We start from the raw sequence: 72089 nt of genomic DNA, 5'->3' as shown, positions 1-72089 counted from the left end.
CAAACATACAAACATAAAATAGGGAGAACATTTAAGCGAGGCTCAGGCAACGCTTACGGTTTGTTTTGACAAGTAGTATGAATTTTAAGAAACAAATCGCAAGTAACGTCTCTACACAGTTAATAATGACATCACATTTAGTGCATGAAGCATTTTAAAGTGTCGACGGCGTTTAGATCCAAGTGAGCAATGCATAGATCATCTTCAGGACATTATATTAGCATGCCTGTATATAAGTGCCTAAGATAATTGGGGAAGTCCGAAGGGCCTGCCACGAGACTGTGGGTGTGACAACACCAGTTGCGGGAACGTCCAGGCTCGGTAGGGGCTCTGGCCGTCGCAGCGATGCGGAACTGGCAGGTCGAGGAACAAGGGGCACTTCAGGGAACACTTCAGGAGGGGCTGCGTGTAATACGACTTTGCGATGGCAGCGCAATGGCCTCAAGTAAAGAAATTGGAGGGATTCACGGGAGTGGAGCCACAGGCATGTGCTCGGATGGAGTAATGACCAATGTCGATGAATGCACCGTGTTGCTCAGGGGGTCAGCATCCGGGATAGTCTTAGGCATGCACAAGAGTTACAAACATGTTATAAAGGTGCATACATTGCCGAAAAATAACATTCAGTAGCCAAGCAGTCTAACAACATTAAAGAAGAAATCTTCAATATGTCTGCCACCAGCAGCAAATATAATTGCATTTGCATTGGGATTAGCAATCAAAGCCTGGATCACACTTTGTGTGTTTTACCCAGAAGACCTTGCATTCCCCAAACTTTGGCTAAAGCCACACATTTTCCCTGCATTTCTTTGAGGAAATATTCCAGAAACTGCACAGACCAACAAAAAGCCTACCATCTAGCATGAATTGTGGAACTTTCTCTCACAGAATTAAGAAGAAAATGTGTGTTTTTAGTGCAAGCTTGAGGTTTGCAAGGCTATGTGGGTACAGAGACTTCATGGGCTCCACACAAATTATAGCACCCTTGACTCCCTCATGTGTCTAGTTTTCAGAAATGTTTGGTTTTGGTAGGTTTCCCTGAAAAGCGGTCATGCTGCACCCACAATCCACAGCTCTCTACATTGCAATAAAAGAGTTGGTTTTAGTGGAAAGAATTGATGTCCCATTTTGTGTTTTAGGACATTTCCTGCAGCAGCCCAAAAGTGGGGTACCATTTGTATTAGGATGAGCATGGAAATGCTGGTGGTATGAAATGTGTGGATTGCTGTAGATTCTAGAACTTTCTCTCCCAGAAATATGAAGAAAATGTGTTTTTTTAGCCAAAGGTTGAGGTTTGCAAAGCTTTTTGGATAAGGAAACACTTTGGGAACCACACAACTCTGAACTCTTCTTGTGTCCAGTTTTCAAAAATGATTACGTATGTTAAGTTTCCCTGCGTGCCACCAGAGCCCAGGGCCAAAACCCACAGGTATAGGCATTGCAAAAAATGGTTGGGTTTGAGTAAGAAAAATTGATCTGTACACAATGTGTTTTGGGCCCTTCCTATAGCGAGCGCTAGTCCCACCCACACAAGTGGAGTTCCTTTTTTATTTGGATAGGTGTGAAAATGGTGAGTGGTAGGAAACTGGTAGATCCCCATAGATTCTTAACCTTGTCTTCCAGAAATGTGAAGAAAATGCATGTTTTAGCCAAAGTATGAGGAATGTGAGGCTTTGTACGTAGGAAAATAAATTTGGAAACCACGCTATTCACACCACCCTGGACTCTCCTGGGTGTTAACTTTTAAGGATGTCTGGATTTGGTAGGTTTTCCTGGGTGGTGGCAGAGCCTGGGCCAAAATTCCATCGCTACACACATTGAAAAAAAAGCGTTTATTTTGCTGCGTGAAATGAAATGTCTCCAGGTCATGTTTTGTTTTTGTTTTTCACAGGCCCTAGGCCCAGCCACACAACTGGGGTACCGTTTTTATCTGAACACATAGAAATACAGAATATTTTAACATTTGTTAAAATCTGTTGTATTTCTCTGCATTTTTGGCTTTCGAATGCAAGCCAGTCTGCAAGAAACAACACAAGTATGAGCAACCCCAAATTCAGAGTTGTCAGAGGTGTACAAATAATGACTGTTCCTAAACTTAGTATCTTGTTAATATATTCAGAAATGCATAGGTTTCCTTCATACCAATTTTTATTCATTAGATTTTACCATATGAGTTACGGCATGGTCAGTATGTGATGAAAAGTTGTCAAAAGCTGAAACTCAGTTGTTCACATGTTTTTGAAAAACCTACAAACTCTATATATCTTTGTGATAAGAAGGGTCTGACCGATGTAACGGAACACTGTTTTTGGTAAATCAGCTACTGCGACAAGAAATTATAGAAGACACTGTTGTAATCAATTGCTACTCTTTTCTACAAATTTTTATTATTTATTTCTTCACTGATTAATTTCTTTGTGAAAAAGTTCAGGGATCTCACAAATGACCTCCTACGATTTAAGAATTTTGTCTCCTATTCAGAAGTATAGATTTCAGAAATCCCACCTGTTTCCACCACAAACTGTAAGTAGGTTGAAAACACAAATATTTAAAAAACGGACTACAGCTTAGAAAAATCCCCAAAACTGTGGTAAAAGATTTTTTTTGTTACAATTCTGCTTATTTCTGATAGCTGGGAACATGGTGATCCTAGCAGAGCAAATCTTCCATTGATGCCATTTAAAAAAACACTTAAGCTTTCTTGTATAGCACTTTTTACCTATTTTTCCCCAAACCACCACAAGTAAGCTATATTGTGGCTATTTTCTCTGGAGAAAAGGACACAAATTTGGCTTGGGTCCATTATGTTGGAAAAAAAAGTTGCCCAGCACTGAGACCTACTTAGCTTCACTTATGAAGAGCATGGCATGTTTATGTTGAGGTCGACAGTATCATCCCACAAACATATTGCATAGACTACGTCACCTATCACTGTATTGCATCGTAAGTATACATTTAATAATCTTAACTTACCTTACCATGCAATATAATGGTTAGAGAGATGTAGTGGTTGCAATAATTTATCATGAGAAATATAGAATACATATAATGGCTATGTACCAGCAGGGCTGCTCTCAGATGGGACATGATCAAGCTGTAATAGTGCTGTTACTTGGATGGGAGAAAAGATCCACAAATGTTTTCTCAAGTAAGCACAAAAGCGGTTCATGTGTGTTTCAAATATGAAAAGTGTGGCATGGAAAACAAAAATCCCAATGTGAGAGGGATTTTTATGTTGTTGTTTCTAATACTCCTCTATGTGATTAGGAGTGCAACCCTAAAATCAAGCATCTGCATTGTGTGCATGTCTTCAATGTCCTGTTACAAGTAATGTGGGTATGAAAAGTATCTTTTTAAAGAAAAATACCAGGATGTACAATTTTTTCTTTTGAGAGATTTTTCTTGATGAGTTTAATGAGGTGTTTAGCCTGTAAGAAAAAGGAAATATGTACTTCACCGGTATGGTTCTGAGATGTTTTCAAATAAGTATGAATAGGTTGTAAATCAGTTTATTTTTATCATCCAAACGTGTGTGTAAGTAAATTGATTTTAAAGACTAATGTTAAGCACACTATGCAATTCACCTCCTGCGTACTTTGATGATGAAAAGTCATATGGAAGAAGGGAAAGTATAGTCTCTGACTTAAGACATCATTGAACCTTGATGCCCAGAGATATTTCCTCAATTTGGTGTTGTTTGAGGTGCTTCTTGCATCTGAGTAAAGCACTTTGACACCCAAACATCTTTTGTCCATGTTTTATACTAACCACTCATATATACCCAAAGTGCCTATGTATGTTCCTCATACAATTTCCATATTTTGTGTACTATAATCAGTGTTATTGTCCCTTACAAACAACTCTCAAATGGTATTAGCTGTCTATCATGTAATTGCTTCTGTGTAATTTGCAAAATGTGTAAAAGGTAAATACATTCCACTGTATCTAGGTGTGGAATTCTTTTGGATGTTTAGCTAGATATATTGAATGGAAAACAAGTGAATCTTTATTGGTTAAATTCAAATGTTTGATGGAAGACTTTAAAGTCACTTTGACTCCAATTGATAGTTTCTTGGTAAACCTAAACATGTATTGTACATTTCTTCCTAGTAGTGGAATGCATGGTTATGTGCCACCAAACAGACCATTTGATGCTGGTCAGTAAAAAAATGTTTTACCAATGAGGGGAATCAGCCATCAGAGAACACAGATTCAGGGTTCTCTAACCACTTTCAAAGTAGAATACTAAAAGCCCCTAGGATTGAGAGACACATACACAAGATGTGCACAAGATCTACAGTGAACTGCTGGGCTTCCTAAACCTCCTTGACTCTCTGGGTAGAGAAGGACATTTGGCCATGACCAGCCTCAAAGGTGGTGGTGTAGGGTGGGTCTTAGTAAATTACACCAAAACTTTCACAAGTACAATTGTGACTAATGTGACAAATCTGGCTATCAAGGCAGAGTTGTAAGAGAACATAACACTGTGTATATGGTATTATAATTATATTTACAATGTAAATAGTTGTTTACAAAAGTAGAGAATACGCCAAATACAAAACAAAATTAATTTAATTCACTATAAAGCAATAGAGCCGAGGAGCATGGCGGCATTCTTCAAGAGCTCCCAGCTTATTGGGCCCTGATCGCTAGCTTTGCTCGGGGACGCCCTGGGGCACTTTATGGGTGACCGACAACCGGCTGTGGTGTGTCTGTTCGGGCCCGCCACGCCGGGGCTGATCATCTGAAGGGTTGGAGCTCACACTCAGGCCACCTCTTCTTGACCCGGCCATCATGCCCACTGTGTGGCACATGGCACACTGAAGTTCAGCGCAGCCAATCATCCTGGCCAGAGATGTTTCCCTTGTCTCCTTGGCAGTGGGTGCCATGACTTGTGATTCCGGCTCGGATGCCGGTGGTGCCATGTGAGAGCAGGCACCTTCTTTGCACGGCATGGGGATGTGCAGAGGAATGAATGACAGCACCCTGCCCCAACAAGGATTCACTTAATGGTGTCCCTGAGTTTCCTGATTACCGGCTTATAACTGGGGCCATCGAATGGAAAGGTGAGCATAGTTCTGGCAATGGAGAGAGGACTTTGACACTGGCAGTCATCTTGGGTGAAGATGTGATGACCTCCACTCTGGTGTGCATTGGGGGCACATTGCAAGCCATTATCTGGGATGAGCAACTGAAAGCAATGGGGCAAAAACAGGCAGATTTTCAATGCACCTGCACCGCATTGTCCTAACAGTGTCACCATGCACTGACGAAGACTTGGAGGACTGGTGTCGAGGTACAGGACCCATGCACAGCGGTCCCTGTTTAGGGGGCTATGGAGACCCACAGAGGTCTGGACATGTTGGAACCACCTGAAAATGGGTGATGCTTCAGTAAGGCCCAGGAGCTTTACACCCACTGCTACGAACTTCTGTCCGACTTTCCTTAATGTCAACTTGCTTGTGCATTTGAAAGCGGCCTTTTTCAACAGATCTTACTGTGTGGTTGAGAGTCACTGCTGTGGTTTTTCAACACTTTTGATGCCAATCTTCTTATAGCCAGAGGAACACCCCCTTTGGTTTTCGGATCGACTAGCTTTACATTATGTTCACTGCATGGGCTGATTGGCTAGGACGGTCTGGATGACTCTGATACAGACTGCTTGCTGTAAAGATCCAGCAGGGGCTCTGGCAACTGCGTTGGCTTTCCTAGCACTCTTCCTCCACTGGCCTTTTTTGACACCTTGTCCCCCTACATGTCCAAATCAAAACCCACATGCCAACTCCTCCTTTTGGAGGCTGTCTCCAAAACAAAGGCCGCCACAGCTACTCCCATGGGCAAAATGGCACAGGACTCATCTCCCTTTATGACCTTAGCTATGGAAACCTTTTACAGGAACTTTTGGAGATCAACACCTCAATGGGCTCAATCAATGAGACAGTCTTGAAAATGGCAACATAAGTTCTATCTCTTCAATCTGATATTGCCTCATTTCATCAATAGCTAGATCCCCCAGATACACAGCTGAAGGACCTGGAGGCACACATAGATAGTCTCCCAGAACGGTCTCCAGAGATCTAGACATTGAAGCTGAAGGTGATTGTTTGGAGGATAGAAGTAGGCAGGAAAATATTCGCATCACCTGCGTACCAGAGAAAATGGAAGGAACTAGTATGTTAATCAATTAATCAATCAATCATTGTACTTATAAAGTGCTCTACTTACCCGTGAAGGTCTCAAGGCGCTGAGGGGGGGTGCCGCTACTGCTCGAAGAGCCAGGTCTTGAGGAGTCTTCTGAAGGTGAGCAGGTCTTGGGTCTGTCATAGGTGGGTAAGGAGGGTGCTCCAAGTTTTGGCGGCGAGGAAGGAGAAGGATCTGCTGCCGGAGGTTGTTCGTTGGATGTGGGGATGGCGGCGAGGGTGAGGCTGGCGGAGCGGAGCTGATGGGTGGGGGTTGGAAGCTGAGTCTGCTGTTGAGGTAGGCTGGTCCGGTGTTGTGGAGTGCTTTGTGAGCATGGGTGAGCATCTTGAAGGTGATCCTCTTGTCGACGGGGAGCCAGTGTAGGTCTCTCAGGTGGGGGGTGATGTGGCTGCGGCGGGGGACGTTGAGGATCATTTGGACGAAGGCATTTTGGATGCGTTGCAGTCATCGCAGGTGTTTGGCCGGGATTCCTGCGTAGAGTGCGTTGCCGTAGTCCAACCTGCTCTTGACGAGGGCCTGTGTCACCCTTCTTCTTGTCTCGGTGGGGATCCACTTGTAGACCCTGCGGAGCATGCGGAGGGTGTTGTAGCAGGAGGAGGAGACGGCGCTGACCTGTTTCGACATGGAGAGGGAGGAGTTGAGGATGATTCCTAGGTTGCATGCATGGTTGGTAGGTGTCAGTGCTGTTCCCAGCGTGGTCGGCCACCAGGAGTCATCCCAGGCTGAGGGGATGGATCCGAGAATGAGGACCTCCATCTTGTCCGAGTTCAGCTTCAGTCGGCTGCCTCTCATCCATTCAGCGATGGCCTTCATTCCCTCGTGGAGGTTGGTTTTGGCGGTGTGCGGGTCCTTGGTGAGGGAGAGGATGAGCTGGGTGTCGTCGGCGTAGGAGATGATGTTGAGGTCGTGCTGGTGGGCGATGTGAGCGAGGGGGGCCATGTAGACGTTGAACAGCGTTGGGCTGAGTGATGAGCCCTGGGGTACGCTGCAGATGATGTCGGTGGCTTTGGAGCGGAAGGGGGGAGGCGGACGCTCTGGGTTCTGCCGGAGAGGAAGGATGTGGTCCAGTCCAGGGCGTTCTCTTGAAATACGGCTTCTTGGAGGCGTGTCTTTAGTGTGTGGTGGCAGACCGTGTCGAAGGCGGCTGACAGGTCCAGGAGGATGAGGGCTGATGTTTCGCCGTTGTCTAGTTGGATCCTGATGTCGTCTGTGGCGGCGATGAGGGCTGTCTCGGTGCTGTGGTTCTTTCGGAATCCAGACTGGGATGGGTCTAGGATGTCATTGTCCTCGATGTAGCGGGTCAGTTGCGTGTTGACGATTTTCTCAATGACTTTCACCGGGATCGGGAGCAGGGAGATGGGCCGGAAATTCTTGAGGTCCTTGAAGTCCGCCTTGGGCTTCTTGAGAAGGGCGTTGATTTCGGCATGCTTCCAGCTTTCCGGGAATGTAGCGAAGGAGATGTTGATTACTTTCCGTAGTTGGAGTGCGATGGCTGCGTCTGCTTTGTTGAATATGTGGTGTGGGCAGGGGTCTGACGGTGATCCCGAGTGGATGGAGTTCATGGTCTTACGTGTTTCGTTGTTGTTGACGTTGGTCCAGGAGGTCAGGCGGTTGATGCGGGTGGTGTTCATAGGGGGGGTGGAGTCTGATGATGTCTGGGTGGTCATGGTGATGTTGAAGCTGTCGTGGATGTCGGCGATCTTGTGGTGGAAGAAGGTGGCGAGCGAGTCGCACAGTTCTTGTGAGGGTGGGATGTCGTTGGCGCTGGCGCTGGAGTTGGAGAGTTCCTTCACGATGCTGAAGAGCTCTTTGCTGTCGTGTGCGTTGTTGTCCAGGAGGGCTTTGAAGGAGGATCTCTTGGATAATCTGATGAGATGGTGATGTCTGCGGTTGGCGTCCTTGTGGGCTGCGTGGCTGTCCGGTGTTCGTTCATGGAGCCATTTCTTCTCAATTTTCCGGCATGCTCGTTTGGAAGTTTGGAGTTCTTTGGTGAACCAGGTGGCTTTCTTGCTGGTGCGGCCATTGGAGGGTTTCTTGAGCGGGGTGAGGGTGTTGGCACAGTCGTTGATCCACTGTCTGAGGTTGCGGGCGGCGGCGTCTGGGTTGGTGGGGTTGGTGGGTGAGTTTTGGGCGAGGGTGGTGGCTAGCTGGTCTTCGGTGATTTTGTTCCAGCAGCAGCGGGGCAGCTGTTGTGTGTGGTGGTGCGTGGTGGGCTTCTTGTAGGTGAAATGGATGCAGTGGTGATCCGTCCAGTGGAGTTCGGTGGTGCGGTCGAAGGAGACGTGGGTGCTTGTGGAGAAGATGGGGTCAAGCGTGTGGCCGGCGGTGTGGGTGGGAGTGGTGACGAGTTGTCTGAGGCCGAGGTTGGCGAGGTTGGCGATCAATGTGGCGGAGTTGGCGTCGTTGTTGTTCTTGAGGTGGAAGTTGAGGTCCCCAGGGAGGATGTAGTCCGTGGAGGTGAGTGCGTGGGTGCTGACGAGTTCGGCGATGGAGTCGTTGAACTGTGGTCGGGTTCCTGGGGGTCTGTAGACTAGTGTTCCTCTGAGGGTGGTGTTGGGGTCAGTGTGGATCCGGAAGTGCAGGTGTTCAGCGGTGTTGAGGGAGTCGTCTGAGTTGGTGGAGACCTTGAGGCTGGACTTGTGGACGATGGCTATTCCTCCTCCAGTTCCGTTGGTGCGGTCTCTGCGGGCATTCTTGTAGCCGTCCGGGACGGCTATGGCGATGTCGGGGGCCGAGGAGTCGTTCCACCAGGTCTCGGTCAGAAAGTCAACATTTGGGGTGGAGGTGTCGAGCAGGTCCCAGAGCTCGACGGCGTGTTTGCATGCAGAGCGTGTGTTTAGGAGTATGCAGCGGAGGTGGTTGGGTCCAGTCCTTGGTGGCTTGTTGGCTCTGTCGCAGATGAAGCTGCAGGTGCGGCAGGAGAAAGGTCCATGGGTGCGTTTCGGGATGGCCTGGAAGCAGCTGCGGTCTCGGCCGGTGTTGAGTGCGTGGAGGGTGGTGGCATTGTATCAGAGTCTGGCATCGTGGTGTTTGCGGGGGCCAGGGGTTCTGGCGCTGGGCGTGGTCCAGGCAGAGACGGGCGCAGACGGGCTTGCCTTAGGCATGCTTTTGGCGTGCCAGCGGTGCGCCCGCTGCGTGCAGCCACGCAGCAGCCACGCAGTGTCCGGCATATATGGGGAAGTGGGAGGGAGGAGCAGCTGGGAGGCGGGATCAGCGAGTGGGCAGGGGGCAGGGTCGCAGGGGGCACAGCGGCAGGGAGACGAGTGATACAGAAAGCAAAATTGGGCACAGAGAGGGGAAAAGGGGGCACAGAGCAAAAAACGGGGCACTGAGGAGGGGGGAGAACGTGTGGCACAGGAAGCAGAGAGAAATGTGTCAAAATGGAAGCAGAGAGAAATGGGTCAAAATGGAGGGGAAAAAAACAAGTGGCAGAGAAGCACAGGAACGGAGGAAAAACGTAGGAAGGGCGCACTTACCAATATGATTTAGCAGCGCCAGCAGGGGCACACAGGCGGAGCTGCATGGAGGGGGAGCGACCTACCAGGAGGGTCAGGGGTCGCTCTCCTCACCGCGCAGCGTCCAGGATAGGAGGGAGGAGCAGGCGGGAGGTGGGAGCAGAGAGTGGGCAGGGGGTGGGGCAGCAGGGGGCACAGCGGCAGGGAGACGAGTGATACAGAAAGCAAAATTGGGCACAGAGAGGGGAAAAGGGGGCACAGAGCAAAAATCGGGGCACTGAGGAGGGGGGAGAATGTGTGGCACAGGAAGCAGAGAGAAATGGGTCAAAATGGAAGCAGAGAGAAATGGGTCAGAATGGAGTGGGGAAAAACGAGTGGCATAGAAGCACAAGAACGGAGGAAAAACGGAGGAAGGGCGCACTTACCAGTATGATTTAGCAGCGGCAGCAGGGGCACACAGGCGGAGCTGCGTGGAGCGGGAGCGACCTACCAGGAGGGTCAGGGGGTGCACATTTACACTGCACTTGAAACTACAAAGGACACATAGGGTCTAATCTTCTGACTCTTCTATTTCACACCGTCCCTGCCCTATCATTGCTTGCCTACTGAGAAACCAACAAGTGTGCCAGATTATATTCACAGCAATGAAACATGGCACCAACCAGTGCAACAAACACATGCTTTTCATTTCAGCTAATTTCTCTCACAAAACCAACCATACGAGATAAATATTTTCAGCACTACGGTCCCATCTCCGGAAACATGGCATATGCCTTTTGGAACCCACTGTAATGTGGACGGTAGACAATAGGAATATGAGGATCTGGAGAAGTTGGAGAAATTCTTGGACGTGTTGGCTATTAGTGGTATGGGTACATGAGAGACCCCGGCGAAGCCAATACCACCCAACAATGCAAGAGGAGACTGAACACCTGAAGAACCAAATGAACGCTAGTCTAGGCTGGCCGACATGTGCACAAGGGAGTTGGAGCACATAAAAACAAATCACGTTTGCTGCTTAAAGACTAAGGTTGGCTGAAGCAATTTGTGCATGAAGGGGCAGCGACTTCCTTGGTGTACGTTGACAGGGCTGTGCCTTCTTCCATTGACTGTCTGGTACTGGCTGGAGCTGCCGGTGCAGTGGTGGCACTCATTCCTGCTGTAAGCCTTGGCGATATCCAGAGGGACTCAGCTGATCTGTTCTGTGAAGTGGTTACAAGACTCTTGTCCTCTGTTACTGGGTTCCGGTTATGTTATGCACTGTACTGTATTTTATCCTCAACTTGTGCATGCATTGGGTATTTCATCATGATCTGCACATTAGTTTTTCATAGCAATTGCTTACTGCGTTACCATAGTCCTCCATCACCTAGGGGTTGGGTTCCCCATCAGATATTCGATTTTCCCACTGGGTACTTTGTTTTAGTCACAGGACTGGATGTATCTGGGACTACTCCTGCAAGCAGATGCATTTGCCTTGCTCCAGCTATATTAAACCCATTGCTCCCATTCACCCCAACTGGGAGAGGGGACCAAGGTCTTTTTCACATGTCTCTAAGCTGCAATATATTTGTCATTGCAGTGCTATTTCTCCTTTGGCACAGCTTGGACACACACCCTACTTTTTCCCTCCCCCGCACTTCCACCTTCTTTTTTCCTAATATTTGCCTGAGGCCACAGTTTGACAGCACATGGATGCCCACTGCTCCCAATAAATCCTCCAGACCCCTATGGATCCTATTACTTAATGTCAATAAGCTGACATGCTTCATTGAGACGAACAAAGTGTTGCTTTACCTAAAGACTCACCACCCTGATGTGGCACTGGATCTAGAAACACACTTGTCTGACATTGAACATGACAATGAAATGGTTGTGGGTGGGTACAGTGATGTATGGCAGTAAATAATATACAGCTTCTACGCACCATGCCACACCGCTAGACCACAAGAAAGTGAAGTGAACATTCTCCTGCATAAATCTCTGACAGCACGTTCAGTGTGCACGTGGAAAGACCCCATGGTTTGATACATTTTTGCAAACCTCAGTATTCAGGGTGACTAGCTGATCGTTGGTTGCATATATGCCCTCATAGGGGACAAAAACAGATCCCTTCACTTTGCTAGCCAAACTAATCCAATAATTTGCGTTGACCAGGATAGTGATGGGGGTGACTGAAACCTGCCTTTAGACCAGCACCTTGACAAGTCTGGGAATCATACCGTCAGACAATCCAGAGATAGGTACATTTTATTTGACATTATCAGCTATCACACCTTGATAGAGCCTTGGCACCTGACTCACGGGATAGAGATTATACATTCATCTCCTACATCCATGGTACCTGCATGCGCGTAGATTTCAATCTATTGACAAGGGTGCTAGCACAGAATCTTGTAGTGGCCTCCATTGTGCCAAATGGCACATTAGGCCATAGACTCATCTTGCTTGAATTAGACATCCAACTCTTGCAACACCTAATGGCCCTCTGACACATGAATTTGTCCGGATACAAGGCACCTGAAGATAAATGAAGACCCTGGGATTATCTGTGTCAGTATCTGGAGGATAATGCTGACAGAGTCTCATTTGTACAAATGTTGTGGGCAGCTGGGAGGACTTGATTCAGGGGAAGCCTGATGAGGAGCTCTGCAAATTTTACTTGAATTTCCAGTATACGACACAGGAATAATTTGCTATCTTTAGACTGGTGATTAGCGCGCTATACAAATCAATATAACATAACATACAGGGGCTCTATGAAGGGGATATATGGCAGGACAACTGTTGGCAGCACAACTTTAACAGGCACAAGCACATACCATTATTCCAGCTATCCGAGATGTGCACAATGCCTTGCTCACTGACCCCCTATGCCATCCTCTGTGAATTCACCAGTTTCTAGGAATGATTATGCTTCCCAAATGCACTTGACCCCTCACACGTGGAATGTACCTTCATGAGCGGGTTCGCCTTGCCGAAGCTCATACGAGAGCAAGCCGCATTACTGGAGGGGGATATAACTGATGTTGAAGTAGCTCAGACAATAGATGACTTGGCAACAATGAAGGCCATGGGGGACGATGGATGCCCAATAGAATTTTATAAAATAACTAAACATCTGTCGGTGCCCTTACTGGGCAAATTGTTCAGGGAGATCTCAAATACCACCACGCCACTACCGGAATTCTTCAGGGCGTGGATTTTGTTGTTACCCAAACCTGGCTGGGATCACCTCCAATGTGCGAATTATGGCTCAATCTCTTTTTTTTTTTTTATTTAAATTTTTATTGAAACTGAAAGGTGTCATACAACATTCAAGTACAATACAGAAAATATAAAATTACGAAAACCAAAACATCTCAGATACAATGAACCAAGATCCTTCTAAAATAACGAAAACAATTTTAAAAATAACCTTAATGAGAAGAGAGTCAAAAAAAAATTCCCCAAATTTTTTCGAATTTTCTCCCCCCTCCAATCCTCGCCGCATAGTTGTGCTCACTAATCTTAACTCTTCGCATTTTACGTAGCCATTCATAAAAAGATGGTGTCTGAGTTGATCGCCAATTCTGAAGTAGCAATGATCTGGTCACTGCCATGCAGATGAATAGAAGTTTAGCAAGTGAGACAGAGAGATTAAGATTCTGATCAAAGCCATGAAGCATCAAATTGGAATTTATAGATATCTGGATATGAAAAATAGAAGATAAGAAAGCAAAAATATCTACCCAGAACTCTTTGACCATACAACATTCAACTATGACGTGTGTCCAGTTAGCGGGGGCGAAACTTTGACAGCGAAAGTATATAATTACTAAACATTTTGGCAATTACCGCCGGGGTATAATAGAGGAGCCATTTCCCAAAAAATATCATTCTACGCCAATTGGCTCCCCGTAATGTGGAAAAATTATATTTATTAATAGTCCGCCACGTCGTTAAAGATAAAACCTGTTTTTCGTGTTCCCACCATTTTTTAACTGCTTTGGATCCTAAATCGTCTTGTTTAATCTGGGCAAGATGACGTTTCCACTCACCAGGTTTCCTTATTAAAGTACTATTGAAAAAAAGATCGTTGTTAAAAGGGGAGATCTGAGTAAAGGAGGTGGGAGCAAATGGCTGCAAAAGTTTATAAATTATATTATAAGACCCGGCTAACAAAAAAATTCCTGAAAGTAGTAGGCGCATCTCGGGCGGAGTTAACCACCTGGAATAATGTAAAAAATCGCCCACTTGGCTAAAGCCGGCCTTAGTCCAATAACACATTAAATGCGAGCTTACCCCCTGCCCTCTTGAGGAAAGTAAATTAATCAGCAAAGAGGAGGTATTAAAAAGAGAGAGAGAATATCAACTAACCATGGCCGAACGCTTCTTAAAAAACCAAGCTATTATTTTATACCTAACCAATTTTGGGGATTTAGGTATTTGAAGAGGGGAGGATATTTGACTCTCTGAAAAAATAAATCGAAGAAAAAACTAATATAGTCATTTGGGTTCGGAGTAGGGACCTTGAAACGAGTTAGGTACTGAGCAAAATAGGCGTAATAATAATCTCTAATGTTTGGAAGTGCAAGACCACCATTATCTAAACCATCATAAAGAGTAGTCATCGCAATCCGGGGCTTTTTATGTGACCACAGAAAGGTTGAGAATAAGGATTCTATTTTCGAAAAAAAAGACGCTGGGAGAAAACACGGAATTGTTGAAAACAGGAAGTTAAATAATGGTAAAATAGACATTTTAATCAGGGCGACTCTACCCAGTAATGATAAAGGTAATTTATTCCAGCGAGTTAGCATCGAGCGAACCCTTTGAAGAAGGGGAACAAAATTCAAACCGAAAAGATCTGTAACTGAAGAGGAAAAAAACACCCCCAAATATCTTTTAGGTTTATTATTTATACAGCCACGTAAATCCGGATATAATTCTGGAATGTGATTGCCACAAATCAATATTTCGGTCTTTTTTTTATTGATCCGGTAACCCCCAAAAGACTCATATTGCTCAAAAATCTGAAATGCCTGAGCTTGAGACTGCAAATCGGATTTAATGAGTAACATGATATCGTCAGCATAAAGTTTTATCTTTGACATAGATGAAATTGGGGGTGAGATCTCTGCAGACTTTCGAATAGCTATTGCGAGGGGTTCGATAAAAAAAGCAAAAAGAATCGGTGATAAGGGACACCCCTGGTGGGTTCCACGATTAACTGAAACGGATCCAACCGAATGTGAATTAATAATAATATTAGCTTTAGCACCCGAATAAAGATTACGAATGAAGTTAATAACGTTGCATGGAATATGAAAGTGCTGCAAAATAATAAAAAGTGTCTCCCAAACCACCAAATCAAAAGCTTTTTCTGCATCAAATAACAAAATAAGTGCAGGGATCCTCCGTGTCTCCAAGTAATCCAAAGCTTCTACCAGATAATGAGTGTTAGTCATAAGCTGTCTACCGGTTATAAAACCGTTTTGGTCTTTATGAATCAGATCAGAAGAAATTCGGTTAAATCGAATAGCCAATAATTTAGTGACGATCTTGTAATCCGAATTTAAAAGAGTAATGGGACGATATGAGTTAGGATCGGTAGCATCTTTCCCCTTCTTCAGAAAGCTGACCACAGTGCCCTCGCGGAAAGAGTCAGGAATTGAGGCTCCAGACAACATAGAGTTAAGCAAAAGTAGAAACAAATTAGAAAAAGAGGGAAAAAAAACCTTAAAAAACTCTGCGGGTAGTCCATCCGGACCAGCGGCTTTCCCTGATGGAAGATCTTTTACCACCGCCTCTATCTCTTCCAAAGAAAATCCATCTGCCATGATTAATTCTTCGGGGTGGGAAAGAGAAGGGATCTCAGCCTGCCGTAAAAAGAAGTTTAATTTAGACTGGTTAATTTTAAGCTGATGAGAATATATATTTTGATAATGACAATGCATTATCGCACCTATTTTATCTGGATCGGTTGTAGATTGATGCGAGACCGGACATTTTAACTCCCGAATTAAATTAGATGCTGCTTGTTCCTTGGCCTGCCAGGCCAAGAATCTCCCAGTGAAATTACTTTCTTCATATATTTTTTGATATTGAGTACGAAAAAAAGCCTCGCCCTGCTCATATAAAAAAGTGGTGTATTTTTGTTTAGCTTCATTTAATTGTTCTTTAACCAATCGTGAGGGATTTTGTTGCCTTTGAACGCTAAGTGTATGTATACGGGATTCCAGTAGTTTGATTTGAGCCCTGGATACAGTTAAAATGGCCGCATCTTTCCCTATGATGATTCCGCGAATAAAGGCCTTTAGGGCATCCCAAATAATACTTATGGGGGCAGTGCCCATATTAAGAGTTATAAAGTCTTTAATCTTGTTTTTTAATTCAGAGACCCATTTATCATCATTAAGATGAGCTCTATTGAGGACCCATCTTTTGGGGGATCTTCTGATATCCCCAAAAATGAACTCCCTAATAAGCATAGCATGGTCTGAGAATACGTTGAACACCGTATTGAAAAAGCCGAGCTTAAGGTTACGTGAAGCTATAAAAAAATCAATACGGGATGAGGATTTGAATCTACCCGACCAGCAAGTATAATCTCTTTTAGAGGGATTACCAACCCGCCAGTGATCAGAAAGATCGAATAGTTTGATATAATGTGAAATGGTTTGAAAGACTTTCGGTTTAAGTTGTTTGGATGATTGAGATGATGTATCCAAATGCGGGTCCATTAGCACATTAAAATCCCCACCAATCACGATATCACCTGAGACCATCAAAAGAGATTGAAACAAGTCTTCATACAAACTAGCATCGTCTGTTAGTGGCCCATAACAACATACAAAGATAAAAGGTCTCTGCCTGGTTTTGACTCTGCATGAGACCCAACACCAACGTCCTGAGCCTCCCTGTTGTGATTGAATAATATCAGCACATAAGTTCTTATTCAAGAATATTGCCACCCCTCGCTGAGATACATTGCATGATGCGAAACACCGAAACGAAGCCCAGGATTTGAGCATTGAAAACCCATCTAGCTTGGAAGAGGGAATATGAGTCTCCTGTAACAAAATAACGGAGGGATTCTCAGCCTTTAACCAAACTTCCATAGCGCGCTTTTTCTTAATATTGTTTAAGCCATTAACATTAAGAGAAAGCAACTTCAAACTCTCCTTGTTAGACATTGAGATCAGAATTAAATTGACTAAAGAAAATTATCACCGAACAACTCTTTGCCCCTTGAATACAATGAATACATGTTAACGAATGGAAAAATGAGTAAAAATAGTCAGACACCATCAGTTTCCTTTTTGTTTCGACCCACCCACCACCACCCACAACCCAAACAACCCAAACACCACCCCCACCACCCCCCCCGAACCCCACCCTCCAATGGCCTAGCTTCCTCCCTCCACGCTGACCAAAGGATCCTAACCCACTCCATTGGGGCGACCTGTTGACACCCCCTAGGCTACCTGAGTTGCGGACTCCCACAGACTCCACTGACCCCCCCCTGACCCCGGGCCCACTTCTAGGATAGGGAAGAAAAAAAAAAAAAAAAGGGAAGAAAACCTTAAATTATGAGGATGAAATCTCCTTGAGGAGATCCTGTGCCGCTGATATATCGGAAATCATAAAGAATTTGCCTTTGACTAACACTTTAAGCTTGGACTGCTGAGCTATCATCGCTTGAGCCCCTTTAGCTTTAAACAGTCCCAACATTTGAACAAACTCCTTTCTTCTCCGAGCAGCGGAGGCAGACATATCTGAAAAGATACGGCATTTGACAGTCTCGGTAACAAAAAATTGTCTTTTCTGAATTGCCGTTGAAAGGATAGTCTTTTTGACCCGGATATCCGAAAAATTTAGTAGCAATGTTCGAGGAATTTGGGAATGGCTGAGCAGGAACACGGTGAGCACGTGTAATAGTTAAATCGCCTTCATAGTCGGGGATCACTTTAGATTTTAAAAAGGATGTTGCCCATTGCACCGTATTAGAGCCTTCAAGACCTTCTGGAACCCCAACTATCCGAAGGTTCGATCTGCGATTATAGTTTTCCAAATCGTCCAATTTGTGTTCAAACGAGCGTGTGCACACAGAAAGATGTTTAACATCTTTTTTAACCTCCGTCATCTGATCCTCCAAACTTGAAATACGGGTTTCGGCCTCTTGGAGACGAACCGGAAATGTAGAAAAGAGAGCCTCCATTTTCTCCAGCCGTTGATTAATTGAAGCTAGCTCTGCCCTTTGAACCCTCTTTAGTTCTCGAACTTCATCAAGAATCAAATTTAACATGTCTTTAACTGACATCTGGATCTCCCCTACAGTCTTGGTGTCGAGATCTAGCAAGGGACTTGAAGAGCCGGGAGGACTCACATTGACAGAATGAGCAGGAGTGTCTAGCGATTTGTCGATCAATAATGGAGCTGTGGCCGTACTTTCCAGGGAGAAAGCCTCTGAAAGACTATCTTTATGAAGGTGTGTCATGGAGATCTCTTTCTCTTTTAATAATGATGATGAGAATGTTGAGAGTACGGAAGGATTGGGCTTATTTGGGGAATCTGAGGAATGAGAAAAGGAAGTTTGGAATGCAGAATCTAAAGAGAGCACTGGATTTTTTTTGTCGAAAAGAGGAAATGGTTTGGTCCCCTTCAACGCATCCAAGGCTCTGTCTTGCTTAGATGAATGGTCTGGAATGGGAGTTAAACGAGCCGCCTCTGCCTCTGCGCTATGCGGGGGCTCTGCATCCAGAGTTAGGGATTCGCCCAGAGATACCTCCAATTCCTCTGAACTCTCAGAACTGTTGACCCTTACTCTTGCATCTCCCTCAGCTGCATCCGGACTGGCACTATTAACGGCGTTTTTGCTCAATAATTTGGCTGCATTTTTAGCTTCTCTAGCCTGAAGACGGAGAACTTTGGCCTTACGTGTATTAAGCAATTTGCCCATATTGAACAAAACAGAGCAAAAAAAAAAAAAAAAAAAAGGGAATTTCAGGAACAGAGACCAACTAGAGTGCAGATAAAGTTAGGGATCCGCTCTTTCCGGTCTCCTCTCTTCTCCTCTCCTGAAAATGAAGACCCCCAAAGTTTGAGAGTCCAAGAATAGAACAATGAGAATAGCGCCTTCCCTCAACAGAGTTACTTCCCAGCAGAAAGCCACAGGCCACAAGCCACGAACCGACGAGATAACAGATCAAAAGCAGAAATAATCAGAAGTAATCAGTGCATGACCAACTCACTGCATGCTGCTGCCATAGGAAATATCCAACTGAAAGAAGCAGCTGAAACGTTGTAAAGCCCCCAGGTTGAAAAGAGCCTGCGACGGCTGAGAGGAGCAACAACGCTGGAATACACTCTGCACTCGGCTGGATAACCTGCTGCCTCACTCACAGCGTCGCATCGCCTCGCAGCATCACAGTCAGCCATGAAGCCCAGAGTTTGTAATAGTTGTCGTCGTCATGAAGCCGAAAACAGCAAGCAGCACACTCAATAGCGGTCGCGGTCACTGTCGCGGTTATGAAAAGGGATCTGGGCGCCGAGTCTTCCAGCTGTCGTTACCGATGCCGTCCGCCATTAACCACCGCGTCCACCTGCGTCCACCGTACACGTTCGTCTGCACGGCCTCAGGGGAAGGAGGAGCCAGGAGTCAGCAAGCCTCAGGTGAGAGCGGAGGCGTGGTTCTCCATCTCCCGGCTTGTTACTAACATGCGAATTATGGCTCAATCTCACTTACAAATGCAGACATGACTATTCTCGAGCAGGCCCTGGCCTCCAGACTTGAATTGTACATCCCACTGCTCATGCACCGTTCTCAGATTGGGTTTGAACTGGGCTGCTCCTCCACAAATCATTAGAGGGCACTTTCCCATCTTTTCGGGTAGAAATAGCATGATGAGAATGAAAAAGTATTTATAACGCTTGATGTGGCTAAAGAATTTGATCATGTCTTACCTGTTTGAAGTGACAGATACCTTGGGCCTGGGAAAGGCTTTTATTGATATACATCACCCACAGCCTTGTTATCATGTGGAGGTTTCTACTTGCCCTTTTTTGATATTAGACTTGGGATGAAACAAGGATACCTGTTCTCCCCCTTGGTATTCTTGATGGTTTTAGAACCACTAGTGGCCACTATCTGTTTCACACAGGGTATCCATGAGATACTTATGACAGCCGGGGAGCGGAAGGTGTTCAATTATGCAGATGACATTCTGGAAGACCCTCTCCCATCCTTTGAAATCGCTCCGGGCCTTGATTCATCGAGCTTTTTTCTAGTTTCTCAGGATCCAGAATTAATTAGGCTAAATGCGAGGCTATGCCTATGACACAGTCAAGCACGGCCCCATCTTTGGAGATTGTGCCTTTCACTTGGCAACCCACCTGCCTTAAATTCGTTGGGGTGTACCTGAGCAGTGGCTTCAGTATGGTAATGTGGGACACATTGGTTCCATCCTCCTTAACAAGGTGACGATAGAGTTCATGACCTGGTCAAATTTCCAACTGTTTCTTTGGGGTTAGGTGCAGGTTATTGAAATGAATGTAATGCCAAGATTTAATTAATTCTTTGGCATGCTCCCCTGAAAAATCCCCTAGCCTTTATTGCAAGAGATCAACTGACTTCTCTGGGACTTTGTGTGGGTAAACCACAGGCCCCCTCTCAAAACCTCCAAATTTCATGCCAAGACCACCAGAGAAGGACTACACCTCCCACACACAGAATCTTACTGGTTGGCCTCATAGCTGACGTATATTGCGCAGAAGATAAAACTGGCAACAGGTGTCGTGCCCCCGATGAGCCCTTGCCCCCAGGAAAACACAAAGACCAGTAAGTGTTTCTTCATTGTTTATTTCTTATATCTCATCCATGCACGCAGGCACGTCCTCTTCCTTCGCTGATGTACCATGAGTGCCCCGTTCCAACTCCCTGACTGGAAGTGGTATCCAGTCTGACCCCTCCCATGGCTTGTGTGCAGGGTCCTAGTGCCTACTGCACCACGTCACAATATCTCTCCCTTTGTTGAACAAAAAGAAAGGAAAGAGAGAGAGAGAGAAAAGAAAACAGGAGTTGTCCTTATTTGCTTTGTTTGGTGGTGTTTGCTGACCACACTACTATATTTCGTCATTAAGTCTCTTTGGCCTTCTGCTCATTCTCTTTGGGCATGACCCTTCTGTTTCTTCGTTTGGTACCCCATCCACTAGGCTTGTCTCTTGCCGTTATGTGACATCCTTTCCATGCTGTCCTTGACTTCCTCTTTGCCATGTGTTGCATTGCTCTTGGATTCTGCATCTCCTTCATCCTCATCTGATGTCATTAGTCCCTTGAAACGTGAACTATTTCTGGTAATCTGGTAGGGGACCGATGCAGCTGTTATCATCGGCCCTTTGACATTTATTATTGTTAGCGGTTTATTTTGTTTTACGCCTCTTGATCTCTTGTGGCAATGCTGTTGTGTTCAGGTGGTGCTTTTGCCTCCAGCTGGAGAAGTCTTGTCCTGCTTGTTCTTCCCAGCACCAGTTCTGCTGGGCATCGTCCCATGGAACTTTGAGGGGTGTTTCGGAAGTCTCTTAATATTTGACAGATTGCCTGGCCAACAGAGATCTGTGCCAGTTTGGCGCATTGGACTGCTTTCTTGATGTTTCCCATGAATCTTTCCACCATGCCGTTTGCTTGTGGCCACAAAGGCATTACCTTTGGGTGGTGGATGCCGAGGTAAGGCTTGAATCTGCGAAACTCCTCTCCCAAGAAGGGTGGCCCATTGTCTGCCTTCATCATTTGTTGGGGAGCTCCAGGCTGCAAATATGTCATCTAATATTGGCAATGTTGCAGTGGCTGATGTTGGTGACACCTGTCATACTATATAGGAAACCTGAAGGACTCATCAATAGCGACTAGCAGGTAGTTGTCAGTGTACAGTGGCTCATATAAATCAGCTGCCAATGTTGTCCACACTGTCCCGGGAAGCTCCGACATCTGTAGCTGTTCTGGCTTTGTGGGCCTTCCTTTTATTTGGCATAGGTGACAGTTAATTATTGTGTCTTCCACCAGTCGGTCCAACCCTGGGAACCATACTCTTTCCCGTAGCATCTTTTTTGTGGCTAATATGCCTCTGTGGGACTCATGTGCTAAGATCACAGTCTGCCGTTGTAGTGCTTTTGGTATTACTATCCTCGTTCCTCTTAGTATAATTCCTCTTTCGGTTTCTGATAGCTCTGCTTATATGTTTTTGAACGCCAGCATTTCTTCCATTCTTACTCCTTCTCCCATGGGGTTTTTGTTGTTTACATGTCTCTTTGTTGTCATGTTGTTAATTTGACTGCTTGCATTGTGGCAACCCTTGTTGTGTCTCGCTCCTGCTCTTCAATTGTTATTGGAGCGGGAATGCTCTGTCTTAACACAAAGTTTAGGGACTCGTCTGCCATGGATGTGTTTTCTGGTGCCTGCGGTAGAGGATGCTGTGACATTTAGTCAGCTGGGTTGTGTTCTTTTCCAGGTTTGTGCACTATCTTGAAGTCATATTCCTTCAGTCTTATTCCCCACCTTTTAATGCGCTGTGGTATTTTTGCATTTGGTTTCCCCATATTGTCACTGGTACTTGGTGGTCATTTACAATAGTGAAAGGTTTTCCGTAGATGAACATGTGGTAGTGTTGACACGCCCATACTACTGCTAGGCTTCCATTCTCTGGTTGCGAGTTTGCCCTTCAATGTCCCATAAGCTCTTTCTCACATATGCAACAATTTCCTTGGGCGAGTCTCTTCCAGGCGTGTGTTGCGCTAGAATTGCTCCTAACCCCACTGGGCTGGTGTCATCGGTGAGTTCAGTGCATAGCGATGGGTTGAAGTATGCAAGATGATCCACTGCCGTTACTGCGTGTCTGATGGCCTCAAATGCCCTGTCTCATTCATTGGTCCAGAGAGATTTCTGGCCTTGCTTCATTAGATCCTGAAGTGGTGTGCTCATTGTGGCAAAGTCCTTTATGTATCGAGCACAGTAGCTCGCTAAACCGGAAAATGTCCTCACTTCTGCTACTTCTGTTGGAGGTCTTGCTTTTTCCAGTGTTTCCACTTTGCTGGTATCTGGCCTCATTCCTTTTTTTGAAAATATGTGTCCAAAGAATACTAGTTCTCCCTTCCCCAGCTCAAACTTGTCCTCATTTAAGGTCAGGCCTGCTTGTTCCAATTGGCTGCAGACCTCTCGTATGGCCTTGTTGTACTCCTCATCTCGTATGGCCTTGTTGTACTCCTCATCTGATTGTCCGTATACCAAGATGTCATCGCTGTAATTCAAGCTGTTCTCTACAGGCCTGATAACTTGTCTTACTGTTTCATGAAATATTTCTGCTGCTGATGATATTCCAAAGCTGAGTCGCTTGAAGCGAAAGAGACCCATGTGAGTGGATAATGTTGTGATGTATCGCAATTGTGGATCAAGTTCCAGTTGATGGTATCCTTTGCACAGGTCTAACTTTGAAAATCTGCATACGCCAATAAGACAGCTAATCATGTCAGTGAGGCCCTGGGTGCCTTTCCCTCTCAAATGCCGTGTCTTGTATTCTCATGTCAACGCAGATGTAAATCTTTGATGTGTTCTTCTTTGGTACTGCTGCTATCAGAGATACCCATGTAGTCAGTCCATCAGCTTGCTGTCCAATGTCTTGCACCAGTAGACTTTGTATTTCTTCATCCACCTGTGGTTGCAGATGTATGGGCACTCTTCTGTGATGCTGAGCCACAGGCTTGACTGCTTCGTTGATATCCAGTGTTATTTGCTTGTTTCTCAGTGTGCCCAGTCCTTGAAGTATGGCAGGGTGTTCCCTCAGAATGTTCTGTCATTCTGACATGCGATACGTCATTGCTAAGAGACCCATCACCTGCGCGGTGACATTTCTTAGTAAACACGGTGCTGGGATGTCTCCTCGTAGCACATGTACTTCCTTTTTATTGACCTTTCATTGTATGTCAGTGTCTCTATGAACTTCCCCATGTTCACCACTGATTTTCTTGAGCCCCAGGTGAAGACATCAACAGTGGACGGTGATAGCGGAGGTTTCAGTCTCATCTTTTCATATTCTGACATGCACATGATGTTGCATGTAGCTCCACTGTCCAGTACAAAGCTTGTGCTGTGATTCCCTACCTCAATGTTCACCGTCACTGTTTTCTTTATCTGCTGTTTGTCTACTAGACGGATGTGCTTTGGTGTGCGACCTTCCGTTGGTACAACTGACATTAGATACAGCCATTCTGCTGCTTCTGGCGTGTTCACTCCATCCAATTCAGCTGAGGGACTGCGGTTTTGTGTGTCCATGTGCCGTGCGTATCTGCTTGTCGCTGTCTGTGGTCTTGCTGGTCTACCTCGCTCACTTTTGAATTGTCCACTCATGGAGGCACTCGTGAAGTGGTTTTGCCTGTTGCATTTCTGGCATTTTTGACCCAACGCTGGGCAGGCGACAGCATGTGGGAATTCATGTCCACAGCGATAGTATGTTCTTTCTTGTTTTAGTTTCCGGGGCGGAGGTGTTTTATCTAATTTTGTGACGTTCTCAGCTACAGTGCTGGCTTGTTCCAATGTTCTTGCTTTCTCATTTTCCATTTGCCTGGCATGTGCTGTCGCTCTGGCCTCCGCCCGGGCCATTGTTAGTATCTTCTCTAATGTGTACGGTTCTTTTAGTATTCGGTCGCAGAACTTCACTGAGTGACAGCCTTCGATGATGCACAGTCTTATGGCATGCTCATTGTCAAATTTGTTGAATTTGCTATATGTAACAAGTTTGCATAGTCTGGTTGAGAAGTCATCGAGGGACTCTTCTGCCAGTTGGTATGTGGTACTGAATGTGTAGCTATGAAAATCCAACACAAGGAGATGATGGACGGAATGCTGAAACTTTTCAAACACTCACCCCTAGTCACAGATCTGGGTTGAGTCCATCATCATTCTTTAGCTCACTTTGCCACCCCAGTTCAGACACAGCTAAATGCAAATGAGTCTTGACCCTGTGCTTCATGGGAACAGTCCAGCCCGAACTGCCAAGCCATGTCTTCCCTGGACCGGAAACAAGCATCCTGGGACTGGTTTTGGGCTAACAGCCCTCTTCAGCCAGGCTAGCTTGAATCCAGTGGCAAAGTGAGCTAGGGACCCACGTCTGGGCATACCCTGCCAACTTTGCGTGAACAAAGCAAACACAAGGAGATGATGGACGGAGTGCTGAAACTTTTCAAACACTCACGCCCAGTCACAGATCTGGGTTGAATCCATCATCATTCTTTAGTTCAATTTGCCACCCCAGTTCAGACACAGCTATATGCAAATCAGTCTTGACCCTGTGCCCCATGGGAACAGTCCAGCCCGAACTGCCAAGCCATGTCTTCTCTGGACCGGAAACAAGCATCCTGGGACCGGTTTCGGGCTAACAGCCCTCTTCAGCCAGGCTAGCTTGAATCCAGTGGCAAAATGAGTTAGGGACCAACGTCTGGGCATACCCTGCCAATTTAGGGCAAAACAAGCAAACACAAGGAGATGATGGATGGAGTGCTGAAACTTTTCAAACACTCACCCCCAGTCACAGATGTGGGTTGACTCCATCATCATTCTTTAGCTCACTTTGCCACCCCAGTTCAGACACAGCTATATGCAAATCAGTCTTGACCCTGTGCCTCATGTGAACAGTCCAGCCCAAACTGCCAAGCCATGTCTTCCCTGGACCTGAAACAAGCATCTTGGGACCGGTTTCGGGCTAACATCCCTCTTCAGCCAGGCTAGCTTGAATCCAGTGGCAAAGTGAGCTAGGGACCCACATCTGGGCATACACTGCCAATTTAGGGCGAACAATGAAAACACAAGGAGATGATGGACGGAGTGCTGAAACTTTTCAAACACTCACCCCCATTCACAGATCTGGGTAGAATCCATCCTCATTCTTTAGCTCACTTTGCCACCCCAGTTCGACATAGCTATATGCAAATCAGTATTGACCCCGGGTCTCATGGGAACAGTCCACCCCGAACTGCCAAGCCATGTCTTCCCTGGACCAAAAACAAGCATCCTGGAACCAGTTTCAGGCTAACAGCCCTCTTCAGCCAGGCTAGCTTGAATCCAGTGGCAAAGTGAGCTAGGGACCCACGTCTAGGCAAACCCTGCCAACATAGGGAAAACAAGCAAACACAAGGAGATGATGGACGGAGTGCTGAAACATTTCAAACACTCACCCCCAGTCACAGATCTGGGTAGAATCCATCATCATTCTTTAGCTCACTTTGCCACCCCAGTTCAGACACAGCTATATGCAAATCAGTCTTGACCCTGTGCCTCATAGGAACAGTACAGCCCGAACTGCCAAGCCATGTCTTCCCTGGACTGTAAATAAGCATCCTGGGACCTGTTTCAGGCTCACAACCCCCTTCAGCCAGGCTAGCTTGAATGCAGTGGCAAAGTGAGCTAGGGACCCACACTGCCAACTTAGGGCGAACAAAGAAAACACAAGGAGATGATGGACGGAGTGCTGAAACTTTTCCTTTTGCATCATTTTGATCTCCCAGCCTCACAACTAAGGAGGCACTGCCAGCTCACTCATAGCCTACAGGTAACACCGGACCCACTTACTAATAAACTTCTGCGCAAACCTCTACTTCACTACATTTTGACTTGGAAAGGATGTAGAGAGACTGTGGCTGGGCTCTATGCCACCAGAATGGTTGCCTGCTTCCCGCTCCCAAATGCACATGCCATCTGTTACTGGTGGGAACAGAGAATAGCTATTATTCTCTCTGCAGAAGACTAGACTGATAAACTGGAGGATCACGATAAACTGCTCTGAGAAGCTAGACTAAACTATTGCTATTTTAAGATCCTTTAGCAATGGCATTGGATGCTGGAGAAAATGTAAAGGGCCTGAATGCAGGGAGATTCTAGGTGTTAGCGTTGTACTGCGCCAGACTGCGATATAATGCATATCCTGTGGGACTGTATGGCATTTGTACATTAATGGAGAGCAGTGTAGGTTATGCTGAAGGGTGGGCTCGGTATAGCATCATGGCTTACGGGACATCTGGCCTTGCTGCATGACATGTCTGTCCTCCCAGAAATTTCTTGTTGAGAAACGGTGCCCGTCAACATCCTTGGCAGAGGTAAAGGTCGAGTTTGGAAGACTGCCACAACGCTCTACCTTTTGACATGGCTCTCGGATATACATGAACTGCCCTCATAAAAAAATGATATACAAACTGAATGACCCGAGCAGGGGAACGCGGGGATCTGAGGATATATTCCTAGGCTGTCGCCCATAGGCATACGTATGACATGGGCCAAGTTCACAAGACTACTGGCATGGTACATGATCTTAGGAATCTCTCATAGGCCAGACCTATCACACCTCGGGGCCACCGATTCACGCACCCACACGCTATTTCTTGGATTGTGGTGCACCTCTCTTTTTCTTTTTTCACTTATATGATCCACAGGACACCCACCACCGTGCCTTAGAAATATGCATTAGGATTCTGAGCAAGAGAGTGCTGGCAGGCCGTTTCACACTGGTATAAAGGACAGAAGCCCCCTCCCCACACATTCCCCTCGATCATTCCTTCTTCTACCCGTATGCCTCTTTTTACTTTTTCTTTCCTCCACTGTTTCGTATGACACACTTTCAGTACAGTGGAGAATTTTGTTGTTCACTGCCAGTTGTAATGGCATATAGCCGACAATGGTGATATTGTTGTTCATGCAAACATTTATGTAGTAGGGTATGCTTGAAATCTATTAAAACCCAATAAAGAATTGAAATACTAAAAAAAGAAAAGCAATAGAGTAATGAAACACGGGACCACTGGTGGTATTCTCTGAATCATGACATTCTAATGTTTACAAAGCTCAGACCACCCTTGGAATGGGAAAAAAAGACATCACCACAATGTGATACAGAACTGGTAGCCTGGTTACCATGGGTTAGCAAATGATTAGTGATCACAATCCACAATGAGAGCAACATAGGATACCATAACAAAGAAATCTTGCAATCGCCATCCACAAGGTAAGTAAACATTTAGGTTTTGTGATCCTGTAAATTTACATCAACATCTTGTTGCTTTTGGTATGCATTTCCATGGCTCCAAAAACTGAAATATGTGCTCCATGCAGAAAGCTTGCTGCTCTGGAAACCAGCAATTTCATGCCTCGAGATACCACCATAAAACAGTCTCACAACATGATAATACATTTAAAACAAACAATTAAATAATGAACACCACTTCATGTACAGACCAAACTGACCTTATCTTTGTGGAAGATCAATTCACCCTACTAAACCCCTCAGGACCTCACAAGTACTCGTGCCCATGTCAATGAAAAAATAACAAGAGAGACTGAACTATCATTTTTCCTCAACCCATTACTAAAGAAACAATTACAAAGATTGACAAAGTTTATGTTTCTCTAAAGAAGAACAATTGGTTTAGTAATATAAAAATTAACTGTATTAGGCTGGCTCCACACTTCAATTCCATTGGCTCCTGCTCCACAATAGCTATTAATTATTCCGCTGTCACTGTATCTGTGAACATAGTTTAGTCATCATCATCTGCAGTGGTCACCATAAAATATTCGAGTTGCTGGGCCCCTGATAGTTTTTATCTTTGCTCAAGATACCAAAGATCACAACTTTATTCCAGTGTTGTTTAACATCTGAACGAAATCCCAAAATGCATGATTTCAGAGGCATGTTTTATGTATGCAATAGCATCTGCATTCTTAAGTTGAGGACACAAAATAATTCTCATCCATTTCTAAAAACACTAAGGATACACAAATATTTGCAATATATACAAAAGTCACTTTGCAGCCATCAAGAAAGTGGATGATATCTTGAGCTTGATATAACCACAGAAAGCAGAGCTAACGCTGTGGGACTAAAGCCAAACTGGACATGTTCTAAGTTCAGCCTCATATTAGAGAAGTAAATATAACCATAAGCAGGAACCTGACAAGCTGGCTTGGGTTGTTTAGATCCAGGTGAACAGTGAACTCATTCTAGTTCTTAATATGCTATCCGTGGTAACTGCAGCAAACTTATCAAAACATTATGGAGGAACTCCATGGAGTTACCCAAATTGGTATCTTGGTATACTCGAAAACAAATTTGAATATTATTTCTCCTTGAATAATTTTCCTCGTCCATTTGATCTAAAAAGTTGAGTTTGGAGACCTCTGAATTTACTGAGAAATTTAAATAATTTTAGGGAGTTATATAAACATAACCAATTGTTGCATAAACTGAGTCTTTGGCTCAGCTCTACAATGTTTCTTTTCACACCCACGGGTGACACGGGTAAACTTAGTCTAATTCTGCAGCGCTGAATGTTAAAGACAGGATGTGATAGCCCCGCGGAACCCCACCCAATATATAAATGAGGGAGTGTCAATAATATTAGGTCATTGTGAGGAAAAGCCCTGGTAAACTTACCTGGGGGGAGCCACAAAGTACGTCTTGCCTCCTCCCCAACGTACCTGGGAAAAATAGGAGGAACGCTGGCTCAGATGGGACATGACCTGGAAACTGTCACCAAAACTAGCAAAGGACCAATATGTTTTACAATAGATGGGCAGTATTCCCGGACTGGAGAGTCAATCAGGAAAGATCGAGGGAGGGGTTAAAAACATCACAGAAAGCTGATTGGACAATGTGTGAGGAAGGACGAGAACAGACGGTATCCAGTTGTGAAGCAGCCGAAGACGTGGAGGACGGACAGGAGCCAAGGGAGACGACATCACCAGCCTTGAAGAGTTCTGAGAATTGTGGACAGAAGAGTGGTGGGCGCTGCTAGAAGACACTAAATGTAGCGGGTGAGTGATTGTAGGGGGGAGTGGAAGGTGTTACAGGGCGGAGAGCTATGCGCTCCACATTCACTATCTTTGCATGAGCCCCCGCACCATTTGGTATTGCTTTTGGATGGCCCTGGTCTTACGCATGCATAATCCCCTTCCTGACCACTTGTGCCAACTGTTGTGGTGCCACTTTAAATATTCACTTGGTTGTTTATCAGGGCATTATTGATTGGATGAATAAAACAAAAGGAAATGAAGCATATGGCAACCTTTCCGAAGGGGAAAGTCTAACTTGAGGAGTAAAAGGGAATAGGGTATTTCGAGAACCATAGGAAAACCCACCTTGTGGTACAGGGAAAGTGACAGGGGGCTGTTTAGACCCAAAGGAGGGTCAGCTGTCGTTTTACTGCGTTCCCTCATTAAACGTTGGTGTGGTGATGGTATATGATCCAATAGAAAGACAAAACAAGCTCTTACTTACTGCTCTTTTCCTTTTAGATGATTCTGGTGATGCAATCCTGTCCAGAGTGATCCATAGAAGAAATGAAGAAAACCAACATTAACCATAAGGGGAAAGAAGAGAGAGAGAGACATGCAATTCAAGATTCATTACCAAAGCCTGGAGAATCACTTATATAGTTTTGTGAACATAATTAAACTTCACCATTCTGAAACCTACCAGCCTCCTTGTCTGTTTATCCGCCCTAGCCTCCTACAGTCATTAACAGGGAGCAGTGGTAATCTAAACAATCATCCAATAATGATTTACACACTCAACATCACTAGAAACGCAATAAGTATTTCAACATTTTTATTGTAAAATAGCTATTTTAAAATGGCCAGATCTAATGCAGACAATATTGGTAACATCACAGAAGATAATAAAAAGCACCTAACGTTTTCAATCATACTGAAAATTCTTAACATCACAATTTACAGCCCTAACACCCTCACTGTTCTAGCTCTAAGTGCTATGCTACTTCTAGCAGATTAATAAATAATAAACCTAGTTTCAGAGGTGGTGCACATACCTGGACAACAGTGTTTGTTGTCCGTTTAGAATAGCTAATCAGCTATTTCGAGCACAAGGCCAAGACCTAGGAGAGTGTGTCTACGAAAGAACACAATCCTGTAACCGGTGCGTGAAGCCAGAATGGAATGCTTTGCAAAGCCTCTGGAAGTCTTGCTTGAGGCTTCTTTGGTCGAGAAGGAATCTAGTGCTGTGCTCATCTGGATCTCCGATGTACGTCTGTGACCTGGGTGACGTTTCTCTTCAAACTAAGTGGGAAAGTGACAGTTCTTATACTGAATCGTTTCAGAAATTGGAATTGATGACATAATTTGACTAATATTTGACATCAGGGCTGGACTGCCCATAGTGGGCACCAAGCATTTTCCCAGTGGCCCAGAAGGGTGGGGGCTGGTTTTGTTACTAGGGGACGGTTTTGCAGCAGTACTGCAATATCGCCCCCCTGTACCAAAAGCAGCAGCAGTGGTTAACTCTAGCATCCCCCTCCCCACCCACCTCCCAGCCGGAGTGAATAAAATAATACAATTATGGAGTGAAACAGCCATAAGATGTCTGACATTGCTGGAATAATTTCTAAACTAAATAGTTACTAAACTATCACTGAATGTGTTTTTGATTGATCATGCTTATCAGACATATTCATTATACATTTACAGAATTAAAACACGTCAGAAACATGCATTCGATGAGACAGCAACTCATCACTTGTTGCATGTTCAATAACACGTCATCAAACTGAAACGAAAAAGGGGTCTCTGGCTAGAAGGCATGATCCCTACAACACAATGTGCCATGTGCCTACATCTACTATTATGTGGGAATATGATCTAGAAATCCACAAACCAAGTAAGGTCTATATTAAAAAGTATTTCAATACATTATGTAGTACTACATTTTTAATTTTTCTCACTTACCGGTACATTGAAGTGGCTGTTTAATCTCGTTGGGTAAAATCTTGAGTTGTATTTTTTTTTTTGTAAAACATGTTTATTGGCATTTTAGATTATTACATACATCACATCTTATATTGCCGATGGTTTGGCGTACAAGTGATCCCGCACGAGGACATAATACTGTGACATAAGAGCATGGGGTTGGAAGGTCATTCAGCCCTTTCGCTCTGTCTATTAATTGTCGATGACCCTCATGGGTCTGTGTCCATAGACAGGTAACCTTCACGCATGTCACTCGCTGCATCGCATTGGTAAAATCTTGAGTTGTATTGTAATCTTATCTGAAAACTGTACTTCAAAATAATATTGCATACGCATTCCCATCTAAAAGGGAATTGTTTACAAATAAGCCGGACATGGACAACGTAGAAAGAAACTACCAGCACAGACGGAGAAATATGACCTTCCACACATGCTTGCTTTTAAACACATGGAGATTTTAGACATGAACCAAATGATGATAAAACTATGCAGGCGTGGTGCATCCATTGGGGCATTGGGGTGTTGCCCCCCCCCGCCCACAGCTCCCTCGGCGTCTCTGAACTTAAGTAAACTGAATCAGTTTACTTAAGTTCAAAGACGCCGAGGGAGAACTGACAATCATGTCAGTCAACATGAGGTCGGACCGCCCACCCCCTTCAGGGTCTGAAGGGGGTGGGCAGTCCAGCGTCATGTTGACTGACATGATTGCCAGACCAGGGGCAACAGGCAGCAGCACAACACAAGTGCGCATGAGTGGGGACGGATGGCAAATTTTGCGCCGTGCCCAGTCATGCGCACTAGTCTTTGCTCTGGCTGGCGCATGCCCATTAGGAGAGCGAGGGTTGAGCAAAGGCTCAAACCTCGGTCTCCTAATGGGCAGGCAGGCGAGTAGTAACCGTGACTTGCTTGCTTCACTGCCCTCAGCCCCGACCACATAGCCGCGTCTACTTAAAACAAGACTAAAGACAACACCATGTAAGTAAAAAGCATCCCAAGAGGATTTCTTCTGCTATTCTAGCACCTTTTCTATCCTCCATATGCAGCACTTCCTAAATTGTTCGATTTCTTCTGTTTCATTCCAGAATCATCCCTGTTTTAAATCGCCCGAGATACTCTCTACACATTAGAGGTAATTTAAACCTTATAAACACTCGCAGTCGTGAAAAGAGTGAGTGTGTTGCTTCCATATTTAGTAAAAAGCTTCTCCTATGTTTTGTTTTCCAGCACAACAGGTCCTGATGAGAGCCCTAATAATTACGGGGACTCGAAACGCGTAGACCTTTTTTTCGCCACAAGAATTCTGACTTTATATAAATTGACAGAAAAAATTGTCAGATAAAAGTGTCTAGTCTTTTCTCTTCTGTGGTTTTTTCAAAAAATGTTTTATATATTTGATGAATGTATTTTCTGTATGTTTTTGAATGGATGTTTGTACGAATGAGTATAAATGAGTTGAAACGAATTGAATGACTGAATGTGATGGTTCGTGAAGATAGCACAGTTTTGTTCACTGAGTTCCTTTTTCCAAACGTATGATTGATCTATAAATTAGAAGGTCAACTATAAAAAAACATATTAAAGAATTGATTGATTCAATCGATAAAGTTTTTCATCTAAGGTTTTTTGTTCAGTTCTAAATTCCTTCCTCACAATTGATTGAGAGAAAACAAGTTCTTTGCAGTATTAGCACCTTGTCGTTACTAGTCTGGCTCAGCTTTACTGCGATCAGCCAAAACCCAATCTTGTTATTGGTTCCTTTAGCAGAGTTCATTCTGCGAGGTTTTCACGTTGTGTTTAATTCACACCCCTAGTCACTTTTAGGACTCTCCTCCTTCTTTCCAAATTTTCCTTATTCTTTTTTCACTATGCACATAGTTTGACTGAAAGAATGTCTGAGAAAGATACCTTTGCATATAGTGAGGAACATATACAAAGACTTCTGGACGCCCCCCCTCTTTTCGCATCTGCGTCACTCAGCTCTGCAGCTAAAAATCTAAATGAAGCGGACAAACTCTTACGATTAAAAAAGAAACAAATTCGAACAGATTTACACGGACATTTCCTGATTCAACATCTAAAAACAGGAACCATCCCAAGTGGACTGCAAATAAAAAACATTCCGGTCATCTTCACAGAGGATCCCTTATACAAAAAAGGCTACAGCCTAATAGAAACAAAATGCAGTAGAGACCTGATGGTCCTCACAGTGGAAACGGCTCAACGCATTTCAAAACAACAACTGGAAGAAATAGAGATACTTGAATCAGAGATTAAAACAAACCAGCTTATAACGGACTCTAAAACCCTTCTAGAAAAGGTCGACAAAGAGATTCTAGAATTCAAGGACTACACAGTCAACCAAAAAACCAATAAGTTTGATAAAGACAAGAAAAATTTCTCTTTAGAAAAAGCCTATCCATATTTACAAACAGACTTCTACACACGGCCTGAATCTCGTAGATATCTTCCTGAGTACCAAGGACGTTCATCAAAGAACTATATTACCTTTTCCGAAACATCTTCCTCCTCAAGTGGCAGTGAAGGGGATACAAACGAAGGTTATAAAAATAATAACCGAAGAGGTAACTTTCAACAAACAACACAACAAATTCCTTTTTTAGGAAGAGGCCAACAGCGATCGCGGGGGAGATTAAGATTCAACACTCAACCCTGGGAAATGTCAACCCGCCGTCAACACTACAAAAACTAGAGACATCATTAGTATACAATCTATCAAAAAGATCCCTGACTTTGGACGAACAGAGTATACTTGAAAAAGGCCTAACATTTGTCCCTGCAAAGAATACGGACTTCGTCAAACTGAAGACAGAAACCATTGAATTCTGTAGGAAAATTCGACTCAAAGCCTTCTTCTCTAACAACCCATATCCTGAACCTATTGAGAACACAGGACTAAAGAAAAAATCAAGCTTTTGTCCACCTGCTAATAAGATACCTAGAGAGGTAGTAGTTTTTGAAAAAACACTCTTATCAGCAATAGCAGATATGGAGACTAAAAAAAGAAAGCATAAATTTATTACTACAAAATCTCAAATGGATGCCCTGACCAAACTCCAAAATGACAACTCCATCATAATAAAAGAAGCGGATAAAGGAGGCTCAATCGTTGTTTGGGACACAACAGACTACATAACAGAAGTTATGAGGCAGCTGGACGATACAGCTTGCTACAGAAAGATCAATAAAGACCCAACATCCAAATTAAAAAATTACATCTTTCCGAAACTTGAAATAGGATTACAACAAGGCTTTCTGACTAAAAAAAAACATGAGTTCTTAAAAAATAACAATCCAAGAACACCTCTGTTTTATGTACTTCCTAAAATACATAAGAACCAAACAGCGCCCCCGGGAAGACCTATAATATCAGGATGTGATTCCTTAATAGAACCAATCTCCAAGTTCGTTGATCATTTTCTAAAACCCTTCATCCACGAAGTGCCTTCTTTCCTGCGAGACACCACAGATTTTATTAACAAACTGACCTCAATAAATTTTGTTCAAAATGCTCATTTCCTGGTCACACTAGACGTTGTCTCACTATATACACAAATACCACAGGACGAAGGCCTGGCTGTTTTGTTCTCATACCTGGAAACCAGGGATAGACCCACTAAAGTACCTAGCGACTTTATTATGGATCTAGCCAACTTTGCTTTAAAGAAAAATTTCTTTGTCTTTAACGGCGAGTTCTATTACCAAGTAAAAGGAGTAGCGATGGGCTGTCCGTTCGCACCAGAGCTAGCGGTACTTTTTATGGCCCAGTTTGAAGATAAATTCATCTATAAAAATAACCCTTTCTCACCACACATTGGTAATTGGATGCGATACATTGATGATGTCTTTATGACTTGGACAAGTACAGAAGACAATCTGCACAAATTGCACTGTTGGCTAAACGATCGTACAGAAGACATTAAATTCAGCTTGAATTACTCTAAAATCAAGATTCCATTCCTTGATGTAGAAGTCTATCCTACAGAAGACGGCTTGGTGACTACTCTTTTTAAAAAACCTACTGATCGCAATAAAGCATTGCACTTCACTAGCAGTCATCCTAGGAATTTAAAAGAAAACCTACCCTACGGACAATTTTTGCGTATCAGACGCAACTGCTTTTTCAAGGATGAATACATGATACATGCATCTAAACTATTAGACAACCTTAAACAACGAGGTTATCCCAAAAAGTTGCTCAAAAGATCCTTAAAAAGAGCTTGGTTCACCCCACGAGATGTACTCCTTGAAAAGAAAGAAAAACCATCACTTGAGAGAATCGTATGTGTTTCTACGTTCTGCCCGAATTCAAATATGCTTAAAAAAGTTATCAATCAAAATTGGCACCTAATCAAAAACATCGATCAATCACTTGGCCAAAACCCCCTTTTTGCCTTCAAAAAGGGACGTAACATCGCAAATCAAATTGTACGGGCGGCCATGCCCACTATAAAACAAAACACCCTACGTGACTATGTCGGGCTTCCACCATTATGTGGTCATCATAAATGCGGTACCTGCATATGTTGTTCAACTACGGAAGAAGGCTCACTTTTTCAACATAACTCCATTTATTGGAGACATGACTCATTCACAAATTGCAAAAGCAAATTTGTGATTTATGGGATACGCTGTCCTTGCAATTTACTGTATATTGGGAAAACAAGTCAAGAAATCCGACTTAGAATATCACAACACAAATCAAGGATCAATAAAAATGTTGAAACAGCGCCACTTGTCACTCATTGGAAAAGTAACAATCACGAAATCAAAGATCTAAGATGGACAGTGATCTCTAAAGTTGAACAAGATGAGAGGGGAGGAGACTTGGAACTCAAATTGACCAGACGTGAAGCTATGCTAATTCTTAAATTTAATACAGCTACTTCAGGACTAAATGAGCTCTCTGAACTGTTCAAACTGACTTGAGACACGCATAACATTTCTGCCAGCCTAAGAGGACTATTCATTCAGCTTTGCTCATAAGAATATCAATAAAGCTTTTACAGTGATTTTCTAACAAGCAACAACCAACAATGAATTCCACGCAGTATATATCAATCATGGCAACACAGTACGTCAAAACCTTCATGATTATCAATTTCTGGACTGTCAAATTAATGTACGCCGATTTCATCATACACAAGTTTCCTTAGTTAGTCTGTCTTCCATTTCTCCCCCGCTTACAAAAAAGCGCTGTGATCACATGACCACACCCACGAACCGCGAGATTGAGAGGTCGAAGCAAATTGGTTTTCCAAGGTATGGACGCCGTTCTTTCTGAAGCGCTTCTACTAAAAAACTTGACTGTCAATTCAACGGACGTCTTTTTCTTATAGAGTTCCGAAAAAGACACAACAAAATATAGCGAGCCTTTTCGATCAACTTCCGTTACTCCGCCTCCAAGGTAATCAACGAACCGCGACACTGAGAGGACTAAGCAAATTGGATCTCCAAGGTATGTCCGCCGCTCCTTGAAGCACTCTTCCTAAAAAAAAAACTCGACTTTCAATTTAATAGATGCCTTTGTCTTATAGAGTTTCACAAACGACAAAACAATATACAGCGAGCCCTTTCGATCCATCTCCGTGACTCCGCCCCCAAGGTAATCAACTTACTTCCTAATTCGTGCTACAGGTAGCAATAGCACGCGTACATTTTACCTTTGCACTTCTACTAAAAATTTAAGCTGCCACTCATGCCGCGTTCTTTCAAAATCAATGTGTCATTATTATCCACAGAACTTTGGCAAAAGAAAAAAAGAAAACTAACTCACTCCAACGAGTCCACCAGATTTATTTCCGCTAACAGAGATTTGAAGGTAATTGACTTACTCAGACAGTTTCAACCGCTTGTCCGACTGGTAATTTTTTGTGACTTACACTTTGCTCGTGTCATTTTCACAAACAGTAAAAAGAGACTTGCTTACTTCACTGCCCTCAGCCCCGACCACATAGCCGCGTCTACTTAAAACAAGACTAAAGACAACACCATGTAAGTAAAAAGCATCCCAAGAGGATTTCTTCTGCTACTCTAGCACCTTTTCTATCCTCCACATGCAGCACTTCCTAAATCGTTCGATTTCTTCTGTTTCATTCCAGAATCATCCCTGTTTTAAATCGTCCGAGATACTCTCTACACATTAGAGGTAATTTAAACCTTATAAACACTCGCAGTCCTGAAAAGAGTGAGTGTGTAGCTTCCATATTTAGTAAAAAGCTTCTCCTATGTTTTGTTTTCCAGCACAACAGGTCCTGATGAGAGCCCTAATAATTACGGGGACTCGAAACGCGTAGACCTTTTTTTCGCCACAAGAATTCTGACTTTATCTAAATTGACAGAAAAAATAGTCAGATAAAAGTGTCTAGTATTTTCTCTTCTGTGGTTTTTTCAAAAAATGTTTTATATATTTGATGAATGTATTTTCTGTATGTTTTTGAATGGATGTTTGTACGAATGAGTATAAATGAGTTGAAACGAATTGAATGACTGAATGTGATGGTTCGTGAAGATAGCACAGTTTTGTTCACTGAGTTCCTTTTTCCAAACGTATGATTGATCTATAAATTAGAAGGTCAACTATAAAAAAACATATTAAAGAATTGATTGATTCAATCGATAAAGTTTTTCATCTAAGGTTTTTTGTTCAGTTCTAAATTCCTTCCTCACAATTGATTGAGAGAAAACAAGTTCTTTGCAGTATTAGCACCTTGTCGTTACTTCTATAGTCTGGCTCAGCTTTACTGCGATCAGCCAAAACCCAATCTTGTTATTGATTGGCTAAGCCAATCCTGGCGCTGCTGGCAGCGCCAGGATTGGCTGAGAGGGGTTGCGGTCCACTGCAGTGCTGACGTGAAGGCGCCAATGGGAGCAGAGGTGGCGCGGACCAGCTCGGCAGTGAGGTAAGTTTTCTATAATTAGCAAACTTCAGTCAACGAGTACCCAAAGGTCACGTGTAAAAGGCTCCCAGATTCCACAAGCACTTCAGCACTATACAGATGTCGGAAATGCGCTATACAAATGCACATAACGCAACATAATGTGATGTCTGGCTGCAAGTGCGCGCCCAGCCATGTGACGGAAATAGACAATAACTTTAGTCCTGCTGGCACAGAGCACTTTATAGTGCGACATGTTCAGTGCGCAAGTGGAATGATGATATGGAGCACTTTATTGCAAGCAGCAGGAGACGCTGCTACGGCGGGTCATGCTGAGACTGTGGAGAGATTCTATTATGGAAATCATTTTTAGTACAGGAATCATTTGTCTAGGAATGCAGATGCTTGTGTTGAGAAGACAAGTTATTTTCTGGAAGTCCTCGCCTAAAGTGTAACTTCTCTTGAAAGGCACGCGCTGTAGCGGTAGGGAGAGGTTGTTACCAAGGGGTGTCAGTGGCAGACATGCAGGGGTTCCTAAAGTGAAAACACCGTTCCACCGCCCGGGCTTTAATGTAGTCATCTTCACGACTATTAAAGTCAGTTCCAGATAATTTACTGTAAATGTTCGTATTGGCTGAGAGTGTCAGCGTTCTGCCGAGCTCCGTTGGCAAGTGGCAACCGAGGAGGGCTGAGGCCAGGGCGGGTCTCTTGTTACTATGAGAACTTTCGCGAGTCCCGATGCTGCGGGGATTTGTAAGCGAAACACCTTTGTCGTCACTCTTTATTTATCTCTATTTATTCCAGCGTGCAGGGAGTGTGTGACAGGCTGGTTTAGTTTATGAAGTTTGTTTAGAAGGGAGAACGGAACCTGTGCATTCTGGAGATGTAGGGGAATACGAAATGTGCGTAATTTATTTTTGTGCAATTACGATTTTTTGGGGGGGGAAATTGCATGAAATTCTGCAGCAAAATGTGTATTTCAGGGCGGCAATATAACTCTCCGGGGGGGAGTAAATGTTGAGTTCATCAAACTCAAACATGATACTGTAATTCTATGAGAGCTGTACATAGGTTGGAGATGGTGGTAAAATGAGCTCCAATGATAGCCCCGGTTTTAACACTGGCGCTATTTTGAACTCGGGCGCTAAATACAAGCACCTTGTAGGATTTAGCACTCCAGGCTACTACCAGCCAAAGGCTGATGACAAAACAAAGCGCTGTAATTGCTAATCCCTGCAAAAACTGATAGACAATGCACGCTGAAGTAATGTGTGCCCGCTGTGCTGCATTTGCACCACAGAAGGCCGAAGGTGGGACAGCAGCTCGGTGCTCATCTAGCGAAGGTGTCTCATGCGTGTTAATATATTTTAAAACTTCATTCTTTCTTTGCGACTTTGCTTGCTCGCTCGACACCGACGGGGCACTCCTCCAGCACTTTTACGCCCCGCCATTTTCAAATGTCACCAGCCATGCCTGAAACTATGTTCAGTCTTTCTCTGTAGACAGCATGTTTTTGATATTTTAAAGGACATTGATTTGTGTCCTTTTCTCATTCAAAGTGGAACAGACCTTTGTGTATTGAAATAGAGAAGCTTGCGTTTGCAGCGCTTGGTAGCTGTTCAGACTTGCGACATCGCTTGTTTAAAGTGTTTTGTAACTGACCACAGGTGAGTGTTGGGGTGAATTTATTCTAAATTCACACTTAGATCAATTATGGGTAACCACTTTTAACATGGGAAAAGTGACGCAAAAGTGGCGCAAGGGGCTCATAAATCTGCCCCCGTATGTTTATTCCTTAAATACGTCATTTAGCCTCACACAATAGTCTGTGCTTGCGAATTGTTTAAAAGTACGATACATGAATTGTAATTTAGCAATGTTGCTTGTACCACCGTAGATAGGAGCTTATGTTGGTCTTCACCTAAAACATTTCCTTTGACACTTTGACCGTCATATCGGCATTCGGTCGTTTTGGGTAATGTACTTTTTTGTTTACTACTATGGTAATATTTTTTATTAACGATTTAGCTCACTATTTGATCATTATTGTTTTTTATGCAGGCAGGAACCATTCGTAGTTCCCGCATGGTTCACTAATATAGTAGATCCAAACAGTATGAGCTCTTCATACGGTCTATATGGTGAGACACCTTGTGCTCATATGTTAACAGTGGACCTGTTAGAAGTTGGCCTGGTATATGATGTTCACTAATTAAAGTAAGCTAATTATTGTTCGAGAATGCACACCTTCCCATACGTACTAATTTTTCAAATTTTATGTCGTCCATTGATGCGTGCGTAGCAGCTGCTGTGTACCGTCCCAAGGCACAGCCTATATATTCAATGCATCCTGGGGCGCTTGTGCGCACCCCACCTGCTGCACTGCGAAAGTGGGAAAACTTCCCTTCCTTTGTCCATTTCCTCCAACGTAATCAAATGTAATCTTTAGACTCCCAAAATAGTCATGATTTTTAACACTTTTCAAATTTCATCAAAACACTGCTGAGATAGCATCCTTTTACCTTCCAACTTTATTTTAGCATCTTCCAATGTTTACTGAGTGCCCATCTTGGCTTTTTCACAGCAACATAATTAATCAGAGGTGAAACACAAGGTAGGCTGATCGTGTTATGTTCCAAATGCATTTCGAGCCTACTAATTAAAGTGGGCACCTTGCATCAGTTCAAACAACCCTTATGATGATTTAAAAGGTCAAAAATAACCTTGAAAAGCTATCCAAGTGGTAGCGGTGGAGAGCAGCCTTCAGACTTGCTCTTGCAGGAATGTTAAGCAGCTTGTTTTACCAGAATGCAACCTTATTGTATTAGTTAAATGAAAGGAGAACCACACAGTAGTTATAAAAATATGTATTTATTAATATAACACACTCTAAATACCTCACAGTATCTGCTACACGCAAATAAACACAAAGCACACAATACTGTAGCATAGAAACAATCGTAAGTAGCACTAATACACAGTGGGCTCCAGCGGGAGACCAAGCCATATACTAAAATCATGGTATACAAACAACAACTCGAGTCAAGACAGTGTCTAGAGGATGTAGAATCGCTGTGACCGAAAGGAACCACCCAAAGGACCCCACGGAAGACGGGTACAGAGTGGAAACACCACCGCGGGCGCCGTACAATTCTATGGGAGAGTCGCGGTTGCAGTTTTAAAGTTTGAGGACCCTTCCCAGTGGGTTACGAGGAAGCCCTTTGGATCATAGGAAGTTGAAGAGCCACCCCACCCATGGATACTTTAGTAATGGAGTTACATATCCCAGGGAAGCCGGCTCCATAGGGCTGAAGTGGTGTAAGAAACTGCTGTCGATCTCAATAAGGACTTAGTGGAAATGCCACTGCGGGAAAGAAGAAAAGTGTCAGTTGGAATTGAAAGGTGGATTCTTGGTGAAGAGTACCTGAAAACAGAGGGGGCAGAGTCTGGGTCACTTAGAAGTGACCAGGGGCTCGGTAGACGAATGCCCACCGATGTAGGGTGCTTCAGGTGCGTTGAGGAGGTTCTTGACTCTGCAGCCACTGGGGTCAGGAGATGGCGAGGACAACCAGGAGATGGATACAAGCTGGCCCACAAAGGATGTCGAGTGCTGAGGGGTCGGGTGTCGGCTGGAGCACCAACTAGCCTTGGCAGCATCAACCTAGAAAGATGGTCAAGAAAGGTTACGGTTCAGACCAGCAAGGTCCAGGAGACTCACCAAGCATTAGGGAGTCAGGGCGAGCCTGGACCAACCAGAGCAGCCTAAGAAACATGAAGATGACCCTCGAGAGGACCCACAGGCTGGAAACACAGAAGTCGCGAGGGCACCTCTGGCAGAATTACAAAGCAACAGCCCTCGGAGCACTCAATGTGAGGAGGCCAAAGTTCTTTGGTGGAAATGGTGCCAAAGAATGGGGCTACTCGGAGCCCAGTGCACTGTTTTGGGAATGCCAACAAGCATATGCACTTGCAAAAGTACACAGTGCACAGGGGTATGGGTATTGCAGCCCCCACGAGGGATTCTGACCTCAAACTTGGTGACATGGCAGATCAGACCTCGAGGAACATGGAACCCACCTCCAGTGTTGCTGGAGCCTTCAGAGTCTGCAGGAGCTCAGGATCAGCAGACCCGTCAGTTGCGTTACGGTGCCTGGGGTTGCAGGGGAGTGACTCCTTCACTCTAATGGAGATGTCTTTGATTGTCCTTGATGCTCCACAAGTCCTGCACAGAGCCTGTATGATGCACGGGCACAGACAATGCTTCAGACTAAGAGGGAGATGAAGTTGGACCCAAACGAAGTTCAGCAAAGTCCAGAGGGTCCAGGCGGTCAAAGTTCAGTGGTTTCTTGTTCAGAATCTTGTCCACGTCAAATCAAGGGTTCTACAGCCAGGTAAGCCTTTTTGTACCCATGGAAGAGGGTTGGACAGATTCAGGGGACGCTCCCAGGGAAGCATCAGGACAGTGGGGAGGTTACTCCCATGTCCTTTGTCCAGTTTCACGTCAGAGAAGGAGCCAACAGCTCCCACAACTGGTTTGAGTTGGACTATGCACAGGGACACAAAATGTGCCCCTCATGCAGACTTTCAGTCGCTGGGAAGCACACCCACCCAGGCCCAATACACTACATCCTGTCTGGGAGGTGGTCACTCCTCCCTGTGACAGGATGCCTATTGTTCTGCCTTCCCCTGCTCGAGCTTGACTCAGCAGCAGGAGGGCAGAAATGTGTCTCTAGTCAGCAGCAACCCTTTTGGGCTCCTCGGGACAAGAAGGCTGGTATCGGGAACACCAGGGATATCACAAAGCTCGTTTCTGAGGGGTGGAATCATACTCCCACACCTGTTACCAGTGTGGGAGTATGATTCCACAATGTTTGACACCAAACTCGATAGGGTTACTTTTGGCCGTTTTAGAGTTGGTCATCACATGGTCGCATAATGCCACTCTATATGTTGTAAATGGCTGTGGCACCAACACCCCGGGAGAATGGACTCTGTAGGCTGCAGGGGTGTCCTGCTCATGCATTGGCACCCTCTCACTTAGAACCAAGCACCCTGCCTTCAGGATTGTCAAGGCCTGCTATAGGGGTGACTTATAGGTTTTAGGTGAAGGACCCTTAGATATATCTGAAGTAAGTGGTGCATGTACCAACTTACACAGGCTGCAATGGCAGGCCTGTAGATCCATTTTGCATGGCCTCTCATGGGTGGCATAATGCATGCTTCAGTCTATGGGACGCCTCTGGGGTACCTATGCCCTGGGTACATGGGTACCATATACTAGGTACCGACAAGGGTACCCCAGTGTCCAATCTGGAATGTACCAAAGTGCATGACAGAACATTTTAGGGAGAAAGCAGATAGAATGTGGTCCTGATTAGCAGGATCCCAGTCAGACTAGTCAAAAACAGTGTGTCATGAAGCAAAATGTGGGGGTAACCATAAGAAGCAGATCCTACTTTCCTACAGGCCCTCTATAGATTCATTGTTTCCCCTGTCTCAATTGGCCGTTTCTCTTACGTGGTATGTTTAAGTTTTTTTATATAGCTTGCCTATTCACATTTCATCGGTGTACTTTAATACTGGTGATTCGACAAGGGGTAGTGATTCCAATTATTCTATACTGTGCCCCCACCCTTTCTTTTTCCACAAACCCAACAAACCCATGAATTCTAAGATAACTACTTATAATGCACCAGAAGAATGTTCTGAGTTTAAATTAGGCTTCTCTATAGACTTTTTCTGGCAACCATTTTACTCCCAGCCTTTATTTGAAGTGTTACAATGGATGTCTACTTGTAATCTAACACCGAAGTTATTTGTTCTCTCCAACGACTGATTATTAACATCTGGGTCTCATTAGATATATTTAGCCTTTGGATCTTTTGCAATATGGGTATGGATTCACCCTAAACACCAGCATCTGGCATAGTTTAGTTAAACACCTGCATCTAACAATAATTTGGCTCTCGGGACCAAGGACTTCATGTACGTCACATTTTTGTATGTCGTTGGACTACAGACTGGGTAACTTTATTTGGACCATATAATAATATGGTTTTGGCTACTCCTCTTTTTTGGATGACATATATTCTTTATCTGATACAATGAGACAAACATCTCTCGCCCATCAAATTGCTGCTTGAGTTATCTACTACTAACCTTAATATGGGTCTACCTCCATAGAGCACTCGTATTAATGAACCAACTTCACCTAGAGGTTTATTTACATTAATTTATTTTCTACAATTGATTGAAAACCATCATTGCATTTACTTTTTCACTTGGTGGCATGTAGGGTGTTCCAGCATGGGTTTATAGACAGTTGTCTCCTCTTTTGTGATCTCCTTTAGTGCATATTAATCTTACCTCACAGTTTGTACTTTTAATTTCTTCCAATGGTGGATTGGACTTGTAGCACTTGTTGTCTACAATGGAAGCTCTGTGTTGAGTTTTACACAAAGCAATAGGTCATCACTTTCTGCTTATTCAACAGTGGTTTAGCAAACTTTCTGCACAAAGTTTGTCTCTGTTTTTCCTCAACGTTTCTCATATGTCCGATTTTAATGCACCTTATATGATTTTACAGCCTTGACAAAGTCACAGACGAAATATGTGTTAAAACAATTATAATTAAAGCAAAACTACGAATCCTTAATCTACTTTATTTTGTATGGACTTCCATTGAATGCTTTGGTGTCTTCTGATGTCTCATATACACATCTTTGTGATTTGGCACCTCTGGTAGTAGGGTGTCTGATACCAATAGAGTACCAACCCAAAGAGTGTTACACATATTATACTGTACATATTATACTGTACCCAGGCGCGCAACGCCCATTGGGCTCAAAGGGCTTCAGCCCCCCGAGTCGTGTGTTACAGGCCAGGCTGAGACAGCTTCCCAGGCACACACACATATGCACCCGAGTATTTCACAGGTCTTTATAAGACCATTAGCTTGTTAATGAGGCTTTGTTGTTTTTTCACCCCTTCTTAGAGCCTCTGCATCTCCACTCTGCCTATTGTTGGGAGAATTAGCCTCCCCAAAATTGTTCTTATCCCCCGCCCAAAATGCGGCTCTAGTTGCACCTCTGACTGTACCCATATTTACATTTGTACACAAAAGTGCGATTGTAATACCACTACTACCAAACTGTAACCTGTTGCCTTAGGGTGGTCTTCTCCCTTCCCACCACATTCTTCCACACAGCATCAACTCCTGTTCAGTGGTCCCTTGCTAAAGTGGTATCCGGCCTCCTGGATCCTTCGTCAGCTCAAGCTTCCAGCTTCATTTCTATGAAGATTTTCAACTTCTAAAAAAGAGACTAAGCACGAATATAGAAATTTTCCCACAACTTCATTCAGGGGACCTCAATGACAGCTCTCTCTCCTTGTACACTGCCTGCAGCCTGATCCCACTGAACTTTAACTTCTTGGAACATTTTCTTCAAATTTCTTCTAAGTCCGAGTGGACCAAATCCACTTCTTGTATCCAACCAATGCTCCATTGTGGTCGGCCATATCATTTGACTTTGACCAGGTATTGTGTGACTAAATGTCCGAGTTTGATGCTTTGATCTTTTAGACGCTTTAAAATTTAAAACTACGGTTCTACTGATTGGATTTTTTTTGTTTTGAAGTCAAATAATTAATAACAATTTACTGAATTTTGTTATTGGTGTGGAAGTTTTCTTGTGTTGTGTTGTCTTTTCACTTTATTACTGTCTGTGTGCTGCATAAATACTTCACACATTATTTATAAGTTAAGACTGCCTGCTTTTTTTGCCAAGCTAACCAGGGTTTAGCACAGGTAGCACAGGTTAATTTAGGGACCTTTGTGGTTAACCCTGACAGATATTGTGACTGTTGCTTGAACAGGGTTCACTTCTCATTCAACCAACAACCCAATTTCTCACAAATGGCAAAGCCAATAGATTTGACCTATTATAGATGAATGTGTTCTTTGCAATGGCTTTACAGTTGAAGAGTGTGGCCGCCTGACAGTGGTTTTGTGTGTGCATGTATATAAGAGATGCACCTAGGTTGCAGCTCTGGTAAAGAAATGGTGGTGTGTATGCAATAGTAGCATAGTAAGGATAACATGGGTCATAATGCAGGCACAATGTCCCCCTACACATTGACCTGTTAGCAAAAACAGCTACATTTGAGTTAAATTGCCCCCCACATCTATGGGTTTTAGGTGCTGCTTTTTTAATATGGACATCCCTTATGTGGAAGTAGTTGTTTGAGACAGTGTAGGTGTGCTTGAGGCAGATGTGGAATGCGTGCTGTAATGAAGCTATGTTTGGCAGTGGTAAGTTTTTGTATGTGGGTGAAGTTAGCAATAAGAAATTGGTGCTTTAGGTTTTTATCAGTGCATAATTGATGAATGTTTACTTTCCAGTTTGCACATGCAAAAGGGCAGAGAGGATTGAGAAAAGCAGTGGAATAGAGAGTCTCCTCCAGAAATTAGTTTCCTTAATGTAGTAGCAAAATGGGTGAGATTTATTACTGAATTAAAGTGATACATCCTACCTGTCTTGGGTTCTCTATGCTCCTCCCCAGGGTCATTTTATGCTCCCCTACATACTATGAAGCAGTAATCAGCAGCATTTATCACACCATAACTGATCTAAATAACTAAAAGACACATTTTGGTTGAGGTGCTTTGTGAGTGTTAAAGGTCTACGAATTCACCTACCATCATGTACCCCCATGTTAAAAATCCACTTTCCACTACAGCAATGCTGTGTTTTACAACTATACAAAATAGAATTATGATACCCAGCAGAGCACCCAATCTGTTTTTTAAAGAGGCATACCCTTGATGTAAGAAGACCTGCCCAGAGCAAATATCATTAAGTCATAATTGACAGACACACATGTGCTCACACACACACACAACAGACACACACAAACATGCTCTTGCCTTCTAATGCAAATATTACATTTTATTATGTGAAGGGCACGCTGTATGCAGTGATGCAGTGAACAAGGCTCATTTCAGAGTTGGAACACTTTGGTGCCACTCACAAAAATAAATGCTCTTTTTGCACTGTAGTGCCCGCACTAGCTGTCTTTATTTCAAAGGAGTGGACATGTAATATGTGAGGATTTATCTATGCACTTTGTGGAGTGCATGTGGTGCAGAGAGTGCTGTCACTGTTGACACCATCCACCATACTGTTCTCCAATTATACTCTACAGACCAGTGCAGTCATTTGAATAAGTAAAAAATAAGTATTATATAGTGCAGAATCATGTAAAGAATACAAAGAATACATTACCTAAACTTTGGTGCATAAATAAATAAATATATATATATATATACATATATATATATTCACTGAAAAAACCATAGGTTTCACACATGTTATAGTTAGCTGGACATTTCTCTCATACAAAACCAATGAAATTCCCCTGTTATAGTTAGTTCAGCTAACTACAACTCGCGCGCCCGCAATGCACTGCTGATGACGTCACATATTACATCACTCATGACATGGTCAGTGACATCACTCATGACATCACTGATGACATCTCAAATGACATCACTGATGACATCATCCAGTGAATGTGTGTTTTTCTGAAAATTAAATCTGTTTTATATATGTATATCTCAAGGTTGATGGAAGAATAAATGGGTATATAAGTGTCTAAATGGATGATTTGTTTTTGAAAAATTGATTGTGTAACTGACTGATTAAGTGTATCATAGTGAATACATGGCTTAGTGAGTAATGTTTAAATATGTAAATATCTGTATCAGTCTCTCACTTTGTGTATAAGTGGCTGCATGGGTTGGTGAGTAGCTACATGGGTGTCTATATAGGTTATTAGTTGGTTTTTTGAGTATCAGTTTGAGTGTCTGAGTGTCTGTATGGTTCGGTGGGGGGTATTACGAAGTGCATAGGTGCATGAATGAGTGACCCACTGTTTGTATGTGTTGAAGACACCATGTGTGCAGGACTGTATGGGTGGATGAGTGTGTGCATGGGTGTGTTAGTGAGTGATAGACTGTCTCAATAGTGTCTTTATGAGTAACTACATATGTTTTAAACTAGTATATGTGACTATCAGTGTATATAAGTGAGTATATGTGAGAGTGAGAGTTTGAAAGAGTTCCTGTATGAATAAGTATGTGTTTCTATAAGTGATTGTTTAAAAGACTAAGTATGTGTAAGTTTCCGTAGAAGTAAGTGTGGTGGTTTGTCTATAACTGTATATGCAAGTAAATGGCTGTTTGATTCTTTATTAGCATGAGTGACTATGTGTGTGAGTAACTCTATGGATGAGTAGCATTGTGTAACAGGATGTATAGGTGTATGAGTATATATGATGAGTGAGTACATGTATGAGTGACTGTATAGGACTGTTGGTGAATGAGTGTATGTGTATGTGGATCTTAGAATTACTGAATAGGTTGTTGTAACTGGTATTGGTATGTCCATTGTTTTGTAAATTTTAGTCTCTATTTTTGAATGTGTGTATCAAAGGTTATATTAGAGTGAGAGGAGGTCTGCCACTCTATCACAAGGATGATGTCATCAGTGATGTCATTTGAGATGTCATCAGTGATGTCATGAGTGATGTCACTGACCATGTCATGAGTGATGTAATATGTGACGTCATCAGCAGTGCATTGCGGGCGCGCGAGTTATAGTTAGCTGAACTAACTATAACGGGGGAATTTAATTGGTTTTGTATGAGAGAAATGTCCAGCTAACTATAACATGTGTGAAACCTATGGTTTTTTCAGTGAATTTGCAAGGTTTTTTAAATGCTAATTCCTAACTATAACGTGTGTGAAACCTTTGGTTTTTTCAGTGAATTTGTACGTTTTTTTAAATGCTAATTTTTGAATTATTAAATTATTTTTTTTTTTTATAAAAAAAATAAAATTACTATGTATTCATTTACATATTATCTGTATCCTTTTATTTGTTTTTGCTCTTTTTTTTAAATTTCAATTAGGATAAAGTTGAACAGTTTTTTTAATTTTTGCAATTAATTTTTCTCCTTTTTTTTTTTAATATAAATTCTTGGGGTGCGCGCTCTGAGCGCGCTCCTAGTACGTTTTCGTAAGTTTTTTATGAATACCGTTGTACGTTATTTACGTACGGATACATACGTTATAGTGCGCGCTGGGAGCGCGCACCCAGTACGTATGCGTACGTACGTATGCATGCGTGCGTGCGTCGTACGTGCTCCACGCGGTTCACTTCCGCATACGCCTAAATTACGCGCAATAACGTTCGCGTATGCGCGTGTTCAACGTATGCGCGTTACGTACGCGCATATGACGTATGCACATGCGCTCCTACGCGTTCGCGCATGCGTAATCACAAGGTGCGCGCTCGGAGCTTGCGCACTGCGCGCACCTCGGGTTATATGCTTAATAAAACAACACTTCTTATTGGTTATGATTACTTTCAGTTTCTGATTGTTTCAACACCACACCCAATCCCCTCATGGCAAGTCATGTGATCATGAATCATCACTTTTGATTGGTTTGAAGTACTTTCAGTTCCAGATTCTTCCCAAACCACACCTACTCCCCTCATTATTAGTTCTGATTCCTTTGGAGAAGGAGCTATTCTGTTGTTGAGAGACAATGGCTGAACAGCAACCATCTTCAGACAGTGACCAGGACACTCTTGAGAGGCAGAGGAACAGGAAGCAGAAAGACAGCTTTATATGGCAGTTTTTCACTTTTCCAGAGGGACAAAAAAAGGTAAATGCACCTAAAGTTACTTGTGTACTTTGTCAAAAAGTCTTGTCACGTGGGAATCCTAACAAGAAGTATTCTTTTAGCATTCACACTATGTTAAGGCATGTTGACAAAATGCATCCAGTGACTTTTCGTCGAGCTTCTGGAGCAAACCCTCCACCTGCTCAGCCGACGACATCTGCAGCAGCTCAGCCGAGCACATCTTCGGCAGCTCAGGCGAGCACTTCTTCTGCAGTGGTGCCTTTGCCTTCTTCCACACCTCTTTTTGGACCACCTTGTTTTGCGAGTTTGTCCACACGCTGCACTGTTTGCGGTCGACTTATTTCTGTGGGTGAGACCAGTCTTGATCTCATTCAGAGAAAATTTGATGCGCATGAGTGCAGTAGGCCATAGATGTTTTTTCTTTTTTTTCGTTTTTCTCTTCCTGTTTCCCTCCATTAACTCAAGGTCTCTTTTAAGAGCCACTTAAAAACTAAACCCCCAAAATTTTGGGGGGGATTTTTTTTTTTTATTTTTTTTTTTGGGGTGCGCGCACCCTGCGCGCACCCAAGGATGTTTTTTAAAAAATTAAAAAAAAAAAAATTAAATGTACAAAAAGAGGTGAAGAAATGGAAGCATGAGAAGGGAGGATTGAGAAATACAAATATTTTTCACTTTTTTTTAAAAAAAAAAATTATTTTGAAAAATTTTTTTTTTAGTATTTTGCAAGGGAACAGAATTTCTTTTTTTATTTTTTATTTCTAGTTCTGCAAAAAAAGAAAAAAAGTATTAATATTCAATCATACATTACAAAAAGCATTACTTGTTTTTAGATATTTTACAAAGCTATTTTTTGCCCTTTTTTGCTGTTTTCAGAATTTTTTAATTTTCACTTAAAATAGTGAAAACAAATGTATTCATCATTTAACAGCGGGCAAAAAAAAAACAATCTGAAAGATTGTTTAAAAAAAGCCCAAAAACTATCCTCACTAAAATATACCTTGTTAGAAATATGACATATATATTACAAATACTTTTCTAGATGAATAAAAATTTTCTAGATAAACCGTCTTTAAACCTTGTCGCAAAAGCACACATGCCAAAATAATTTCTGTCAAAGGAGTCCACAATTGTTTTTTTTACTTTTCCTTTAGGCCAAATAGTAATTTCAAAATCCTTTTTAAGTGATATCTTCAATTATAATCCTTTAAAATTACAAAAAATGCTTTCTTCAGATGCAGTTTTTATTTTTCAAAATTTAGGTTTTAGAAAAATTAAGTAAGAATTGGGTAAATCATAAGGCAAACGTTGCTTGAAAATCAATTGGGAATCATTACACAGTGTCCAGCCTTTTTCACATTTAAGATAAACTGTGTAATGTCCAGAAGTTACAGTAGGTCCTTCATGAAAAATTATTGCAACTGTAACAAAAGTTTTTCCAGAAATTGATAATTGTTGTCCTGTAAACTTCTTTATTAAAGTATCCAATTTTGAACCATCAGCTCTACAACGTTGCATCATTAAAATTACATACTGACCATATTTCTGTAAAAATAACGTGGAAAACATGTCAGATTTACATTCAGAACATTCCATGTTGTGATTGGCATCTTTAACTAATTTACTAAAAGTCACTGATTTACTTTGTGGTAATGGTAAAAATATGAACCTTTCTGAATCAACATTACTACTACATGTGTTCATACAGTTTTCACAGCAATGTTCCCATTTGTAACAGACACCAAATAAGTTTTCTACTTCTACTCCTTCATCTTCAAGTACACTCAAAATATATATTAAGAATTCCTGTGCATCTTGCTGGACATTTTCTTTAAACTGTGTAGAACCACAACATACATCTAAAAGATTTCTAACATCAGTAGCACTTTCTATTTCAGTTTTATCAGTACTCAGCTTCTCAAAAAGGGACTCAGCAGAGAACACAATCTTTTTTCCATGATTTACTATTATCTGTTCTAGCAACTTTTCAAGATAAAATACAACATTCAGCACTACATTTGCATAGCAGTTGACACCAGAGCTATTTTCAAAATGGCAACCAACAACCTCTTCAACACTGTCCTTTTTCTTTTTCCTTGCTATCACATCACTGTCCTTTTTTTTTTGTTCTGTTCATCCACATTACAGATATTTTCAAATTTCCTTTTCCGAGAAACAACATGTTTTTTAATCACAGGATACTGTCCTAAATGAGGAGCATAGGTTCTTCTTAATCTATTATACTCCTTTACACAGTTTGTATCAGCACTAACTTTTGAGTCATCAAAGTCTATCATAAATAAACCAGATAATGTTTTTACTCGTGACAGAGCAACATATGCCATACCTTCTTTGAACACAGTAGAACCAATGTTTACAAAAGCACTATCTACAGTCAATCCTTGAGACTTGTGAATAGTTACAGCATATGCTAGAGATAATGGAAACTGCTTTCTACGCACATATAAGTCTTTCACAAGCATGAAACGAACTGAACAACGACAAATGTCTTTAACTTCTTCTATCTGATCAAATTTTATTTTTAAACATTCAATTCCTTCTTTTTTTCTGATAATTAATGAAACCCACAACTCTTCCCATAGCTCCATTCACTAAACCTTTTTCTACATCCTAATTTCTCCTTAAAATCACTCGACAATTCATGCAAACATATAGATTTTTTTCTAATCCAGCTGTTTTGGAAATGTTCTTCTCTAGTGAATCCAATTTATTTTTCAGTTTGCCTGTTAATGTAAAAGTAATTCTTTCATGCTGAATATTGTCCTCTGCTTCCATTTTCTTAATCTCTTCCTTTTCCAATTTCAAAAGTTCCTCATTGAATATTGAGCACTCACGTAGTGTTGGCATTAAGCAGATTACAGTATTTTTTTCAGCAATGTTCTTGTATATTTTCTCTGCAACTATTTCTTCATTTGGAAATAAATTATGTAGCATCCTACTCTGTAATGCTTTTTTGCCAACTTCTGTGAGTAGTCCAATTCTGATATCTTTCAGAATACTTGCATAATCTTCGTCGTTTGCTTGTCTCATATTGGTAGTGAGTTCTTTGTACTCAAAGAACGACCAAATATTCGCATTACCAATGCTTCCTAATGACTTCTTCGTGTCTTCATGTGTCACAGTATTAAACACTGGTTGTCCTTTAACTGGAGTGAGCTATGACGTGTTTACCTCCAAATAACACGTCATAGTCTCTCTTAAGAATTTGTTGCATTCTTAAATGCACAAAGGCAAGCATTAAGTTAGAAACCATGGTCACCTCATCAATAATCAGTACTTGCATCTTCTTCAACACTCTTGAAACTTCGAAGCATTCTTCTCCAGTTAGCTTGTGGTATTCTATTTTGTTCTCATGCTCCACTGGTAACATTAGCAAGCGATGTAAGGTAATTCCTTTTATGTTATAGGCTGCTAACCCAGTTGGAGCAGTTACCACACAAGACAAATTTGAAGCTGTTTTTTGCTGTAGGTAGCTTCTGATGACTTTTATTAAGAAACTTTTACCAGTTCCAGCTTGTCCACTCACATACATCCTGATTGGTTCAAATGATGTGCATGAGCACTGTTTTTTTTTCATGTAGTAATCCATGATCAATTTTTTTGGTGACTTCTTCATAAATTTGTTTTTGTTCTTCATTCAGTTGTTGTTCCAGATTTAGTAAGTCGATTGAATCTTCCTGTGCTTGATTCATAGCCGTTTCTACTTCAGTCATGGCTACTGCAGCTTAATTTTCTACGATTGGTTGTCCTAGGGGATCTTGACTAAGTGTTCCTGAACTTTGGCTGTCTTGAGAACTGTCTCTAGCTACTTCAGCTGCAATTTTTGCTTCCTGTTCATTTTCTTCATTTAACATTTGGACATAAGTTGTGAAAGTACTGCATTCTATGCTGTCTTTGCTAGCATTAAAAGAACTTCATAGCTTTGAAATTCTCACAGTAGTTCGTCCTCTGAACGCCATGGTTTAAACAGCTGCAAAAGAGCCAAGTAGTAAAATTCCTTTTTGTCAGTAGTGTCGCAACTCAGCTTCCTGTGATTTATCAAACTTCCTTTTGTTTGCTTCACCAAACATCCTTCCTCACCAATGACTTTATATTTTCCATTGTTGATGTCTTCTGTGGCTTTCCGTGAAAAAATGTAGTTCTGCAGCACTTCATAGAGACACATGTTCTCAAGATGATGACTTCTTTTTGGGTAATATGTGTCCAACATGTTTGTTTTCAAAATATCTGTACTTTCTGGGTCGTTCTCGGCCAAATATTCAATTTCTCCAACAGATTTCAGTACCCGATTTCGCATTCCTGCAAGGCCTAAACTGACCCAAATTATTCTTCTGGATTTCGAGTAAAGACTTGCAGATGATAACCTATCTGAGCATTCGTAGGATCCAATTTCTCGATGCGATAACATCTTTAAACTGAAACTGTACAGCTTCTTACTGACAGTCTTCTCGTGAGAAATCTCTTCCCACATTTCCTTCAATTCTGTTTTCTCAGATTTAGTGATGTAAAATGTGACATACCGAGCAACAGCAATAGAATTGTCTGCCACATACTGAATATCCATGTTAGCATTCCACATGGATAAAATGACTGGGTTGAAGTCATTTATAAATTTTGACTCTTCTTTTCTTCTTAGGTTGTATGTATTTTTGGGAGATTTTCTGGATATAGTATGTCGCACAGCTGACATAAAACTGTTGTCTCTTCCTTTTGAAAGAACAGGTCTAGGAAATCCAAATCGACACTTTGTGTAGAATTTATCTTTGGTCTTGTACTTCCGTCGACAGTATTTTCCACACCGATGACTTTGGAAACGTAAAACTTGTTTTTTTTAACTTTTTCTCTTCTGTGCTATTAGGTATAGCACATGTTGCATATTCTTCAATAAAAGATAACACTGCTTCACCAGCATCTGTTCCAAATTTTGGGGCATCCTTGATCCACAACAGCATATGAATATGAGGAGCACCTCTTGCCTGGTACTCTTTTCTCCAAAAGAAATCCACTACTTCTCCAAAAGGTGGATTTTTTTTATTGCAGATGAAGGACATCATAGCCTCAAATCTATGATTGAAATATCTGCACACATTAACCGGTTCAAATGAGCACAGTTCTCCTGCTGTCTAGTATTCAATGTTTTTAATGTTTGAATTTGCCTCTCGTAGAAAATCCAATAAATCATCCCAAGCATACTCGGCACAGCTTAGGGTTACAAACCATGTAGGAGTTCCTAAATTCCTTAACATGCATTTTAATTCACCATGGCGTCGGTACCAATATTCATTTGTCCCACGCTGACAAGCCATCAGATTGATCAGTTGTGTTTCCAAATCATCATCTTGGTGCTGCACTTTCTCCATAAAATCCTTAGCAGACACATTATGTAGATGTACTCCACTTTTTAAAATGTGATTTACTGCATAAGATAATGCAGACAAGTCGCTTTCAAATAAAAGATGAAACAAATAAGGAATACTTTGACGAAATCTTGAATCTTCAGCATATAGTCTTGTAGTCCGATACTCTGAAGCTGGAATCTGTTCTGGGCGTTCATCGTATCGTCCACCTTTTCCTGTAGGAAACAGCTGAGGAAAACATCGAGCTTCCAAGCTCTTCTCCCATACACTCACAGGAGTTCCTTTTGCTTTCTTCATCTGAACCAGATCAATAGTGTCTCCCATAACTTCTTTTGAATGAAGAGGATGTATGCTAAAATGTTCATAAATTTCTTCTTCCTTTGACTTGTCCACTTTTTCAATTTGTCCAGTTGGTGTTTCTGTGTCTTCTTGTAAATCTTCTTCTTCTTCATCTATATAAATTGATTCATACCATTTATTATTCCTTTTCAAATATAAATTTGCTCTTTGTACTTTCCGTACATCTACCAGCTCCTGCCAAATCTTCTTATTCTTTGTAGGTACACCATTAACCAGAATAACTAATGGTTCAGTTTCCAAAGTATCTGCATCAATAGTTTCCATATTTTTTTTCAAATCCAAGGGCAAATACACCACTCTTCCTTTTAAACCTCTCAGTAAATCTGAAGGAGGTAATTTACCAGTTTTGGGCTCCATACGTACTATGGTCTGGAATGGATGAACACATTGAATGAGTATAGACTCATATGTATTTAAATCAGAAAGTTCGGCAGGAATAGCATCCAATTCTAAATTATTATATACAGCTCTGGTCGGCATTCTATTTTCTTCTAACTTGTTATAACAGTATTTACAAATACGCTGATCTTCACCCAATTCAAAACAATTTTCCAGAAATATATATGTTGCAAAATCCTTACACTTATCTTCATTTTCACTTTTTTTATACAGATCAACATTCCTTGTTTGAATTTTATAATGGCTTTTGCGGCAACAAATACAAGTAATATTTGGTCTTTCATTAGAGATGATAGTAAATTTTGTCATTTCTTCCTCAAAATTTTTAGTAATAATGAGTTCTACATTCTGTTCCTCATTTTCCTCATTAACTGTGTCCTTTTCTGCACTTTCTTGTTCTGGACCAAAGTAACAAAACTGAATCTCATCAGTAACCTTCACTACATCTGATACAGATCCACGGAACAGAGCATTATTCAACTCATTCAACTTTACTGCTTGACTTTTAGCAAAATACAATGTTCTCACAAACTTTCTCATTTCAGTATGATGAACAGCCAGCATCCTAAAATGATGAAAAACACTTTTACACACTTTTGTAGATAGACAAGCCAGAGAATGTCCTTGCAAACCAGTATTCTCTCTCACTCTGCATGGATTTAGTGTTTGAAGCACCTTCATCTTCTGTTTTACACTCTTTTTACTATATTCTCTTAGAAAGTCACGCAATTTATCAATAGATTCCTGATGCACAGTACAAATACTACTACAGTTCCAAGTGTACACTGGGGCTTTTGGACGTCTCCCCATAGCCTCAGCAGCCATTACTTCTTCCTCATTTCTTGGGACCATTTTCTCTTTTTCCATCACACAACCATCCTTAACTTCATATGCTCTACCATTGGTGTCAACTGCATGCAACAAACTATTACTTTGAAGATAACTCTCTTCATTAAAAAATGGTTCAGTACTTGAACTGTGCTTCCATTCTCCCAAGAACACTTTACAAAAGTTACTTTTTTTCACTTCTCTTTTCCTTTTGCTTTGTGACTTCATTGCATTGACTAATTTATCTAATCTACGCATCCTATTCAAAATTAGAATAAAAAGTTTTCTTTTTATTTCCAAAGCCTTACTTACAATGTTTTCTATACATTTTGTTTCTTAATAAATTTAGTTTTTTTCTTATATTTTTTCACATCCTTTAGCATATTTAACATCACTCTTCTCTGAAACATTTTTCGACGAATGTTTTTAAAATCTAATTTTCGTGTTAAATCATTTTTACATACTTCTGATTGTACATTAGCTTTTGTTTTTGCTGTTGACTCTGTTGTTGCTTTGTACATAAAACACCCTTTGTTTTACATTTATTTTTGCCATTTTTTTTGTTTTTTGAAGATCTTTTTTAAGAAATCTCTACTCTGCTTACCAGTAGACTTTTTCTTTTTGCCATCACCGGCTTCTCCTCCTATTTTTTTTTCCCAGTTTTGTCCAGATATACTTGTTGTTGCTTTTCTTTCCTCTTTCTTGTCCTTAAAGGCATTTTTTTATTTGTTCACTGTTGCTCAACAATACCTGCAAGAATCTTAAAAAAAAATCTTTTTTGTAATTATAATTCATTAAAATATTTTTTAAGCTTTTCATTAATTTCAAATGTTTTACCATTTGCCTCTCATTTGTGATTTAGTAATTTGTGCACAGTGCTAACCACCACAGTTGAAAAAAAACAAGCTGTCCCTTTCCTGCAAGTGCATGTTTTACAGAACAACTGCAACACAAATTACATCTCTGGCCACAATTCCTGTGCACACACAGCCTCATGTTGTGCTTCTAAGCAGAAAACAGAATTTGATTTGCAAATTCAAAGCACATTTACTACTATGGTAGAGCAAGTGATAATTACTGTTACAGCCTGACACATTTTCCTTGTAGATCACAGAGGCAGAAAAGAGCACGTGTCCTATCAGCTACTTCATACCAAGAGCATCTGCAAACTGGGTGAGTGATTAGACTAGAGCAAAGAAAATGAGGCCTTGATGATGTTTTTATGTGTTTGCGTTACACACTGCTATTTGAAACATCACACAGAACTGAGTACTACACATGGGAGTGTTGGAGAAGCTGCTGCGTGTGTGTCAAGAGTGTGTTTCTTGAGACTGTGTATTCTCTGGTGCAAGAGAGATGAACAAGGAGACTTCCAGAAATGCATGAAGACTGCAGGGATGTATGTAACAGTGCATGTGTGCTAAGGGATAATTTGTGTAAAGACAACAGGCTTCCCCTTTCCTGGGACTGCAATTCTTACTGAACAACAACTTCACAAATTTAATCTCTGCCCACAATTCCTGTGCGCACACAGACTCATGCCATCATTTTAGGAACATAACACAGGCTGCCCCTTTCCTGGGACTGCAATTCTTACTGAACAACAACTTCACAAATTAAATCTCTGCCCACAATTCCTGTGCGCACACAGACTCATGCCATCATTTTAGGCACATAACACAGGCTGCCCCTTTGCTAGGACTGCAATTCTTACTGAACAACAACTTCATAAATTAAATCTCTGCCCACAATTCCTGTGTGCACACAAACTCATATTGTCATTTTAGGCACATAACACAGGCTGCCCCTTTCCTGGGACTGCATTTCTTTCAGAACAACAACTTCACAAATTAAATCTCTGCCCACATTTCCTGTATACACACAGACTCATGCTATGTTTTTTGGAACAAAACAGTGTTCCTGAATAGTACCAAATTACTGTTACAGCCTGACACATTTTCCTTATCATTTACAGAGGCAGAAAACAGCACATGTCCTAACAGCTCCTTGAGACCATGACCATGTGTTACAGGGTGAGTGATTAGACTAGATCAATGAAAATGAGGCCTTGGTGACGTTGAATGTGTTTGCATTACACAGTGCTATCTGAAACATCACACAGAGCTGAGTACTGCACATGAGAGTGTTGGAGAAGGTGCTGCATGTGTGCCAAGAGTGTGTTTCTGGAGACTGTGTATTGTCTGGTGCAAGACAGATGAGCAAAGAGACTTCAAAACTGCATGAAGACTGCTGGGATGTATGTAACAGTGCATGTGTGCGAAAGGTTAGTTTCAGTTTTGTACATATGGCAACTACCTGTGCCTTTGCTATTTAGAAAGATAAATCTACCCTGTTGGTTTCAAATGTTTTAGCTTTTGCCTCTCATTTGCGATTAAGTGATTTCTGCTGAGTGCTAACCACCACATTTGAAGAAAACCCCTTTCCTGCAAGTGCATGTTTTACAGAACAACTGCAACACAAACTACATCTCTGGCCACAATTCCTATATGCACACAGCCTCATAGAGTGCTTCTAAGCAGAAAACAGAATTTGATTTGCAAATTCAAAGCACATTTACTACTATGGTAGAGCAAGTGATAATTACTGTTACAGCCTGACACATTTTCCTTGTAGATTACAGAGGCAGAAAAGAGCACATGTCCTTACAGCTACTTCATACCATGAGCATGTGCAACCTGGGTGAGTGACTACACTAGAGCAAAGGAAATGAGCCTTGGTGACGTTGAATGTGTTTGCGTTACACAGTGCTATCTGAAACAGCACACAGAGCTGAGTACTACGCATGGGAGTGTTGGAGAAGCTGCTGCGTGTGTACCAAGAGTGTGTTTCTGGAGACTGTGTATTGTCTGGTGCAAGACAGATGAGCAAAGAGACTTCAAAACTGCATGAAGACTGCTGGGATGTATGTAACAGTGCATGTGTGCAAAAGGTTAGTTTCAGTTTTGTACATATGGCAACTACCTGTGCCTTTGCTATTTAGAAAGAGAAATCTACCCTGTTGGTTTAAAATGTTTCAGCTTTTGCCTCTCATTTGCGATTAAGTGATTTCTGCTGACTGCTAACCACCATATTTGAAGAAAACAAGCTGTCCCTTTCCTGCAAGTGCATGTTTTACAGAACAACTGCAACACAAATTACATCTCTGGCCACAATTCCTATATGCACACAGCCTCATAGAGTGCTTCTAAGCAGAAAACAGAATTTGATTAGCAATTTCAAAGCACATTTACTACTATGGTAGAGCAAGTGATAATTAGTGTTACAGCCTGACACATTTTCCTTGTAGATCACAGAGGCAGAAAAGAGCACATGTCCTAACAGCTCCTTGAGACCATGAGCATGTGCATTCTGGGTGAGTGACTACACTAGAGCAAAGGAAATGAGCCTTATTGACGTTGAATGTGTTTGCGTTACACAGTGCTATCTGAAACACCACACAGACCTGAGTACTACACTTGGGAGTGTGGGAGAAGCTGCTGCGTGTGTGCCAAGAGTGTGTTTCTGCAGACTGTGTATTGTCTGGTGCAAGACAGATGAGCAAAGAGACTTCCAAAACTGCATGAAGACTGCTGGGATGTATGTAACAGTGCATGTGTGCTAAGAGTTATTTTCATTTTTGAACATATGGCAACTACCTGTGCCTTTGCTATTTTGAAAGGAAAATCTACCCTGTTGGTTTCAAATGTTTTAGCTTTTGCCTCTCATTTGCAATTAAGGGATTTCTGCTTACTGCTAACCACTACATTTGAAGAAAACAAGCTGTCCCTTTCCTGCAAGTACATGTTTTACAAAACAACTGCAACACAAAATACATCTCTGGCCACAATTGCTATATTCACACAGACTCATGCTGTGTTGGTAGGCACAAAACACAGGCTGCCCCTTTCCTGGGTCTGCAATCCTTACAGAACAACAACTTCACAAATTAAATCTCAGACAACAATTCCTATATGCACAAAGACTCATGCTGTGTTGGTAGGCACAAAACACAGGCTGCCCCTTTCCTGGGTCACCAATTCTTACAGAACTAATGCTAATTTCAAATGTGCTGCCATTTTCCTCTCTTTTCTTTCAAAGTGATTTCTGCTAAATCCTAACCATCACAATTAAAAAAAAGCTGTCCTTTCCTTTCAACTGCAAGTCTTACTTTTCAACAGCAACGCAAATTAAATCTCTGTCAACAATTCTTCTATGCACACAGACTCATGGTTTGATGGTAGGCACAAAACAGTATTCCTCATTCTTACCAGTACACATAAACTTATTGTGAAAACATACTCCATAATATCTTACAAGTTCAAAACAGTTAAATATCTCGCAAACCTCAAAATGTAAAACATAACTTTTGAAGAAGATTCACAATTCTAATTTTTATCTCAAAAATCACCACATACATCCCCTCTCAAACTCATAACTCACCTTTTAAAATAGTTAGTTGAGAAAGAAATGTGCCACTCAAACAGCAGACTATCAGAGTCAGAATATCAGAGCTCCACACCTCTCTCCTCTCTCCAGAACCAGTAAATGGCAATATTTCCCTCTCTTTTTTTCACACATATACATGTTAATTTCAAATCTCAGTGCTTCCCACTTTTTTTCAAATGAAATCACACATTTCTATTGGTTGAAAACTTCAACCCCTTTCCAAATGTACCCTTCCCCCAACTTGTCTCCTGCCTGCTACCATAGCAACAGGTCATGGAACACTGCTGTGAGGAGAGAGGTCAGAAGTTCAGCAGACAATGTTTGATATCCAAAGAGCAAGAGTGCTTGACTTTTCAAACCTAACAGCAAATCCATAGTAATGTTCTTTGGTTACACATTTTTCTGAACCAATACAAAACATGCTTTTTAAAATTTAAACATTCAGCCTAGATTTTAGTGTAGAATGGTTTGAAACAGCCAATGAGTTCTTTTTATAAAAAAAAACTATGTGTGCCTCCATTTTTCAACTGTCTTTCATTTCATATTGCCTTTCTACTGAAAGACACCTCCTGAGTGCATCCAGATCTCCTTGGAAGATGTTCACAGTGTGGATTGTAGGTCACAGCTATGTCTTCTGGAGTGAAACATTTGCAGAAAAAAGAGGTATGGTTAGAGACCTTGCTTTGCCAAATGTAGACATTAAATGGATTGGTCAGAGGGGGTTAAAGTGGAACCAATTAATGCCTTTGGTGAAAACCTTTCTAAATCTCCCACAGCCTAACCTTATTATTGTGCACTGTGGTGGAAATGACCTAGGCACTTTAACTGGGGTAGGTCTGGAAATGCTTATTAAGGACACCTTTGTGCAATTGATGTCGCTTTTTCCACAAACTGCCTTTGTATATTCTAACATATGCCAAAGGCAAAAGTGGAACTGGTACAACCAATTTTGTCCGCAGATTGACAAAGCAAGGAAGCACGTCAACAAATCTATTTCTGCGTTCCTCAGAGACTATGGTATGGGTTCTATATACCACAACAACTTGCGTTACAACATGCAAGACATTTATAGAGGAGATGGTGTACACTTCACTGATGAAGGCAACAGAGTCTTCCTCTTGAACTTCAGACTGTGCATCGGTACTTACTTGTAGGTACTAAAAAACACACAATAAACACAAGGGCTCTTTTTAGAGCCACCTTATATATTTTCACTTAATTGCGAATTTTTATTATTTTTTTGTTTTAAAAAAAAATTTCGGGTGCGGCGATATTTTTTTTCAAAATATAAATCTTTTTTTTTGCCCTACAAGGTCCTACTGTGACCCCCTTACAATGCCTAGTGGGTCAATATCTCCCCACTCTGCCCCCTTTTCACATTCTCCCCCTTTGTTTATCACCCCCTCTTTATAAGAGAGACAAAATGGCGGCCGCCGCTTTCTGATTTCCACCGATTCGAATGTTTACTGACATCTAACAACCAATCAGAAGTGCGCTCGCGCACGGCAGGGTGCGCGCACAGGACTTGTTCAGTGCGCGCACGCTGCGCGCGTACAGATATATATATTGATTTAAATGCTAATTTCTCAGGAAATACTGAACAGATTTACACCAAACCTGCAAAAGGCACTTCATGGACCTTATGGCTACCTCTCTGCCAAATTTCACATAATTCTGTTCAGCCGTTCGGGCTGTAGCTGCGACTAAATTCCCTACGGAAAAATGCATGGGGAAAACGTGTTTTGGGACCCCCCTTTTTTCTCGGCCCCTGCTTGACGAATCACCCCGAAACTTGCAGGGTAGGAGCTGAGCGGAGCGCCCCATTAGTTTTGAAAATTTCGCGAGGATTCGTCAACCGGCGCCAAAGTTATTCAAAATAGAATTTTGAGATTTCCTATGGAAACACGGTCCTAACTATAACTACCTACTGGCGACCGCCAGTAGGTAATATATATATATATATATATATATGTATATATATATATATATATATATACATATATATATATATATTCACTGAAAAAACCATAGGTTTCACACACGTTATAGTTAGGAATTAGCATTTAAAAAACCTTGCAAATTCACTGAAAAAACTATAGGTTTCACACATGTTATAGTTAGCTGGACATTTCACTCGTAAAAAACCAATGAAATTCCCCCGTTATAGTTAGTTCAGCTAACTATAACTCGCGTGCCTGCAATCCACTGCTGATGACGTCACATATTACATCACTCATGACATGGTCAGTGACATCACTCATGACATCATTGATGACATCTCAAATGACATCACTGATGAAATCACTGATGACATCATCGATTGAGTATGTGTTTTTGAACAATTTTAATATGTTTAATATATATAGGGAAAGACCTGTTGAAGAATAAGTGGGTGTACAAGTGTGTAAATGGATGATTTTCTTTGGTGCGTAACTGACTCTATAAGTGAGTCATTAAATGTATCTTACTGCAGACTAGTGACTAAACTGTGTAAATGTCTGTATGTGTCTGTATGTTGGTGTATAAGTGGCTGCATGGTTTTGTGAATAGCTATATGAGTGTCTATATGAGTTATTGATTGCTTGTCTCAGTATCTGTATGAGTTCCTGAGTGTTTGTGTGGCTATGGTGAGAGACCTTGCTTTGCCAAATGTAGACATTAAATGGATTGGTCAGAGAGGGTTAAAGTGGCACCAATTAATGCCTTTGGTGAAAACCTTTCTACATCTCCCACAGCCTAACCTTATTATTGTGCACTGTCGTGGAAATGACCTAGGCACTTTAACTGGGGTAGGTCTGGAAATGCTTATTAAGGACATCTTTGTGCAATTGATGTCGCTTTTTCCACGAAACTGCCTTTGTATATTCTAACATATGCCAAAGGCAAAAGTGGAACTGGTCCAACCAATTTTGTCCGCAGATTGACAAAGCAAGGAAGCACGTCAACAAATCTATTTCTGCTTTCCTCAGAGACTATGGTATGGGTTCTATATACCACAACAACTTGCGTTACAACATGCAAGACATTTATAGAGGAGATGGTGTACACTTCACTGATGAAGGCAACAGAGTCTTCCTCTTGAACTTTAGACTGTGCATCGGTACTTACTTGTAGGTACCAAAAAACACACAATAAACACAAGGGCTCTTTTTAGAGCCACCTTATATCTTTTCACTTAATTGCGAATTTTTATGATTTTTTAGTTAAAAAAAAAAAATTCGGGTGCGCGCTGGGTGCGCGCACTCGGCGATATTTTTTTTCAAAATATAAATCTTTTTTTTTGCCCTACAAGGTCCTACTGTGACCCCCTTACAATGCCTAGTGGGTCAATATCTCCCCACTCTGCCCCCTTTTCACGTTCTCCCCCTTTGTTTATCACCCCCTCTTTATGCGAGAGACAAAATGGCGGCCGCCGCTTTCTGATTTCCACCGATTCGAATGTTTACTGACATCTAACAACCAATCAGAAGTGCGCTCGCGCACGGCAGGGTGCGCGCACAGGACTTGCTCAGTGCGCGCACGCTGCGCGCGTACAGATATATATATTGATTTAAATGCTAATTTCTCAGGAAATACTGAACAGATTTACACCAAACCTGCAAAAGGCACTTCATGGACCTTATGGCTACCTCTCTGCCAAATTTCACATAATTCTGTTCAGCCGTTCGGGCTGTAGCTGCGACTAAATTCCCTACGGAAAAATGCATGGGGAAAACGCGTTTTGGGACCCCCCTTTTTTCTCGGCCCCCGCTTGACGAATCACCCCGAAACTTTCAGGGTAGGAGCTGAGCGGAGCGCCCCATTAGTTTTGAAAATTTCGCGAGGATTCGTCAACCGGCGCCAAAGTTATTCAAAATAGAATTTTGATTTTTCCTATGGAAACACGGTCCGAACTATAACTACCTACTGGCGACCGCCAGTAGGTAATATTTATATATATATAATATATGAAGATAAGTCCTGAACTCCCAATCGAGCTGGGGAGTCTAGAAACAGGTACGGACCACGAGACCCACACGTTGTTGTTCGTCCAATAAGAGTTCGCCAAGCAGTTTAAAGTTGCATTTCATTTCTGATTTATTTCATATAAGTCAGACAAGTGTCCGCCTCAGACGCGTTTCGATCGCCTCCGCGATCTTGATCACATGACGCGCTGAGACCGGACCTTCCTTAAAAAGGTAGTTACACCCAATCAGTTTCCTCGTGCTCAATGAACATAAACAAAATACTAGAGAACCGATCAATTAACATGAAACTGATGTGAATTAAATTTCAAAGAGTTCAACACTCCGAAAATAGTACAAATCATAATGAATGAGCATACAATGATTGTAACAAATATCCGGCAAGTGCCCCAGAGTTAATTGAATACAGTTGTTGGTCCCAATCAAATTTGAAATAAACTAAAACACTTAATCCACAATTCATTGGCTAAAAATGATGCAGTTTCAGGCTCAGTATTCTCTAGAGATAAGTTTGGAAATTAAGTAAACAATAATTGCTTAAAAATCCCAAAATGTTACAAATATAAAAATGAAAAAATTGAAATAATCGAACAGTGAATGGAAAGAAAAAGGAGAGGGAAAAGGAAGGGGAAGGAAAAAATGAGGTGAAGCAGAAGACAGTAAAGAAAAATAATCTTGAAAGAATAAATTTGATATTGACACTGCCATGGAAGCATAAAACAGCTAGATGTATATGTGACTAATCCAAAAATAAATAACACATCTATGCAGAAACAACAAATTCAAAGGATCATATATCAAGTTAATACATTCATTATAAAAAATTGTGCAGATCCTCACTCGTATTCATCCCATTTGGCATTTTGGTGTCAAGCAATAGGATGAAAGAGGATTCTAACTGGCGGAGTAATTTCTCTCTATTACCCCCACGAATAGAAGGGGGCACTGCCCCAATGACAAAGTATTTTAAGTCACTGATTTTGTTGGAATGAACGGCCTTAAAATGTCGGGCAACAGGGTACGTGGGATCCGAGTTAACAATCGCACGAAGATGTTGCAAAATGCGATTGAAAACCGGTAATTTTGTGCTGCCCACATACTTGAGATGGCAAGTGCATTCAAGCACATAAACCGCATGATCCGTGCGACAGGTGTAATGATGTTTTATTTGTGTTGGAATGTTACTGAACGCTGTAGTGTATTCAGAAACATTAGTTCCAAATTTGCAAGCACGGCATGAAGCACATTTAAAAAAGCCAGAACGTGATAACCAAGTGACCGTTTCCGTGACTTCAGGATTAGATTTAACTAAGGCATCCCTCATAGAGGGTGCTCTCCTGAATGTGATGTTTGGTAAGTCAGGCAACAAAAATTTAAGAGTCATGTCAGTTAGGACAATGGGCCAGTGTTTATAAATGATACCCCGGAAATTTTTGTGTTGTTTACAGAAAGTGGTAATTAATCTGATTGGTTGCGTAACCTCATTCGTTACTACACTCTCAGAAACTGTGGTGTGGGGTTGTTCAATGGGAAGGCAGGTTTCACGTGAGCAACAATTAGCCTTATCAAGTGCTCTTTTGAGGTTAGCTTGATTATAACCTCGGGCAAGGAATCGATTAAAGGCTTCCTTCTGACATTGTACAAGGTCAGACTGACGGCTGCAAATGCGCCGTAGGCGAAGAAATTCCCCATATGGTATACTGTATATGAGGTGGGGTGGATGGGCACTGCTGGCATGTAAGATGGAATTCCCAGCTGTGCTCTTCCTGTGTAATTTGGTTTCTATGTGGTCGTCTGAAATAAAGACTTCCACATCCAAAAATTCCACCCTATCCTTGCTGATGTTGGCCGTGAATTGTAAATTCATAATATTGTTATTAATTGAATTTACAAAAGAGAGAGCCTCCTCTTGAGATCCTTCCCAGACGATAAAAATATCGTCTATGTACCTGCCATAGTATCGAATGTGTGAATCCCACACATTCTTGTGTGTGACTCGGAGGACATGTTCCTCCCACCAACCCACCAAAAGGCAGGCATAGGTAGGGGAAAAACATGCCCCCATGGCCACGCCCCTGAGTTGTTTGTATAAAACTTTATTGAAGAGGAATACATTGTTGTTAAGGCAAAGGTCAATCATTTGTAGGAGCATGACATTATGCTCTTTGAAATTGATGGAACGAAAACCCAAGAAATATTCTACAGCCTCCAATCCTTGTGAGTGTATTATGCTCGTATAGAGGGAAGCAATGTCAAGCGTGATCAACAAGAAATTCCGTTGCCAATGAACTTCTTGTATCTTCTTCAAAAAATCGCCAGTGTCCTTAATAAAGGACGACAATGCAGTCATGTGTGGCTGAAGAAAATAATCAACATACTTGGACATGGCTTCCAAAAGGCTCTTCCTGGCAGAGATGATGGGTCTGCCAGGTATAGGATGAATTCCCTTATGAACTTTGGGGATGAAGTAAAGGGTGGCAGTAATTGGATAATCATTTTTGAGAAATAGATACTCATTCTTAGAGATAAGCCCCATTCTTTTCCATTGTGCCAGCATGGAGAAAACAGTTTTTTTAAATTGTGTGAGATAATCTCGACCTACTTTGCAATAGCAGGTAGTATCCAATAAGTGGCGTTGCGCCTCCTGAAGATACTCAAGTTTAGGCCATAAAACTATGTTCCCTCCCTTGTCAGCACCCATGACCACAATCTGACCATTATCACGTATCTTTTTGATTAATGCCCAATAATTCCTCAATTTCCAATCAATTTTACCACATTTGGAGTGAGTCAACAAATTTAATTTTTTCAAGTCATCAATTACCATGTCACTAAAAACATCTACAGAATCTTTAGGCATCATTGGGTAAAAACAAGACGGAGGGCGAAACGGACTGGCAGCCGCCAATCCCGTATTAATCCCTTCGAGTTGTTCACAATCATTGTCACAAATTGGAGAGTCCGAGCTTTCCTTAGCCAAGGATTGCATCATTTGAATCATGTTGGAGTCCCGAACTTGTAAATCATCCAGCACAGTGTTAGAAGTGGTAGCCTCAGTGGTAGATTTATTGAGTTGGAAGAACTTCTTTAATTTAATCTTACGAATAAATTTGTAGACGTCAATGCGTGATTGTTTATATGAAAAGTTAGACTCAGGACAGAATGACAAACCAAGCATTAGTAGTTGTTTCTCAGCTTCAGATAGTATATCTATATATATATATTCACTGAAAAAACCATAGGTTTCACACACGTGATAGTTAGGAATTAGCATTTAAAAAACCTTGCAAATTCACTGTAAAAACTATAGGTTTCACACATGTTATAGTTAGCTGGACATTTCACTCGTAAAAAACCAATGAAATTCCCCCGTTATAGTTAGTTCAGCTAACTATAACTCGCATGCCCACAATCCACTGCTGATGACGTCACAGATTACATCACTCATGACATGGTCAGTGACATCACTCATGACATCACTGATGACATCTCAAATGACATCACTGATGAAATCACTGATGACATCATCGATTGAGTATGTGTTTTTGAACAATTTTAATATGTTTAATATATATAGGGAAAGGCCTGTTGAAGAATAAGTGGGTGTACAAGTGTGTAAATGGATGATTTTCTTTGGTGCGTAACTGACTCTATAAGTGAGTCATTAAATGTATCTTACTGCAGACTAGTGACTAAACTGTGTAAATGTCTGTATGTGTCTGTATGTTGGTGTATAAGTGGCTGCATGGTTTTGTGAATAGCTATATGAGTGTCTATATGAGTTATTGATTGCTTGTCTCAGTATCTGTATGGGTCCTGAGTGTTTGTGTGGGTAGGGTGTGTGTTACTCTGTGACTAGATGTGTGAGTGGGTGATTCTATGGGTGCATGGTTTTAAGAATGCATCTGTGATGGACTGTATGGTTGAGTGAGTGTATGTATGGGTGTGTTTGTGATTGAATGTATATCTCAGTGGTACATTTGTGACTAACTACATATTTGAAAGGCAGTATATATGCGTGTAAGAGTATATAAGTGGGTAGATGTGAGAGTGTGTGATTGTGAGAGTGACTGTATGGATGAGTGTGTGCTTGTATCAATGATTCTATAAGAGCGTAAGTATATGGTACTATTTTTATGAGTAAGTGAACTTGAGTGTGTTTAACCGCAAAGGTGAGTAAATGGAGTGTGATTATTTGCATGACTGACTAGGTGTGAGAGTACCTCTATGGATGATTGGTGGTGTGTGAGTGTCTATATAGGTGTATAAATGCATATGATAGTCTTGTATGGAGTGACTGTAAGTATGAGTGACTGTACAGGTGAATGAGTGGAGGTGTATGTAGACCTAAGAGTTAATAAGTGGGTATGTAGTTATTGGTATTGCAGTATGTATGGTTTTGAGAATGGAACTCTGAAATTTTGAGTCGGTGTATCAAAGGTTATATTAGGGTGTGAGAAGATGTGGTAATTTATCACATGGATGACGTCATCAGTGATGTCATCAGTGATGTCATTTGAGATGTCATCAGTGATATCATGAGTGATGTCACTGACCATGTCATGAGTGATGTAATATGTGACGTCATCAGCAGTAGATTGCGGGCGCGCGAGTTATAGTTAGCTGAACGAACTATAACGGGGGAATTTCATTGGCTTTTTACGAGTGAAATGTCCAGCTAACTATAACATGTGTGAAACCTATGGTTTTTTCAGTGAATTTGCAAGGTTTTTAAAATGCTAATTCCTAACTATAACGTGTGTGAAACCTATGGTTTATTCAGTGAATTGGCAAGGTTTTTTTAAATGCTAATTTATGAATGTATTATTATATTTTTTAAATATTTATTTTACAATAAGCTACCTATGTATATAGTTATAGATTGACTTTATCCTGTAATATGGAATGGCTCAGCTCTTTTTTTGTTTTTATTGTTTGGATAAAGTTGAACAGCATAGTTAATATCTTCTATAAACTTTTAAACACTTTAAATTTAAAAAAAAATAATTTTTAAGGGTTTTTGACCGTGCGCGCATGCGTACGTGCTCCGAGTTGAGATTCTAAATGATCGTCTCTGTGATGTACTTTATCCATAAACTCCTTTGCAGAAACATTTCGAAGCTGTACTCCTGGTATTATTATGTGGTTGACTGCATATGAAAGTCCAGACAAGTCACTCTCAAACAAAAGATCTAGGGCCTCATGTAGGTAAATAAATTTTACCGGTTCTAAAATACCGAGCCGTACCGAATCGGTAAATAAGAATCGGTAAGTTACATGTAGGTAAAAATTCGGTAACAGTTACCGAATCGGTAACATTCGGTAATTAAGAATCGGAAATGACCGAATCGGTAAATACCGAGGTGGTATATACCGAATCGGAAAATACCGAGGTGGTATATACCGACTCGGAAAATACCGAGGTGGTATATACCGACTCGGAAAATACCGAGGTGGTATATACCGAATCGGAAAATACCGAATCGGCATGTACGGATTCGGTAAAGAAAATCACATGACTTGACGAAACAGCTAATCAAGTGCAACGACAGCCCACCCAACAAGGAACAGGCCACACCCAGGCAGGTGTACAAAATTAGCCGAAGTGGCCACACCCAGGCAGGTGTACATAATCAGCCGACCCTGGAGAGGCTTGGAGTGCAGAGGAGAGGCAAGGAGCCGTTGCATGTGCGAGCGGGTAAACGAACAGCATGTCCAGCCAGAGAACACAGAAAGACGGAGGGGAAAGGAGGAGGAAGCTGAAATTTAGCCCCAAGGAACTCCAGGTGCTGGTGGAGGAGGTGGTGAAGCAGCACCACAAGCTGTTCGGAAGGCAATCCCTGCAAGTGCCTGAGGTGGAAAAGCGCAACATATGGCTGGCCATCCAGGTGCAGGTCAATGCTGTGGGAGTGACCCACAGGGACATTGAGGTACTCAAAAAGCGCTGGTATGACCTCCGGATTGTAACCAAGAGGAAGATGGGCGACATCCAGAAGGAGGCCAGCCAGACCGGAGGTGGAACCAACAGGGCACCTGCCCTCACCGAACTGGAGGAGCTGGTGGCGGCCACAATCGAGCAAGAGAGCGTCGTGGGACTTGGGGACGCCGACAGCTCTGCCAGAGCCGCAACACACCAAGGTAAGACGAAAGCACAGCAATGTAGCCCCCCAACCCCTATCCCACATCCCCCAATTGTGAATCGAGAATCACACTGCAGTCCACACGTGTCAGTGCAGACAGGCAATGCATTCCGGGAGATGTAGTCAGGGCAACACTAACCATGACGTAAATGTTACAGGGCAACAAGGCATGTCACGCACTCGAGGCACAAGGAGACAGGGGACATATTGGAATGTGAAATGATTTATTGTGACGCATGCAATGCAGCCCTTCGGGGACACTGAGCCAATGTTGTATTTCTGTCCACAGATGTGACACCATGCAGGACAGGGCATGCTGCAGGAGAGACGGCACACCGGCCACATATATCGCCGCAAGCCAGCACATGTTCAGACCAGGGAGCAGGCCCACTGGCAGCCGCACCACCTACACAGCCAGCCTCGCCGCACACAGAGCCAGCATCACCTCACCCAGAGCCAGCATCACCACCACCAGAGCCAGCATCGCCACTCATGTTCGAATCACCAGCCACATCCCCGCTTGCAGGCGTGAGAAT

This window comes from Triturus cristatus, chromosome 4_1 (genome assembly GCF_964204655.1).
Source record: "Triturus cristatus chromosome 4_1, aTriCri1.1, whole genome shotgun sequence".
Taxonomy (NCBI): domain Eukaryota; kingdom Metazoa; phylum Chordata; class Amphibia; order Caudata; family Salamandridae; genus Triturus; species Triturus cristatus.
The sequence above is the reverse complement of the archived record's forward strand: the minus strand, read 5'-3'. Positions refer to the sequence as shown.